The sequence below is a fragment of the Equus quagga genome, chromosome 6 (genome assembly GCF_021613505.1).
Source record: "Equus quagga isolate Etosha38 chromosome 6, UCLA_HA_Equagga_1.0, whole genome shotgun sequence".
Taxonomy (NCBI): Eukaryota; Metazoa; Chordata; class Mammalia; order Perissodactyla; family Equidae; genus Equus; species Equus quagga.
Genome location: NC_060272.1, coordinates 121,126,360 through 121,189,339, shown reverse-complemented (window position 1 = coordinate 121,189,339; position 62,980 = coordinate 121,126,360). Strand labels below are relative to the sequence as shown.

The 62,980-nt window shown below is 40.6% G+C and overlaps 4 protein-coding genes across 4 annotated transcripts; all 4 read right to left on the bottom strand.

The window, feature by feature from the left end:
- Nucleotides 1-5,148: 5,148 nt before the first annotated feature.
- Nucleotides 5,149-5,661, bottom strand: LOC124240704 (interferon alpha-6-like). Its single transcript, XM_046663832.1, has one exon. The coding sequence runs from the start codon at nucleotides 5,659-5,661 to the stop codon at nucleotides 5,149-5,151; it is 513 nt and encodes a 170-aa protein (XP_046519788.1).
- A 20,491-nt stretch (nucleotides 5,662-26,152) lies between these two features.
- LOC124241264 (interferon alpha-2-like) lies at nucleotides 26,153-33,397 on the bottom strand. The gene is made up of 2 exons (XM_046664909.1): nucleotides 32,848-33,397; nucleotides 26,153-26,172 (listed from the first exon to the last, which is right to left on the bottom strand). The coding sequence occupies exons 1-2, from the start codon at nucleotides 33,395-33,397 to the stop codon at nucleotides 26,153-26,155; spliced, it is 570 nt and encodes a 189-aa protein (XP_046520865.1).
- A 7,143-nt stretch (nucleotides 33,398-40,540) lies between these two features.
- LOC124241265 (interferon alpha-2-like) lies at nucleotides 40,541-41,044 on the bottom strand. The gene has a single exon (XM_046664910.1). It carries the CDS (start codon nucleotides 41,042-41,044, stop codon nucleotides 40,541-40,543), a length of 504 nt encoding a protein of 167 aa, XP_046520866.1.
- A 19,291-nt stretch (nucleotides 41,045-60,335) lies between these two features.
- Nucleotides 60,336-60,923, bottom strand: LOC124241372 (interferon omega-2). The gene has a single exon (XM_046665112.1). The coding sequence runs from the start codon at nucleotides 60,921-60,923 to the stop codon at nucleotides 60,336-60,338; it is 588 nt and encodes a 195-aa protein (XP_046521068.1).
- Nucleotides 60,924-62,980: the final 2,057 nt, after the last annotated feature.

Below are 62,980 nucleotides of genomic sequence, written 5' to 3'. Positions count from 1 at the left end.
TCTTGCAGATGCTGCTGGCCTGGCTGAGGTGGGTGACCTGTGACCCTTGTCTCTGGGTTCTCTGAAGACCTTCCCTTGTGCAAATGTCTTAAATAGGTTCACATTATTTTCCATTTTCTGAATATTCTCTTATTTTCTACTTCTGTTTTTACTTTTCATTTTGTGTTCTCCAAACGGGTGACAGCGTTTCTCAACTCTTTTTTTTTTTTTTTCATGATTGCCTCCCTCTCCGCTGCCCTCAGAGACTTTTTAGATATTTTTTCCTTATTGGACCTGATAAAATTCTGATAACCCAGATATACTGTTTATCTATTTATGTACCTTATTTATGTCTCCACTTGATACATAGAAAAAGAAAGGTCAAAGCTTACTCTTTTTATTCAATACACGATTAAGAATGACTAAAAAAATTAAGGTTTAAGCTAAATTTAAAAGCTATTGACAGTTAGGGACCAGCTCCATGGCTGAGTGGTTAAAGTTCCATGCACTACATGCGGGTTTGGAACCCAAGTGTGGACCTGATACATTCATCAGCCATGCTGTGGAGGCATCCCACATACAAAACATAGAGGAAGATTGGCACAGACGTTAGCTCAGGGTTAATCTTCCTCAAGTGAAACAAAGAGGAGGATTGGCAATGGATGTCAGCTCAGGGAGAATCCTTCTCACCAAAAAAAAAAAAAGCTATTTAGAGTTAATTTAACTTTATATCTAAGTTTGCAAAGTGACATTTAATGTAATATATTTACTTATATAAATATTAATGTATCCAATTACATATTCAAATAAAAATTTATATAAATACTTTATAATAATACCAATGTATTATTATAAAACTGCTAAAAGCCATTGAAAAAATAAATTACTTTCTTTTTTTCCTTAAGATTGGCGCCTGAGCTAACGTCTGTTGCCAATCTTCTTTTTGTTTTCTTCTTCTCCCCAAAACCCCCCCAGTACATAGTTGTGTATTCAAGTTGTAGGTCCTTCTAGTTCTGCTATGTGGGGTGCTGCCTCAGCATCGCCTGATGAGCAGTGCCAGGTCCGTGGCCAGGATCCAAACCAGCAAAACCCTGGGCTGCAGAAGTGGAGTGCGAGAACTTAACCACTCAGCCATGGGGACTGCCCCGATAAATTACTTTCTTAACATGTATTTTAGGCAAACTTTTAACTTTGTTTCATATCAGAAAATAATTTTTAACTTCACTAATTGCTAGATATTCATCTAGATATTGTCAACCTTTTTTTTAGTACTTGACATAATTATTCATGTGTTGAATAACTTTAGTAGAATTAAATCATAAAATATAAACTATTTGCATTTAATTCTCAACATCCACATCAAACTGAGGCTCAAACACAAGCAACATCCACAGGATAGTCAATGGCAGCTCATAAGTAAGAAGGCCACCTCTCACGATCTGACTTTAAGATCAAGCAAATGATGGAAGAAAGTTCTCCAATGAGCCATCAAATCACCATAGGTTTTTAGCACTGATCCTGCATACAGTTTTATCTTCCACGAGCTAAGTGTTAGTGCTTCCTGTCTGATACACACACAAAAAAAAAACATAAAAGAGAAAAATGAATACTAAGGAATAAGATTTTGTTGCATAGGGTTGAGCTTTGGAGCGCCACAAAGCATCATAATATCTAAGATTTCTTCACACCCTTAAGAACTGATTTTTGTACCTTGGGGAGCGATATCATCCAGGATGACAATGCATGATTTAGACAATATTCTCGGTTTGAATCTTTCTTTATATTTTTGCATTCAATTTCATATTTCACAAAGGACTTTCAGAGGTTCCAATCCATGTCTACTCTTTTCAAACAAAAGGAAACAATCTTTGTAATAAATTTGGAATTGGATCAGTATTATTATCAGGTAAAGAATTAACTTTCAGCTCTGATCCTGAACTCTTTTTAGGGAGTTATGTTCCTCTGCCCTCTACATTCTTACTCTTTAAATGGTAGGTGTGAGACCACCTTCAGCAAATCAGCTCATTAGTAACTGGACTCTGTGTTATTCACTGCTCTATCCTTGGCACCAGGTCCAGTGTAATTACTCAATAAATAACCTTCACTAAAGAAATTTCTGAGATTTCCTCTTCCTACTGGGAGGCGTTCATGAATGACCAAGGTATTCTCCGTCATCATGGCCAAATTGGCTAGGATTATAACAGACAATGGCTGACATTGTCTACTCTTACTGGTGACAATAATGCCTACTGAATTTATTACTAAAAACACTAGGATTCTACTTCCTTCAAGGTGCATGTGGCTCTGTGGATTCAATTTGCAAGAGTAACACAATTTTGAGCCTCTGCCTAAGACTATATTAAACTCACAAGTACGGTCTCCTTTCTATTTTGCCCTCTACTTTGTCATAATAGAAAACAACTAGCCTTGTGTCATACACAGAGTCACATATCTAAACTCAAACTCTCTCTGATTCACACAGCTCACAGCACCTAGAGAATTTACCACATTACTTTTTGGTGGCTCATTACTGAAGTGGTAATTACCTACCTCCATCCTGAGATTCTTTGGAGACTCTTCACAAAGAAGGATGAGTGATCATTTGCATCTTGTTATCTCCATCCATTTCCATGGGCTAGTGGGCTCAATTTCAGTTTGGTTTCCAAAATTTGACATTTAATAATTACAGTGCCAATTCAGGTCGAGAACCAACAGTCCAGATTCTGAGACCGTGGTCTGCTGTATTTGCCTGCTAACCTGCTCATTCTTCTTTATACTAAGCATGGCTGTTTTCTGTCTTCTAGACGCCAGGCGTGTAGGCTCGAATGTCCTGCTATGGTCTGAATACTTGCATCCCCAGAAAATTCATGGAAAAATTCTAACCTCAAAGTGATGGTATTAGGTGGTAGGGTCTTGATTAGGGCGTGAAGGTGGAGCCCTCATGCATGGAATTAGTGTTCTAATAAAACAGGCCTGAGATGGATCCCTCCATCTTCTGCAATATGAGGATATAAGAAGTCAGCAGTGTGGGACCCAGAAGCGGGCTCTCACCAGAACCAAACCATGGTGACACCCTGATCTTGGATTTCCAGCCTCTAGAAGTGTGAGCAATAAATTTTGGTTCTTTACAAGCTACCCAGTCTATGCTATTTTTTTAAAGTAGACCAAATGGACTAAGACCTGACCTGACCTCTTATCTCCTTAGACTACCTCCCTGGAGTCTGTAAACTACCTGTGGGCGGAGCAATCATCTTACCCAACCTTGCTTCCTAGGCATCTAGTCCAGTCCCTACCATTTCAGGAGTTCAATACTATACATGAACAGAATAATCATGGTAAGAACAGAAGAAAGAGTAATACCAATACATACTAGATAGCTATAATTTGAGAGGACAGTAGATCTAACAATACTTTCTAAATTCTTTACGGTTCTACAAGAGAAGTTATAACTTAATCTTGTGTGATGTATTAAAAAAAAAACTGTTTAGGGGGCTGGCCCAGGGGTGTAGTGGTTAAGTCCCACACTCTGCTTTGGTGGCCCAGGGTTCATGGGTTTGGAATACCCAGTGCAGACCTAGCACCACTCATCAAGCCACACTGTGGAGGCATCCCATGTAAAATAGAGGAAGATTGGCACAGATGTTAGCTCAGTGACAATCTTGCTCAAGCATAAAGAGGAAGATTGGCAACAGATGTTAGCTCAGGGCCAATCTTCCTCACACACAAAAAAGATACAAATAAAACACTCTTTGGTTGCAGGGATCTTTTCTTCAGGTTTGCATTTTCAATATTTAGAATACCAGCATGAGAATCCCAGGCCTGGTCACGAATGGAAGACTCACTCTCCACTTTTATTTCTGTGATCCTCAACACCTGCAAGGAGCTATCTGGTCACACTTTCCTTGTCTCCCCAGGTAATAAGGAAACAACTTGTGATGTCTCCATACTAGTGGCTGCTTTCCAACTTTAACCTCTGCCTTTGGGAGTCAACTTGAATGCTTCTTTCAAAGGGTCAATGGTGCTGTAAACTCTTATGAGTGACATCTGCATCATCTCCCTGGGTTTAAATTGTGGAATCAGATTTTGGGTCAGTATTTTTTTACATAAGGTGTGTGCAGCAAACACATTTGTTATTTTCTTTCCCCTAAAACATCAGTACAAATGGTGCAAAAACCAAGAGTAGCCTCATTCACTGAGCTTGTCTCCTCTTCCATTAGTCACCTGATTGGAGTCTATTTCCCAACTTCTTTGCACTTAGGCATCCCATGAAAAGAAATTCAGGCCAAACTAATGTGAGCAGAAGTGATATTTCCCTGTTTGGTCCTGGCCCTTGAAAACATCCCATGTGATCCTCTTGGCTTTTGCTCTTTACAACTGAGTGAAATAGACTCAAGTACCACAGACAGATTTGGAGTCACCAGTTAAACATATCTAAGCCACAAAATAGAGGGTGCTATGTCCCTGAATCACAGTTTGGAGAAGAGCCAACAAGAAGATTCAACTGGGCCAGCAATGGTGGCCTAGTGTTTAAGTTCAGCAAGCTCTGCTTTGGTGGCCCAGGTTTGGTTCCTGGGTGCAAACCCACACTACTCATCTGTTAGTGGCCATGCTGCAATGGCAGCTCACATACAAAAAGAGGAAGCTTGGCTGGCAGTGGATGTTAGCTCAGGGTGAATCTTCCTCAGCAAAAAAAAAAAACAAAAGAGAAAGATTGATCAGAAATGGCTGCATTGGGCTCTTATACACAGGAAAGATAAATTTCTATTATGATCAAATTACAATTTTCTGTTTATCTGTTACAGCAGCTACCATTAACTTAACTGACAAATATCTCTAACAATAAACTATCCTGAAGAATCTTTCCATAAAAAAATAAATTTCACCCTTTGGGAACAGCAAATACCCTCCAGATCTTAAATTTAAAAATGTTCATAAAATTATTTAAGAAAATAGACCATATCCTTCTCTCTAAAGAAATATTTGTGAGCTCATAATGCACAAGATATTTTTAAAATATTCTCATGATTTTGGCTTCAGGCATTTTTCAACTGGTGCAGAAACATGAGTCAAGATTGCTTTTGGGGGGCTTAGCAAACAGTAAGGTAATTGATTAGGGAGAATCATGAGTATAACTTTGCTCTTTATCTGCTGACTTTTCTTTGAGGATTGTTACATGATGGAAAGGCACCTTTTCATTTCCACTCTGACAATCTCCCAGGCACAGAGGGTGAATTTCTTTTCCTTCAGAAAGCGATAGATTCTTTGGAAGTATTTCCGGACAATAATTCCAAGAGAGGGGCAAGCCAGATTTTCTCCTTCCATCTGCTCCAGGCGTTCCAGGCCATGATCAAGCCTAGACAGTAGTTGTTCAAGGAGGGTGTTCTTCCACGCAGCATGGCTGTCCTTTGTGTTGAAGAGGTTGATGATCTGCTGGAGCATCTCATGGTGGAAACAGGCGTCTTCTGTCCTCTGCATTTCGGGGATATTCTCTCTTCCCCAAGGAAATTTGAAGTCAGTTCTGTCTTTCAGGCATGACTGAGATGGGATACGTTCCAGCTGTCTCAACAGCATGAAGATTTCCTGCTTTTCTAGGCTATGGATCCAGGGCAAGTCCCGGTCAAGAGAGCAGGCGGGGAGGGAGCAGAGCATCACTCCTGCCACTAGCAAATGGATCTGGGCCATTGAGAATTCCTGTGATTCACTACACGGCCGCCAGGGGGCGCGCAGGGGGCCTTTCCTGACGCCCGGCGCTCAGAGGCGCGGACTTGGTCGGTTTCAGTCGTTCGGGCCGCTGGAGGGGGTGTGCGTCGCAGCCTTGGGAACCAACTTCGTGCCTCTTTAATAGTGCACGAGACACCTTCCTCTCCGCGGCCCTACTGCTGCGCGGAGAGCTTGGCCGCGGCCTCGCCGGGGACGCGTTTCTCAGGGAGAGAGCACAGAACCCGGCATTTTCTGCACTTGCCCCTGAGTTTTGCGCTTTCCTTTCGCACAGAAACTTCAGCGAGGCTGTTTTTACACTGAATCGGTTTCCCGAGGGTCTGAGGCCGGAATCCGAGTGTGTTGAGTGGTTTTTACAGATTCGGGAGCGTTTGTGGGCGAGATGCGGCGACAAATGCGGAGAAAGGGGACGGCGGGGACGTGGGCGGCGAGCGGACGGTGTTGGGGACCCGCGGGGGTGAGTCGGGCGCGGCGCCCCTGGGTCCGAGGCGGGGAAGGTGCCCCCCACGTGCTCGGGGACTTTCCTGGTGACTTTCCAGCGTGACAGCGGGAAGGTGGAGGAGGACAGTACTGAGAAACTGAAAACCTGGAATATTAAAACTGCTTTTTATTAAGCAGCTTTTGATATTAAAATATTTTAATATTAAATATAAATAAAAATTTAAAATATTTTTAACATTAAAACTATTAAAACAGCATTTTATTAAACTTTAACTTTATTTAAACTATATTTTATTTATACCTAAAGAAGAATTTAGTATAATAATACTTTCCTAGCTTTAATGGAAGCAAACTCAGGTATTTTCAAGATTACTTCTTTACTTGTTTTCAAATGAGAGGACTGACGTGCTTGACAATTTCTCGGGCCTCCGTGACAATCTTAAATAATTTTTATTTACTTTCACGTTGCTGAAACGACTTTCACAGGACCCCGCCTTGACTGTATTTTTTGAAAGAAAGTTAATGTTCTGTACAAGGTGTTGAGGACATTTAGCAGGTCAGGTCATTTAATTTTCTTTGGTATCAATTATACAGACTGAATGGAATTTGCCTAAATTTCCTTTGCACGGAGTCCCCTTCTTTTGTAAGACTCTCAGGGCCCTGCAAGTGCAGGGCCATTTCTTGTCTTTATTTAAAATTTTGATATTTTGTTCATCATGGACATTTTGGCATTAATTTTCAGTTTTTAATTTTGGATTAATATATCACTTATCTTGATTACTTAGATTTGGCGCCTCCTTAAATTCCGTGTTTGCGGGAGGTGCTCCCTCACTTTAGCTGAATACTAACCCAGGAGATAGCTTGTGAATTAGTGTTGTGAGCTTCCCTGGCTGGAAATCTAGAACTGTCCCATTTCTCCTCACCCTCTCCCTCATATTTTTTTTTAACCATTTCCTGGGTCTCTATAACTTTTTCTTTTACCTGTGTCATAAAAAATATTGCCAGAGGTGGTCTGAAAGGAGCTGAGGCTGAGGGAGGGGACTATTTGGCTCATTTCTACTGGTCGCAGAGCAGCCATATTGGGTCAGACAACTCTCCTCCGGGCTGGTTCTCTGCGGAGAGCCTCAGGTGTGCAGTCAGGTTGCTCTCCTTCAAGTGCCAGGCGCTGATCCCAGGGTGGAGACGGGCTCTGCTCCTTCACTGTCCTACAGACGGTCCCCTCTCTGGGAGTTTATTTCGTGAACCTCAACATGAGCCCTAAGAGTGTCAGGGGAGCTGCCATCAATGCTTCTCTGACTTACCTGCACATGGACTCTACAGATTATCGTATGTTATATTAATACCAATAAATAAATGAAAAGCAATAGGATATATTGGGAGTATGTGAGGAAACGATTTGGTGTAAACCTAATTCAGCCTGATCTTGTTTTTCCAAATGGGCCTGACGTGTCCTGTTGAGCATGCATTGTAAATCTGCTTTAAACATTTGTTATGCCCCAAAGACAAAAACGATGCCCCTAAAGATAGGGATGTCCCCCATATTGGCATTTCCTTTAGGATAGAATCTCTCCCTAAAAACTAAGGATTAATTACCGACCTGCTGCGCTCACATTGTGACCACTGACCTGCTGAGCCCTGACCTGTGGTGCCAGCTAAGCATCTCATGACAGTAGTAACAGAGATATTCCTGTCATGTGTGATGTATGCTCTTTGTTCCAAGATGGTATGTTACCACTCTGTACACCCCACTTGTTTGGTGCCCTTCCTTCCTTCCTTCGGGAAGGAAAGAAGGCCCAGGGTTATAGTCCTCAAATATGGCTCATAATAACCTCACCCCAATTTTGATTTATAAATTGAGTATGGATTATTTGTGTCCACAGTTCTTGGCATAGCCATGGCAGGATTTCAGAGAAACCTATGAGACGAGACTTAGAATCTGCACTGAACCAGCGTTCAGTACCAACAGAGGCCTACTGAGCCACCCGGATCACTGCATTCTTCAGGTGACCCCGGTGAGTTCTCCTGACACATAGATCTCCTTATTTTAAGTTGATGGTCCAGAGTTTATATGAGCTGTCTTAAGACTAGGTGTCTCAAGAGGGTACTGGTACATTTCCTAGGTAAGAGGAACCAAGGGGGAATTCCTAGGAAAAAGAAACCTGGGGGGAGTTTCCTAGGCCAGGGGAAGCTAGGGGGAACTTTGGAGTGAATGGGGCAGGTTGGCCTTTTTTAATTTGGAAAAATCATGTTTGTAGCATCTGAACAAACTGTTTGATGGAGAAATTAGAGTCTGAACCTATTCCACTCTGAAGAGAAGGGACACCAGCTCCTCCCAGCTGTAAGGTGTTCTCAGGCGACTGAGAACCTTGTGGGAATGTCCAGCCCACTACATTGTCCCTAGATATTGTTCAGACTTTATAGTAAAATGACGCTAAAAGAAAAATAGGAAATCAAGCTTCTAAAAGCCAACCAGTTCCCAAATGGGCAGCCTCCCATCAGAACTCCGGCTGGCTTCATGCTGAAACTTGCAAGTGCTTAACGAAATGGGGATAACTGTAAATGGCAGGCAAAATAACTCAGGATAATTTAAAATTACAGGGGCCACTGTGGGGCTTCTTTTCTAAGATCCAGGTAGTAGGGACATTTTTAAAGCTTACTAACTTCCAGCATAATTGCTCAAACTAAAGGTTCTGGAAGCTGTAAATATGTACAAAGAATAGCAAAAATAATCTTACCAAGCTTCTCTTGTGTCCTGAGGGCTTAGCTTAATAATTGTCAGGCTGGGCTCCTAAAATATTTGGTCAGACAAAAATGTGGTTGTACCCCATTTTGTGTTCAGAGATGATCAGACAGAAATGTGAGTTGTACTCCATACTCAGCTAAGGGTTCTGCCATACTGCCTCCAGCCTCAGGATAATTACGTTGGCCATTAGAAGGAAGTTATGATTCAATAAGATTACTTAAGAAGTGCATTTAAAAGCAAAGACTTCAAAATTCCAAAATAACCTTATTGAAAGTTTTGTGGCAAAAAGCTAATAGGAAATTGTTATAAAAGGTATCTAAAGGAAAATATATTAGGCCTTGGCTTTACAGACACCCCTGATAATCTACTCTCAGAGTTAATGAGCCTCTGAGAGACCTTCTGGGAAGCTGCTATGTTAAAGATTACCAGAATTGTTCAATACCACCAGGTAGTTACTGTTTGTCCTGGCTGAAACATGGCAAGATATTCAAAAGGATTTAGCAGCTTACAATAAAAAATTCAGCCAAACTGGAAGCTGATATTCAGAGCCGGATAGGAATTTTCTTTCCAGGACTTCTTCCCTAAGTTAAAATAAAACTAAACACACAGAGGGAAAGAAGCAAATTAGGGAGGATGTTGAGCAACTGTCCTTGACTTACAAATCCTTGAAAGACTGGAAATGCAGCTCTAGAGGCAGTTCATATTCCACTCACTTCCCTTATTTCAAAAGACTTATTGCCTTGCCTCTCTGGGAACTGTTATCTAGCCCATCAACAATTCCTAAATTGAAGGAAAAAAAGGGAAAAAAGCAAGAAAAATGGCCATAAGAGAGAGCAGTCTCACCCAAAATCTAGCATCTGAGTGTCTTCTCCACAAATATTTGTAGAAAAAGCTTAAAATTAAATTTGGATTCAATTATTCTTCCATAAGTAGTGAGCCTTATATTACTGTAGCTGATTCATGGCAGTAATTTTAAAACAATAGCTCTGGAGTCTCTGTGTTTATGTGTCTACGTATGTTATATATGTGTGATATTTTACCTCTAGATGGTATAATTTCTAAAGAGCTCTATTCAACTCAATTAAAGTAAGTGCTTATATAAATGTAATGGAAATTAACCCAAATATCTTTCAAGCTAACATAATATAAAATAATCCTTTGTAAATAAAAGCTTATTTAAGTTTGTTGGTTTGATTAAAATAAACATGTTTTCAAAGTTATCAGCATGGAAACAAGTAAACTAAATAGATATAAAAAAGACAAGAGTTTATAGACAAACTTTTAGAACTTGAAACCTTAGAGTTTTGCTAAATTGAATTAAATGATGGAAGAGTCATTAAATATTTAGATCATTTCCAAATAATATAAAATACTGAAGCATTAGTTGATAAACATGTCTATCTACTTTTGACTTCTTATTACAGAGGAAAAAAGGATGTTTGGGTCTATTAGTAAACATATCTTGTGTTTTATTAGAGATTGTACTATGAAGTAACATGTTTCTAGAAATTATAAAAAGTGTTTATAAATTTGCCAAGCTACAGAATGCTAATGTAAAAGAGTTTATAATTTCTTACTTCTTAGTTTTCACTAAAAATTAAGGCCCATAATGGTTAGAAATTATAATTAATATATGTGATTAAAGCTACTAAAAATTAATAAGGAAAACATCTTTGTATTCAAGGAAAGTAAGCTGTATGTTTTCAGTAAAGAAGGTATAAAGAATGGAAGTATTTTTGTTTGTTTTGTTAAGAAAGATAAATTTGTCCTAAAATACTAGGAGAGAAGAAAGAAAGTATGGGACAAATTATGAATGTAAAAAGAAAGTTACAGAAAGTTTTGTAAAAAAATTATAAAAGGCCATGAGGAAAGAATTTTGTGCATGGTCAAGTTGGCTGAGATTAAAATAAATTTAATTTAGTGGATAAGTTTTAATATCAAAAGTAAGCTGGTACAAAAAATTAGAATTTGGTTTTCTCTGTCTTAAAAGGATAATTTTCTTGAACTTTTAGTCTGCTCCTGATGAGAGGTTATAAAAGGTTTTCTTTACTTTTGAGTGAGTCTCACTTTGATTAAATGTCTTAAAAGCATTGTTTCACAGCAACACAAGATCAGCAAACACTTGATCTTGTTTAACCAAATGTTTGAAAAACCTTTTGATATTTTTGATAAGCTCCTCAAAATTCATATCCTAAATGAAGTCTTTCTTTTGACTTTTTTCTTTGAGACTTTTCAGAGGGCCCCTGAGACTTCAGAGAAATCCCTCCTCTTCCCATAAAGAATGGGATGCTAAACTAATTAGGCTTATTTGGTATTCTAAATTATACAGAAAGCATTGTCAAGTAAATAATGATATGCCTTCTTACCTTATATTGTGTAAGTAAATATTATTCACTATCTTAACCCTACTACCTTGCTTCCAGCACCACAGGAGGAAAAGACCACAACTCCATTCTATTATCCAATTGGGTTTACAGATGGGTCTTACTTAAACGATAAGCAAGGACATTATCAATCTGGATATGCTATCCAGCCTTGAGAATGCCCACTACTTTCTATTAACTCTGCTAACCTAGTAAAAGATTTCCTTCTATAGACTCAAAAAATTGGCATGGAAGAAGAGAAACAAAGGTGGCATCCAAAGGGGGAATTTTTAGGTTCGGGCCCTGCTAACAAACCATAGTGCCTACTGGAGCACAGCTACCACTGCTCCAGTATATACACCAATTAACCTATTGGGCCCCTGAAAAGATGATTTTTGGGGGGAAAAATCCTTCTCCAACAGTGGCTCATGAAGCCTATACTCATTGTGCTGTATGCCCAAAGTATAACCTAGGGAAACGATTTCATGGGTCACAAGGTCACTTCCCCTTCCTAAGGGACCCTTTGAGGTATGGCAATTGGACTTTGTTCAAATGCCACCATCTCAAGGATAAATTTATCTTTTAATGATGTGTATGTTCACACACTGGGTTGAGGCCTTTTCTTGCAGAAGTGTGACAGCTTTACGTAAATTATTATTATTGGCTATGATAATTCCTGTTTGAGGAATTCCTACTGAGTTACACAGTGACCATGGAACTCATTTCAGTGGACAAATAATTAAATCTATTTGTGACATTTGGCCAATAACGCAACGTTTTAACTAACTGCATAATCAAAACTCAATTGGCAAAGATTTCAGAAGCATTTTACCTTTCATGACCAAAAGCTCTTCTGCTGGTGCTCCTCAGTTTTAGAGCTACACCTTTGGTAAGTGGCAGCTGTCCCCTTTCAAGGTAATAACTGGACAGCCTACGCAATTAGATGAAGAAATGTATGAACCAGGTTTTCTTAAAGGAGATATCATACATCATTGTCAAGGTCTCATTGAGACACTTAAAAGAAATGAGCTGTTGACAGCTGATTCTTTTCACAGTGAGCTCTTGGGAGATGAGGACCTTGAGGATCACGGACTTCAACCTGGAGATTGTGTTTATTGATAAAGAGACCAGATAAAAGAATCTTTGCAGCCCTGTTGGAATGGAGCATACCAGGATGAGAAGAAGACAGCATCTGTTGTAGACAGCTGTCCCAAGACTCCAAACGAGCCCTGTATTTTCCAAACTTATATCTCCTTATTTAAACTTTCGTAATGCTTAAACCATTTACCTGTTTTATGATTGTTCCATTTAAGGTTTTCAGAATGCTATCATACTTAAAGAAAGTGGTTGATTTAGAACAAACTGGTCTCAAAGGCCAGTCATTTATTGGGTGGTTTCTAATGGAACTCAGTGGTCATGTAGAACAAATCTCTGGCCTTGGCTACTGCCTGCATGGCTGAAACACTGCCCCCTGAGCTTCCCTTGGATGCAGGGGAGGATTCACCCTGAGCTAACATCTGTTGCCAATCTTCCTCTCTGTCAGACCAGATGGGCTCATTCAGTGTTCCACTGGTATGGCCACCTAGCGGCCGTATTTGTTCCTTCTTTGGAGGTAGAAGATGTCATATCACATGTAGAGCTCTGACTAAATTTACTCAATAAGCTCTTAATGATAGTCAAGCAGGAATAGCCTTATTAAATAGTGAAATGTCTTTAAATGAGAAAGGTTGTCCTTCAAAATAGAGTGGCCTTAGATATTCTGTCAGCATCCCAAAGTGACACATGTGCAATCATTCAGACTAAATGCTGTGTTTTTATACCTGATGAATCTTCCAATGTGTCATCTCTGCTAAAGCACATGAAAAAGCAGGTAAATGTCTTAAACAAATATTTTATAATTGTAAACAATGTGAGCATGTGAGTCATGTAAAAACACATGTACAATGTTTGTCCAATAATCTAAAGTTAATTGAAAAATTATGTAACCTATGAAATGCTTCCTCTGTTAATATATACCTCTATGCTTATCTGACTATTTCCCCCCAGCGTGGATAACTGGGCAAACCAATGAGATAAAAGCCTATCACTGAGGGTCATGATGGAACCAGGACAGACAGCAACCACCCTGGCACTGAGGGACAATATTTTGATCATCAGTGCTTTCTGTTGAAAGATTATAGATCAAGAGGGGAAAGTGATAAATAAATGAAAAGCAATAGGAATATTGGAGTATATGAGGAAGCCATTTGGTATAAACCTAATTCGGCCTGACCTTGTTTTTCCAAATGGGCCTGATGTGGCCTGTTGATCATGCATTGTAAATCTGCTTTAAACATTTGCTGTGCCTCAAAGACAAGAATGATGCCCCTAAAGACAGGGACATTGCTTCCCCCATATTGGCATTTCCTTTAGGATAAGAATCTCTCCCTAAAAACTAAGGATTAATTACCGACCTGCTGTGCTCACATTGTGACCACTGACCTGCTGACCCCTGACCTGCGGTGCCAGGTAAGCATCTCATGACAGTAGTAACAGAGATATTCCTGTCATGCGTGATGTATGCTCTTTGTTCCAAGGTGGTATGTTACCACTCTGTACACCCCACTTGTTTGGTGCCCTTCCTTCCTTGGGGAAGGAAAGAATGCCCAGGGTTATAGTTTTTAAATTTGGCTCATAATAACCTCACCCCAATTTTGATTTACAGATTGATTATGGATTGTTTGCATCAATATTTCTAAAGACAGCTTTCATTCACTACACTCAGATTCTCAGCCTGTAATTTGCAAACTTTGTTTAATCTTTACACTTTCCTGTGTGACCACTACTAAAGTTGTCTCAGTTTTTGAGAAGAGGACATGAAAATCTGGGGTCATTTAAATTCAGGATCCACGATTGTGTCAGAAAGTGGAGCCTTTTCAGAAAGTAGTGCCTCTGAGTCCCTCCCCTTCCTCGGCTCTGAGGACTTGCTCTGAGCTGCACTGAGCGTGCTGGTGCTTCCTGAGTCCTAATCCTGCCTTCAGTGTCTCTGTCTCCCCTGCACCTGGAGGACAGTCACCAGCCCTGTCTTCCTTTCCCTGAATCCACATTGCCAAGCATATGTCTGTCACCTATGTGCAATCAGCACATTTCTGGTGACAGAATAAAGAGAACTGCATGAAGTAACCCTTGGTGTTCAGTTTTATACCACTACTATCTGTAGACAATGTCAGAACACGTGAGCTATGGCTGCTGTGAAGAAATGCGGAAGAATTCAAATCAAACATATTAGCCCCTCAAAAGGGAAATGCAGAGGGGTGAGGAAACTTGTATTTCATTGCAATTTAAGAAGTGTAAAAATGCCATCCAGGATCAAACCTCCAAGTCCTCTTCTTATTAGAATTAGAAAGGAGAGCTAAGGGCTGGCCCCTGTGGCCTAGTGGTTAAGTTCAGTGCACTCTGCTTCAGCAGCCCGGGTTTGGTTCCTGGGCATGCTACTATGATACTGGTTGGTGGCCATGCTGTGGTGGCAACCTACATACAAAATAGAGGAAGATTGGTAACAGATGTTAGCTCAAGGCAAATCTTCCTCAGCAAAAAAAAAAAAAAAGGAGAGCTAGATTGAGACTTAGATTTTTATTTCAACATTGGGTCTCATTTAGATGGATACATCTTATTGCATTGAAACTTCTGTCATTTTCTGTGAGTATGTTTAATTTCCAGTGTAATAATACAAAAGAAGTGTTGAACTCATGACATTATCTGAGACCCATAAATAGAAGAGAAATTGAACAAAAGTGGAAACAAAATTGGGATAAGTACAGAAAATGACAATTCTAGCCTATTTAACAATCTCATTTTGCAAGAAGGTGCTCAGAGGAGCTGGATAAAGGCTTGCACAGCCAGGCATCTGCATTACCAGGCTCAACAGAGACCTACCAATCTCTTTACTGATGACACTGAGGTTGATGATGTCCAGCTCTGTCTGCACCCTTAGCTGTGACATGGCCCAGACCCATGGCCCGCCAAAGCAGGAGGCCTTCAGAGTTCTGCACCAATCAGAAGAATCTTTCTTGTTTTCCAGCTTGAAGGGCAAGAATGTTTTCAGGTTCCCTGAGACAGCTGGATGGCAGCCAGTTCAAAAACCTCAGGCCACCTCTTTGTCCGTGAGGTGATCCAGCAGATCTTCAGCCTCTTCAGCACGAACAGCTGAAGTTCCTCATTGGACTCCATCAGCAGTTGGAAGGTCTAGAGACCAGATTGCTGCAGGAGATGGGGGAGGAAAAGAGCCTCCTGGGCGATGACGACTCCAGCCTGGCTGTGGAGAGGTCTTTCCAAAGAACCAGTCTCTATATGAGAAAGAAAGAATACAGCTCTGTGCCCGGGACATTGTCCTACTGGAAGTCAAGAAGTGAAAATCAGTATGTGCTTTCTCTGGGTCATCAAGTCACAGAAAACTTGGGACAGGAAACTTAGACCCAATCTTCCACAGTGGAGTCTTACCTGCTTGTAAGTAGCCTCAAGCTTGTAAATATTCACTCAATCAATTCAAAGACTTTCTTTCTGCATCAGTTGTTAAATGTATTGAGTCATTATTGCAGATTTTTTTAATAATAAGAGGAAACTACTTTTGAATCAGGAGAAACTGTGTTTTTAATTTGTAATAATTAGAATTTATGTATCTATGATGATTGTTGTATTTAGAAAATTTGTTCTTCAAGTTATATGGTCAGCTTCGTCTTCTGTTTTCATTTTCTCTGGAACCATACAATCTACATTTTAAATCTTGGGTCACACTCATACTCTTAAAGAGATGCAAAGTGCCCTTACACCTTTAATCTGCATTCAAATCCAAAAGGAACATAAACAGTTTTATTCATTTCATTGATTCATGAAATATTTTGAAGTATCTCTGCTCCAAGTAACTTACTTTTGTTTGTGTATAATTTGTAAATAAAACAAAGATATTTACTTCTTTAATGTCATGCTCTGGCAGAGAAGACAGGCCAAGTCATTGACAGATAAGTCATTAGGAACTCTCTCTAGGACTTTGAAGGAGATGCACCAAGACACTATGAGAGATTATTCAGTTTTACATATACTTTCTTGGAGAAATCATGTCTAATGGTGGTTGATTCAGTTTCAGCAGTTGCATGAACAAGAAACCAAAGTGAAATGTATTATACATTCATGGAATTTAAACTTCAACAAATAAGTTGTAAATATACCTTCTGTTTGTTGGCACTGGGGTGGGTGCCAGATACAATGAAAATGCATGGTGGTCAAGTTTGGACATAGTAAGTGGAGGTATTCTAGGGTAGCAGGTAGAAATATGGGCCTAATGTTTGGAGATAGGAATCTGGGTAAAGACATGCACATGGAAGTCATAATCAGAGAGATGGCATCTGAAACTATTTGGGAGGTTGAGACCGCATGTACAGAGGACGAACGTGATGCCTAGCATTTTGAGGAACACCAAAATTCCCCAGGATGAGAAGGAGTAGTCAACAAAGGAAAGAGAGGAGGAGCAGAAAAGCAGAAGATGGTGGTGACACAGAAACCAGAGGGAGGTCCAACTTTCAAAGGAGTATGCGGCCCAAAGTGTCAGATGCTTCTGAGCTGTCAGCCCAGGCTGACGGACAGTGATCTCTGAATTCAGTAAGATGGAGTGTATTGTAAACCTCGGCTGAGCAGCTTCAGGAGAACAAGGAGGCTGAAGCCACATGACAGTGTTACAGACTCTTAACATCAGCCCTGATATCAGTTCCCCCACATTGAACCCAGCGTATATGGGGTTAAAACTAAAACCCACCACCCCCTTTCCTGCTTCTCTACCTCCACTCATATGTAAATACCTGTTTCTTTAAACTTTGACTCCTTAAGCTTTACAACTAAATGGGAGTTACAAATTGTTAAAAGCCCAGGTAGGTGGCCTGGAGTTGGAGGCACGCTAAAGTTTAGCTAATCATGTGTCCTTGAAGTTTGCCAGGAAAGCCACTGTCTCAAGAATATCAAGGAGCGGAGGCTTCCCAGACCTCAACTCCTTGACTCCCAGCGCTCGAACCCGCCTCAAACAAGAAGACAAGACAACAGCGAAGGACGCCCACCTGCCATCCTCCTATCTCACCCTCCCCCCTGCCTTGCTGCAAGCAGCCTCTCAAGGCCAAACGCAGGCTGTTGGGAAAGCACAGAGCTGCACAAGCTACATGTTCCCCCCTCCCCTACCCAAAACCCCAAATAAAAATCCCTACCCGTTCCTCATCGGGGAGCTAGCAATTTTTGAGGCATGAGCCCTTGCTTTGCTCCCTGTGCCTAGCATAGTAAAAACCTGTCCTCTCCACTCAAGACTCTGTTCTCGTTATTTGGATTGGCATCAGGTTCAGAGACTGAACTTTTGGTTACAACAGGGAGTGCAGAAATGAGCTGCATGCGGAGAAGTGGGGGCAGATAGTGCAGAGAATGTTCAAGAGGTTTGGGTACGAACAGAATGGCAGAAGCAAGGTAATACAGGTGGTTGTAGGGCTGAGGAATGAATGGTCATATTTAGCATGAAGAAGAGGAAAATTAACCATATTTAATGTTGATCAAAACTAACTAATAAAAAGGTAGATGTTGGTACAGGAGAGAGGAGGTAACTGACAAAGCATAAGCATATTTTCTCTACTTTGCATCATGGGAATTTCTCACAAAAGCTAAGCCTTCTGGTATTGTACCCTGTTTAGTGTCAAAGAGGTTTTGCATCCTGGGGCAGTGCACTCTGGTGAGGTTTGGGATTCATAAAAGGGACATAAAATAATGATAAAAAGTCTAAATGTGAGAATGGAAGTGGGAATGGAGATAGGCCAAACTTCAACCTCTCTTCTCAGATCAATTTTATGCAAGGGTGTTTATCAGTGTTGAGGATAAGCTTCATAATGAAAAATTTAAATAAACTTTGAACACTTTTTAAAAATATTAAATGGATTATCTTCTGAATAATTAAAAAATACAACTGTTTGGCACAGGAAAAATGGAATTTTCCTAGTTGTGTCAATAAGAACTTTTGCATAATTGGTGGCTAGGATTTAATATTAATCCATGAATTAGTAAAATCAGACAACAAATTGAGAGAATTTTTTTCTTTGATACTTGTCATAATCACATATTAAGTCTTTCTATGCCTAAACATTTGTAATAATTTTAAACGTGTACAGAAATATCTTGTACTGAGAAACAAATCTTCAGTCAACATATTACAAAGTGTAAAATCAAAACATGTTTATACATTTAATGAGTCTGGATTCACCAGTAGATCCTTTCTTTCCTCATCAGCCCCTGTCTGATAGGTATTACACAACCATTTTTGCATTAAAGTGTATGTGGGTTTCCTAAGAAACCAGGCAGGATGGCCTACTGCCTTAAGAATAGTTTCCCTGAGAAGATTAAATTTAAAAGAAATAATATCCTCTTTCTGGCCTTTTCAAGGATAGTAGGAAAATAAATAAAAGTAATTTAGGCCCTGGAATCAAGTTGGTTCTTTTTCTTCATTAACAAGTTGACAGGAAAACTCAGGAATTAAGGAAAAATATTTTGACTCTGGAGATACTGAAACTCACTGACTTTCACTGGGACATGAAGACCAGCAAATGACTGATTTCACTGCCCCCTTTCTGACTGGTTACTGATTAAAGGAATGGTTGATGGGGATGGTTTTCCATGGGGAAAACGAGGGTGCTGCTGGCCTGGCTGAGCTGGGCATCTGTGAACCTTGGTCCCAAGGTTCTCTGATGACATTCTTTCCAAGCATGGCCATTAAATAGGAAACACAATAATTTTCACTTTCTAAACATTTTCCCACACTTTAATTTCCTTTTTTGTTTTCATATATGTATTCTCCACATAGCGTAAGGAGATGTCATCAATCCAAACCATTAATTTTGCAATAGAAGTTTAATTTTCCCAGTAAACTTTGGATGCTCCAATCCAAAAGGATACTTTTCAATCAAATGAGAAAGGTCTTTGTCCTAAAGTCAGAAGTGATATAGGTATGGAAATACTCACACACACATTCTCTTTTTCATATATAAATATTGTCTTCTCTGTCTAGGGCACATTTTTAGGCCCCATCTTAGGCCCCATTTTTCCCTCTTCACTTTACATAGGGGGGCAGGCTCCCTCAGCCCTAATAGTTTCTGCATTCATTGAGGGATTTACCAGACCACCTTGGGCAGTTAAGCTCTTTAGAACCAAGGATTGGGTTTTACTTACTGTTTGATTCACAGCAGAGGCTGATGATTATTAAAGAATAAGCTTCTCTACTGTTTCTCTTCCTTCAAGAACTCATTCATCCAGGTCCATGTGGTTATGCCTCCCGGGGGCCACAAGTTTGGGACTAACAGAGACATTGTCCTTTCTTTCTACCATTTTCTTACTGGAGGCCTATGGTGCCCCTCAGGCTGTGTCAACACCACCTGTAGGAGTCCTGGTTCTTTTCAGGAGCAGATGGGTGTGGTGATTCAAATCCAAGATAATTTATTTCCCAGTACCACCTCACTCACAAGGTACATATCACATCTAGGACCACCTTCTCCTCCAGAGTGACAGAGGCCTCTTCCTGAACTTTCTTGGACTCACACCCTGAGGGCAGGCTGACCACATCCTGAGGACTTCAACATTTCTTTTCTGTGGAGGGGCCTGTTTCTGTGTTGGCAAAATAATTTATCCTTCAGGACCTTCTCATTGCTCCTAGACTATTTGAGTGAAGGACCCCAGTTCTCAGTGATGACCTCCTGCTCTCCTGACCTGAGTCCCCAGGTCTCAAAAGTGTCAACAGCCCTTCGGTAGTGACAGCAAACATTTGTTTTGTCTAAGAAGGTGGAGGAATTCCCCAATTGCAATCATTTCACCTTTAGTAGGCACATAATTTTTATGTTGCCAAGTACAGATGTTACTATTCAACTCTTTTACTTAAACTATTGAACACTTGTTAATCTTGAGTTTTCCAAGCTGCGCACAGGGGATTCAATGATTGTGATGTCTCTCATTAGAAGCTTATGTTACAGAAAGTAATGATCTTTGCTTTTTTATCACTCAGTGGATTCCAGTGGGCTTCTTTGTTCCTCTGTCTCTATCTCCCTCTGAGAATGCAGGGCAGTGACCAAAGCTACTAAGTCAGAGAGAAATGTCCTTCTTTTCTTTACTTGAAGATTTTTTATTTAAAATTTTTGTACCTTCTTTTCACTCAGTGAATCAATGGGCAAGATTTGTCTTTCTGCTCCTGCATTACATTCTAATTCATGATGAAGTGAGAACAACAAAGTAAGTAAAAGAAAGGCAAAGAGGCTGCAATCTCTATCATTTTCAGGACTTCAGATTTTTTGTTTCTCATGTCAGCTTTCATAGAAAGTAAAATTCAGCTGTTGTTTTGTGGCAAAAAGAAAACAAATGTAAGTCTGAATGTTGTGAAAGTCAAAAAAGGGAAGTGATTTTCTCCTAACAAAATGATATATTCTAAGTTAGCAAAATTCACTGCTGCAAAGTTGGGCACCAGGGTAAGACAGAGGGGAAGAAAGAAGGCCAGTGTTGAATAACTCAAAGACAGGACAATGGCTGCTTCTGCTAGAAGCTCCAAGACCAACTCCTGAGTCAATGGCCTGTCTTAAATTTTGCAACACCAGCCATCTGATTTTTCTTTCATTTAATCCATGTGTGAGCACCTCTGAGGAGAGAAGGAAGAAGCCTCATCAACCAGCTCGCAGACAACACCACTTGCTATAACACTAACCCTCTCTGGCAAGATAGCGGGTATCAGCCCTTGCCTGAGCTGTCTACCTAGTTGATAAATCTACTCAGACAATGGAGAGATTGCCTTGAGAAATCTAGAGTTATAAGAAAGGGAATTAGGTGATTTCAAAAGGTTCTGATCTTAATCTGGATAATAGTAATCGTGATATGAAAAATAATAACTGAATTTTATGTGTACTTATTATGGACTAGCCACTATTCTAAATTCTTTAGAATATTAACTCAATCTTCCCAACAGCCCTATTTGGATTACACTCACACAACTGGAGAGAAATATAAATCTGAAGGGATGAACTATTGAAATGCACCCAAGATCCAAGCACAAACATTAGGGAGAGTCAGTATAATGACTTGTCTGGAAGACACCATTAGAGGGAGTGAAGGATAGAAATGCACATGGGATTTATGAACCAATGAGTGGCCATGGCATGAAATCATTGAGGATGTTACTGCACAAAATTTTGGGTCTCTGCTTGGTGCACATAAACAAGCTATTGATTATGGAATCAGCCTTTGGGAAAAAAGATCAGCTTTATTCTGTGAGATTGACCTGTAAAGAGAACAGGGGGCATGTGCCCTCAGATATGTCTCCCCAATTCAGGATTTGGGGCAAAATTTAAGAGGTTAGGGAGAACAGGCTGGCACACAGAAATGCTAGTGGGACAGGTTTTGATTGGTGGCCTTCAAACATTTATGGTAAGCTTTTAAACATTTGTGACAGGGTTCAACAGTTGTTTTGTGGCCACAAAGTCACCTATATGATGAGGTGGCAAAGGAATTTTAACACTGGATCTTCTTGAGTGAGGGATCCCTTGCTTCTGATAGGAGTCTGACTTTCAAATTCTGGTCATGTCCCAGTCCTTGGGTTCTGTGGGAAGGAGTATCTTTAGTTCCACAGTCATTTCAGGTTAAGATTTCTTCTTTTGTCCATGTCCTGGATATGTGACTTTGCAGATTTTCCATAAAGCAGTTCTTAACCACTCTGTTGATGAGAGATAGGGTCAGTTGAACTGACCCTGAGGGTCTGTGGTTACAAATCTCCCCTTTTTGTTTTTCATTCCTCAATCTTCAGGGATATAGGGAGATGAGTGCTCTACCTTCTTCCTGCTGATAAGGAGTGTATGTTGTTCCATCTCATTAAAGTAGCCTCTTAGTAAGATGGTGAGGCAGATGGGCTCCCACAGTTAGACCTACATTGTGTAAGCAAATAACCAGGTATTTAATAAGAAGCATTTAGAGAAACAAAAAGAAAAGCAAGGCTAATGGTTGGAGCAAATTATAGACAAGTTTCTGAGCCAAAGGCGCAGCCAGTCAATGGATTTCTAGATGTCAGAGTCGAAGTATCTTTTGCAATTTTAAACATCTCTGATGATGTCATTGGGTGTTCAGGTATCTTTCTGAAAGGGTTACACAACAACAGACATGCATCTTAAGTTTATAGCAAGTTGTCCAGCTTCAGTTTGCAGGGCTTCTGGAGAAAGGTGAGTTTCAGTTCTCAATGATTCCAAATGAAAATGATGGAAAAATTGAAAACATTAGTTTGGAGATTTGTAGCCAGATATTTCAGGAGACTAGAAGAATTCAGCATCTGGTCCAGTTTACAGGTAGAAAACAAAACCTCAAAGACAATTAATAGAACTAGAATCTAATATCCATGAATGTATACTGTAGTTTTTATTAAAAAATAATTTTTCCCGGGGCTGGCCCTGTGGCCGAGTGGTTAAGTTCGCACGCTCCGCTGCAGGCGGCCCAGTGTTTCGTCGGTTCGAATCCTGGGCACGGACATGGCACTGCTCGTCAGACCACACTGAGGCAGCGTCCCACATGCCACAACTAGAGGAACCCACAACGAAGAATACACAACTATGTACTGGGGGGCTTTGGGGAGAAAAAGGAAAAAATAAAATCTTAAAAAAAAAAATAAAATAAAAAAATAAATAAAATAATTTTTCCCTCTAAAATCATCCTCATTTTAACCAAAGATAGCCACAGTAAGACTCATTGGTTTTCAAAATAAGTCTGGTTTCAATAAGCTTAACCCAATTGTTTACATAAGTATAGCAAGAATAGCAATTGATTATATAGGCTCTTTCAAATCTGCTTTACTGGAACTTTTTATAAGGAATCTTAGATTGAACTTTAAAGGCCTCTTGAGGCCAGGAAAGCCAGACCAGGGACTTGTCATCAGACCCCACCTGCAATACCTATAGATTTGGGTGGATCCCTCTCTACTCTTAAGGTTCCCCAGAATATCCTGAGGGTCCTTGTACCTACCAGGGACGTAACCTGCCTTAGGCGAGTGGTAAGGTTTCTGGGAACCCTGTAAGCAAGGTACCAGGCCAATATTTCCAGGTAGCTTTATTCCATAAAGTCAACCTTTGTTCCTCAAAAGCTGTCTTGTCATATCTGAGTCTGCATTTTTCTTTCAAATATGGCATTCCAGTCAAAGCTTTGGTAATATAGCCAATGTTTCCAATTATGTCCTGTTATAAGGAGAACAGGTTTTTATTGAACTTATGCAAATAGCTGTATTTCCATCAAAACAGTACTCAATAAGAGCTTCTAAATTCTGGAGGAGTCATTTAGGGAAAAAAAAGATAAACAGTTCAGTTCTGCTTACAAAGGTATAATTTACCAAATTGCTTTAAGTCATAGTTAACTTAAGAAAAAGGAGAAAAAGCTTTCCTTAAATCTGGAAAAGATAAAACACCAAAAAAATCAGCAATATCTCAGATGAAGAATCATAAAAATTATAATCATCCTCATCAGTTCATTCAGTCTTGTGTAACCGATTCTTAGTCTTAATCTTCTGTTAACAGTTTCTCCTTTAGAGTACTGTAATTTCTTACCCAGTTCAGTTTTATGATCTGAAATTTTATCAGAAATCTGTATTCTAGAGCAAGTGTAAGAGTCCTTGGCATGAATCTCTCTGAAGATGAAACATAAAAATCTGCAAATGACAAAAGACTCAAAAGGGCAATTGACAAAGAAATTTGGCTATTTCTGTAACATACAACACTTCAAGACAATAACTAGAATTATAGCTGACAACCAGGACAGATCAGAATTTTAGGAATGTTATATAATTTTTTAAAACACTTATATCAATAACATTTACCAACATTATATCATAGGTCCCTAAGAAACAATATTTAGTTATCTAATTTACCATGGTGACAATTAAAGATTTTCAGGCCAATGCAGAAAATTAAGTAGCTGTAAGAAAAACCTTAACACCTGTGATTAAAGACCTCATGAAAATCATACAGGAAATTTATTTTGATGAAACATAAAATACCTACCCTTATGGTAGGCTACTCAAAGAAAAAATCCTTTCATAATCTCTTTATCAAGAGCAGACTAAAAGTTCAAGAAAATTATCTTGTTTTTGTTTGTGTGAAGATGATTGGCCCTGAGCTAAGATCTGTTGCCAATCTTCCTCTTTTAGCTTGAAGAAGATTGTCACTGAGCTAACATCTGTGCCCATCTTTCTCTATTTTGTATGTGGGATGCTGCCACAGCATGGGTTAGTGAACCATGTGTAGGTCTGTGCCCAGGATCTGAACCCACGAACCCCAGGCTGCCAAAGCAGAATGTGTGTATGTAACCACTATGCCATGAGGATGGCCCCAAGAAAATTATCTTTTTAAGAAAGAAAACCACCAAATTCTAATTTTGCACCAGTTTACTTTTGATATTTAAACTTATTTACTTAATTAAATTCATTACAATCTTAGCCAACTTGACCATGCACAATTCCTTCCTCAGGGTTCCTCCTCCACAATGTTCTATAACTTTCTTTTTTTACATTCAGAATTTGTCCCTTGCCTTCTTTCTTACCTCCTAGTACTTTAGGACAAATTTATCTTTCTTAACAAAACAAACAAATATTTCCATTTTTAGATCTTCTTTACTGAAAACATACGTCTTACTTTCCTTGAATACAAAGTTGTTTTCCTTACTAATTTTCAGCAGTTTTAATTACACATAGCAATTGAAATTCCTAACCCATACAGACCTTAATTTCAAGAAGTAAGCAATCATGAGCTCTCTTTTATGTTAGCATTCTGTGGCTTGGCAAGTTTATAAACACTTTTCATAATTTCTAGAATCATGTTACTTCATAGTACAGTCTTTTAATAAAATACAATACATATTTACTAGTAGACCCAAACATATTTTAATTTCTCTGTAATAAGAAGCCGAAAGTAGCTAAACCTATATTAATAATTAACATCTAATATTTTACCTTATTTGGAAATGGTCTAGATACTCAATAAATTTTTATCATTTAATTTAACATAGCAAAACTTGAAAGTTTCAAGTTACCAAAAAGGTTTTGGAAGCTATTTTAAGAACACATGTCATAAGCTATAATTATTGCTAAAAGCTTATCTATAAACTCTTATTTCACTTGCATCTAGACCATGTTTGTAACAATCATATTTTGATTACTCACAAAAACTTTATGTGACGCTAAGGAAGTTAGCCATCATTTTAAGTTGTTTTAAGGACATATGTCATAACAATCATTGTTAAAAAGTTTCCCCCAAAACTTTTACCTTTTTTCCGTTTATTTAGTTTACCTGTTTCCAATAATTATTTAGATTGCCTATAAAGACTTTGAGACATCAGACAAAATCAGTAATCATTCTAAGCTATTATTTTTCTGACAAATTTGTAACAGGGATAACATAATCTTATTTGACTAGTAAACCCAGACTACATGTCTGCATCATATCCAATGCTGGTAACTTTGAGGATGCCTATTTCAATCAAGCCAACAATCTTAAATAAGCTTTCATTTACCAAAGATTAATTTATATCGTGTTAACTTGAAAGAAATTTTGGTTAATTGCCATTACACTTAGAAATAATTTATATAAGAACTTACTTTAAGCCAATTGAATAGAGCTCTTTAGAAATTATACCATCTGGAAGTATGGTATCATACACACATAAATATATATAGACACACATACACAGCGACTCCATAGCTATTGTATTAAAGTTAATGCCATGAATACAAGGCTCCCTGGTTGTGAATTCAAATTTTGTTTTAAGCCTTTTTACTAATAGTTGTTGAGAAGTCTCTTAAGATGCTAGATTTTTGGCAAGGGCATTCTTATAGCCATTTTTCTTGCCTTTTTCATTTTTTCTTCTTCAGTCCTAGGAATTAGTGATGGGCTAGACAGTCCCCTGAGGGTTTGCAAGCTCTTAAAGACAAGGGAAGTGGGTGGAATCTGAACTACCTAGCTGCATTTCCAGTCTTTTGAGGATTTTTTTTAAGGACAGTTGCTCTTAATGTCTCATAAATTGGGTTGTAACTCAAATGACTTTCCAGGTCGATCTACCCGTCCAAATACATCACAAAGACACAGAGAAACCACTCAAATTTTCTCCAAGGTAGAGCTTCTGGGGCATATTTGTCTTAGTTTCTAACATCCCAATATGTCCAAGCATTTTGAGAGGAACAGGTGAGGCTTTGGGATTGGAAAAAGACAAGTGAACTTTGAACCAACGTCTAGAGCCATGCATCTGGCTCTGTAGGGATTTGCAAGACAAAGGTGATTGTTGCCAGTTTCCCCCCAAAACTGGAAAGAGTTTAACCCAGCCTTTCAGCTACATTTTTTCAATTTAGAAGTTTTTCCAATTTAACGTCCCATCCTCTGACCATTGGCAAGTAGGATCTTAATAGCAACTCAAACCAATAAGCATTTATAGCTTAACCATGGATGCAAGAGCCCTCCCCAAAAGACAGTGCAAAAGAAGCTGCCCTCACAAGATCTAGAAAGTTCACTTCCAAAAATAGTTCCAGAAAACAAAGGTTTCTGCTGCACAGGCTGTAGTGCACTAAAAAGCAATGAAGGTTGAGAAACAAAGCCCCAGATGGACTGGGACCCCTCATGGCAAACTCTCCTGAGAATGGATACAGCCAGCCAGAGAGTACATCTCAGAACTCCAGTCTACTTGACTGGCTGCCAAGATGCATGCCGGAACATGCATCCTCTGGATGGTAGAGACCAAAGAGGTCACAAAACCAGCTCTCAAGACATAGAACAAGACAAAACAAAGAAAACTTCATCTTATATGAACATTAACAGCTTTATCTAGACTTTGGGTCTCTTGGAGCCAGACTACTATGTAGGAGAGAGCTGCCATGGGGTTAGGGATTTGTGTGTGCTTTACAGAGTACCATGTTGCATGGATGTTTTCTTAAGGGTGGTGGGGGACCCTGTCATCATCTATCCCCTTCTGTGACCAACTTGTCCTATTACAAGAGTCGTCTTGAGGTGGCAGGTGCCCTAATGGCTCTTAACTGGTCAACCTGTGCCCACCAATTTTGTGGCCGTTTTTGGCTTCCAGGATGCCACTTAGCAACAGTTTCTACCTTAAGCACATACTCCATAGGCAGGCTCTACAGCAAAGTTTACTGCAGCCTGCACAGACAACAGGCTTATGGAGATGCCTGTGTCTTGCCCCATGGTGTTTTCCTTTTTATGACAAATGGCACAGAGACAGAGACAAGGGAAGATAGTGACCTTCTCTGGGAGGAGAAAGATCAATAAACCAAAGAGTACTCAGTTGTTCGTACTAAGTACTTGTAGCTGAAAGTCACCCAATTTGGGAGAATGAAGCACAAGGGGCTACAGGTTGGGATCAAATTAGCATTTTCCCATTGTTTCAGAATTTAGACACTGCCAGGCAAAAGTATATTTATGCTGCAGCTAGAATCAGATCACAAAAATTTGGGGTGTCCCTGAAGCCAAAACCCTCCCAATGAAGGCCAAGCCAAGGCTTCTTTCCAACGGCCAATATAATTCCCCTGAGGCCAACGGCAGTTTGGTAGGGCCCTTAGCCACAAAAAGAAGTGTAGCCCACATTTCTGACCATTGCTGACCACAAAACGGAGTGCAACCACATTTTTGTCCGACCATAGTTTTGGGACCCCTCACACCTGACGATTATCAAGCCAAGCCTGCAGGACACAAAACAAGCTTAGTTAGATGCTGCAGCTCTTTGTAAACATTTGCAGCTTCTGGAAACTTTAGGTTAAAAGGTGGAGCCCTTGACTCTTAAAAAATTTCTTTGTTTCTTGGTTCAAAAGCTCAAAATGAACACAAAGCAGCCACTGTAATTTTAAATTATCATGGGTTATCTTGCCAGCTGATTACAGTTATCCCCATTTTAGGGGACTTTCCCCAAGGTGGCCAAAACAAACAAGATAATTTCTAAAGAGAGTTTGTTATAGGTACTGGGAAACTCAGTCCCCAAAAGAGCCAACTCAATTCAGACAAACATTAGCACACGCTACAGTTCTACATATAACATAGACTAGAATACTAGCTAGTTTTCCAGAAGTAGCTCTGAACCAGTGCCAGGAGCTACCCCAAACCAGACTTCCAGGGATAACTCTTAGCCAGTGCCAGGACTTTCCCAGATAGAGTAGCAACTTAATGAGTGAAACTTTTATCCTGCCTCTAATTATCTTGGGTGTTTCAGGCCCCAGGTTGGGGTCTCAGCTCACAAAGATTCCTCAGAATACAAGCTAAACCTGTATTTCCAGGAAATCAAACTAGAAAGATGAGGGAAGGGACAGTTACTTTCTTAAGGTTACTCACCCAGATCCAAGTGACAGCTTGATCCAGAAGCTGTTTCTTCTCCCAAAGGAAGGAAAAAATGCCTTGAGGCCTGGGGCTCTGCAGCACAGAAACAGGAATCCAGTCAGCTGAGTCTCTAGAAAAACTCCTCTAAGCAGCCACTTAGCCTCAGTGAAAAGACCCCACACCCTGCCAGGGGTTCCAGAGCCTTGGACAGGTAGTCAAAGGATCTTGTCCTTTCATGGTTTGTTACCACAAAAAATTGGGGTTCACTTGCCTGATGCACTTAAACAAGCCAATTAATTACAGCATCAGCCTTTGGGAAAAGAGATCAGCTTTATTCTGAGAGATTGACCTGCAGGGAGAACAGGGGCCCTGTGCCCTCAGACCTGTCGCCCCAATTCAGGATTTTGGGTGCAATTTAAGAGATTAGTGAGAACAAGCTGTCATTTATGGCAGGGTTCTAAACATCTGTGATGAGGTGGAGAAGGAATTTTAACATCAGATCTTCCTGAATAAGGGACCTCTTGCTTCTTGTAAGAGTCCTACTTTCAAGTTCTGGTCCTGTCCTGATTCTGGGCTTCCATGGGGAGGAGGATCTTTGGCTCTACAGTCATTTCATATCTAGACTTCTTCTTTTGCCCATGCTCTGGTAACATGACCTTGCCTATTTTCCAAAAGGCAATTCTTAATCACTCTGTTGATAAGACATGGGGTCGGTTTAACTGGTTCTGGAGGGCCCGAGGTTACAAGGAGAATGAGATGACAAAGGATGCTGAATTCCACTTAAAATGCCAAAGGATTGCTGTCTATTGTTTTGTATGGCAAAGGAGTGTGGTATGAGCCCATTGAACTGACTTTAAATTCTAAAGAAAAATAGACAAAATCCCTATTAATTAGTTAGAAGGGAGTAGATTTTTCTGCCAATTGAAAAAAAGTCTAAGATTTCATGAGTGATTTCCTCAATGAAATATAGTAAAAATAACTTTATTAATCCATTAACTGCAGACCTCTGGAAGCCTATTTATTTTTAACTCTTGAATTTTCTTGTGAGTTTAAGAAGAACAACTCAACACAGCTTATGGGGATACCATTCCCTGCACAGCCTATGATTTCTCTCCAGCAGGTAAATTGGAACAATTATAGAGCTCACCTCATTCGTTTCCCTTTGTCAGGGATTACTGTCCTGTCCTACATTACCCTTTGTCTGAAAAGTATTGTTCCATATATTTTCTTCTTTTTGTTGTTGTTTAAGATAGAGGTAAAACTAGTCTCTGTAACTATATCATGATCAGTAGTGGAAGTACTGAAAATTGTTTTTGAGGTATCCCCAAAATCTATTTCTCCAACCATAAAATTTAGACCACTTATAGTGATTGCTGATATATTTAGGTTTACTTCTATCATATTACATGTTTTATACTTATATTTTCTGATTTATTAAGCTTTCCCCTCTTTTATGTGCTTTAAATCTCTTCTTTTTACCTAGTTATTTAACAATCCATAGCTTTCAACAGACATTTCAAAAAGCTCAAAGGAAAAATCAACATCTTTACTCATCTATGGAAAAATCTAAAGATACTTTAATTATGATCACAGTATTTTAGTTCTACCATGTTTTAGTTCCTAAGAATTAGACATTATTATTATTGTTTGTGCAATTATTTTTTAGATGTAACCACATATGTAGCAATAGCATTCCTCTTTAAGACTTCCTTAAATTAGGGCCTTCAGATGATTGTTCTTTCATATAAAGTAAAGCACTAATACCTACTATCACAGGGATCTTTTAATGATAAATTCTCTCAGTCTTTCTCTAGTTTATTTAATTAATGATTTATTTCAAAATCATTAAGAATAAACAAAAATCAACTCACAGATTCCAGCCATATAGGCTCTGACTTTCCTCCTTTAGGACCTCACTGATTCCATGGGAGACCTCTTCTGGCCAGGCTGCTGTCCTCACTCCCAAGGACAACTCCATTTCTCACCTCCAGCCCAGACTGAAGAACCTCTTCTCTTCTCTTTCTTTGCAACCAATAGTTGCAATGTGAGTGCTGAAGAGACTTATGTGTGACCAAGATGGAGAGTATTATGACTTCCCAGACAGAAGCAGTGAGTGCTTACCAAGAAGAGTATTTAAATATATTATGTCCTTCACTTCAGAAGGCAAGCTTCTCAGAGCTATTTTCTATGTCATCATTAACTTCTCTTATTCACCCTTCCTCCTGTTCCAGTGTGGTTTCTGGTGATTAATTCTACCAAATCAACTCTCCCAGAGGTCACCAATGGTTTATTACTTTTAGAGTCGTCATAATTTTCTATGTTCATTTTAATTTAGTATTTTTCTGGGCAAGGACTTTCTTGCTGTTTCTGAGATACTTTCTATTTCATCCTGAAGTTAATATCAAAACAGGGAAGTAAAAATGGAAAGATAATGGGCCTGTATCATTATTTTCCATCATTTTCAATACATCATTTTTTCTTTCTCCACTCAACTTTCTTAGAAAGCTGTCCTTGCATTTGGATGCACTGGGGCAAAAAGAAAACAAATGTCAGTCTGAATATGGCAGAAGAAATAAAGTGAATCCCCAGGTGAGAAAAATGACAGCAGGAGTTCTTTTCTCTTATCACCCGCTCCACTAGTCCAGTGTGGTTTCCGCTCATTAATTCCACCAAACAAACTCACACTAAGGTGAGTTCCATCTGTTTCCTCATGTAGTAGATGGTTTCAATCAACAGAGCAGCCTACTGACCTTCAACACAGTACTAATCAAAATATTGATAAACGACCATCATAAGTAACTAAATATGCCATGATTTAAAGTAAATAAAACATTAAACATATTAATATGATTTGCCAATATATCGATTCCATGAAATCTATCCAGAGGCAAATATATTTCAAAAGAGGGAAAATGATGCAGAGAAAAAATAATCCACGCTGTATTATAGGTCAGACCTATTTTTCTCCTCCACTTCAGAAGGCAAACTTCTCAAAGCTATTTTCTATATATTGTCATTAACATTTCTTATTCACCCTTCCCCCTATTCCAGTGTGGTTCTGGTGACTAGTTCCACGAAATCAACTGTCTCTGAAGTCACCAATGCCATCTATTTCCCAGTGTGCTGGGCAGTTTCCATCCACATTTTTCATTAATACATTGAGTATTCTAAGCGGTTTCAGTCTTTAAACATGGTCTTCTCTCCATTCTCTCTCGTTCTGAAAACGCGTGGCTATTCCACCTGTTTTCTTTGTGGTTCTTCCCTCACTTTTAAGGTTGAAGGTCCTAGCAACCAATTTAAGTCCTTTCTCATTCCCATATACTCTCTTCCCAGGTGACCACTTTCCTTCGTATACTCTACAGTTTGTGGAATTGCTTGTAAATTGTAAACTCAACTATCCTGCGAACATTTGCACTTAGATGTCTACCGGGAAAATACAGAGAATATCTACCACTTTTGTTCTTACAACCTGACATGACTCGATCCAGCTTGTGCTGAGAGAATTCCATTTTTTCCCTTCCCATTTTAGCATTAAACCTAACTGATAATAATTTCTAACATTAATTAGTGTTAATTTTAAAATAACTAATATTCAATTACCAATCAATTGGTTAGTGTTTTTAGGTTACTTTTCCCGCAAAAAACAAACATACAAGAAAGCAGGAACTGTATTTGTTGGGTTCACCTCATATCCTGAGGTCAACATACAACCAGGCTTAGAGGAAGTCTATTTTTACTTCTAACTTGAATATAACAATGATGGTAAATGAATAGTGCCATCCATTCTTTAATCAGCTTGCACACTCAGGTGTGGTGTTTCTTTTTTAAAGAATAAACAAATAGAAGATATTTTCTACAGTAAAGATTTAATGAACAAAGAAAATAATAAATTGGCTAAATATAAAGAAAGCATTTTGTTATATTAAACTACAATGTAAAGGTGCACATAATGTTATAGCAACAAAAATAATTTAAATCTTATAAATAATTAAATAAATAAATATTTAAATAAATAAATAGAGCAGCCGGGTCATCTGTATCAGACTAGTGTCCGCAGGGTTAAACACAATATTCATTAATACGCTTGAAAACATTTGACAAATTTGATTGAGTTCAGATCACGATTACAGCAGAAATCCTTGAGTCCTTGACATGGCAGAGCAAGTGGAAGTGTGATATTATCAGTCAATGAAAAGCATTTCCATGTTGAACCAGGTGTCATTTCTTCCTCCTTAACTCTGCTGCAAGTTTGTGGATGAAGAGAAGGATCTCATGATTTCTGCTCTGACGATCTCCCAGGCACAAGGGCTGTATTTCTTCTCTTGCAGATAGAGAGCGATTCTTTGGAAGTATCTCCTCACAGCCAGCAGGGAGTCCTCGTTCATCAGGGGCGTCTCTTCCACCCCCACCCCCTGGCTCAGACAGGCTTCCAGCTCAGTCAGCTGCTGATAAAGTCCAGTGTAGAGTTTGTCTAGGAGGCTCTCATCCCAGGCAGCAGACGAGCCCTCTGTGCTGAAGAGGTGGAAGATCTGCTGGATCATCTCATGGACCACAGAGATGGCTTGAGGCTTCCGGAACTGGTTGCCGTCAAACACCTCCTGGGGGAATCCAAAGTCATTTCTGTCCTTCAGGCAGGAGAAGGGGGAGATTCTCCTCATTTGCCCCAGGAGCATCAAGACCCTTGTGTTGCCCAGGCTATGGGTGTGAGGCAGGTCACATCCCAGAGAGCAGCTGGAGTGGCAGCTGAGCACCACCAGGGCCATCAGTAAGGAAAATGGTAGAGCCATTGAGGATCTTGCAGATGCTGCTGGCCTGGCTGAGGTGAGTGACCCTGTCTCTGGGTTCTCTGAAAACCTTTCTTTGTGCATGTGTCTTAAATAGGGCACACATGAGTTTCCATTTTCTAAACGTTTCCCTTACTTTCTACTTCTGTTTTTGCTTTCCTTTATGCACTTTCTACAATGATTTAGAGCAATGCTTCTCAACCATTTGTATTTTTCTTTATTGCCTCCTGCCCCCAGAGTCTTCTTATGTGTTTTCCTGATTGAAGCACTCAAGAAAACTTAGTAACACAGATATACTGTACATACAGATATGCATTATATCTATATATCTCTACTTTATACATAGAAAAAGAAGTGCAAACTTTACTTTTCTTATTCAATGCAAGATTAAGAATAACCTAGAATTTTAAGCTAAAATTTAAATTTGAATGCTAATGACATTTAATTTAACTTCATAGGTAAGTTTGCAGGATTTTTAATGTAATATATTTACTTATATAAATAGTAGTGTACCAAATTATATATTCAAATTCAAATTTTACATAAATACATAATCACAATACCAGTAATGATATACTTAAAATCTTTCAGAGCTGCTAAAAACAATATTTTCTTAACATGTGTTTTTATGTACATAACTGTCACTTTTGCTTCATGTCAGAAAATAATTTTTAACTTCACCAGCTCTCTGATAATATTGCTTCTTTTCTGTCATCAATATAAGTACTAATGTTTATTTAACTTTATGGATTAAATAATAAAATATAGACGATTTGCATTTAATTCTCAACCCCACCTCACCCTCAGAAGCAAACATAAGCAACATCCACAGAAAGCTAATGGCAGCTCATAAGTAAGCGAAGGCAGCCTCTCACAGCATGACTTTGAGATGGAGCAAATGATGGGGGAGAGACTGCCAGTGAACCATCCATTCACCATAGATATTGCAGCACTGATCTTGCATACATTTTGCGTCTATTCCATGAACTCAATGTCAATGCTTCTTATATGATACAGAAGAAAACCCAACAAGAAAAATGAAGGAATAAGACTTTGTTGGATAGGGTTGAGCTTTGGAGTGCCACGAAGCATTGTAATATCTAACATTTGTTCTACCCTTTAGAATTAATTTTCCACCTTTTATAGCAATATCATCCCCAATGAGAATAGGCAATTTAGGAAACATCATCAATTTGAATCTTTCTTTGTATTTTCACATTAAAATTCAAATTTCCTAAGGAAGTTTCAGAGGTTCCAATTCCAGTCTGTTTTTTTCAAACAAAAGGAAAACATTGGGAGGCTGACCTGTGGCAGAGTGTTTAACGTTCCACACCCTCTGTTTCAGTGGCCCGGGGTTCACGGGCTCAGAACTGAGTGCAGACCTCATCCACTCATCATTGGAGGCGTCCCACATACAAAGTAGAGGAAGACTGACACAGATCTTAGCTCAGGGCTAATCTTCCTCAAGCAAAAAAAGAAGAGGATTGGCAATGGATATTAGCTCAGGGAGAATCTTCCTCACACACACACAAAAACAACAGAAAAGGAAACATCTTTGTCTTTAATTCAGAAGCACACAAATATTGATTATATATCATGTGAAAAATTAACTTTCAGCTCTGATCCTGAGCTCTGCTTTAAAACTCTTTTTGTTTTGCATAGGAAGTGAGGTTGCCCCAGCCCTCTAGATTCCTACTCTTTAAATGGTGGGTACTATAGTTTGTGTCCCCCCCAAATTCATATCTTGAAATCCTAATGGCTGATGTGATGGTGTTAGGAAATGGGGCCTTTGGGAGGTGCTTAAGTCATGAGGGCCTAGCCCTCATGAATGGAATTACTGCACTTATAAAAAGGCTCCAGAGAGATCCCTAGACCCTTCCAGGTTGTGAGGACACAACGAGAAGTCTGCAACCCAGAAGTGGGCCCTCACCTGACCATGCTGGAGCCATGATCTTGGACTTCCAGTCTCCAAAACTGTGAGTCATAAATTTCTGTGTTTTTAAGCACCCAGTCTGTGGTATTTTGTTATAGCAGCCCGAAGTGGACTAAGACAGTAGGTATGAGACCATCTTAGGCAATTCACCTCATTAGTAACTGGACTCTGTCTTGTTCATTGTGTTTTCCTCAGCATCAGGCCCAGTGTAATCACTCGATAAATACTCTTTACTAAAGCGGTCTCTTAGATTTTTCTCTTCCTACTTGAAAGTGTTCAGGAATGACCAAGCTGTTTTGCTCATCACAGCCACATTCCTAGGATTATAGTAGACCAGGCTAACATTTCCACTCTACTCTTATCAAGTGTCAATAAGAGTACTCCTACTCCTACTGAGTTTATTACTAAAACTTCTAGGAGTCTAGTGTTCTCAAGGCACATATGAGTCTGGGGAGTCAAACTGCCAGGGCAACACAATTTTCAGCCTTTGCCCAGCACTGTATTAAAATCCCAAGTATGACCTCATCTCCTAATTTGCCCTCTACTTTTTCATAAATGCAAATAACTAGCTTGGTATCATACACAGAGCCTCATATCTCTACTCAAGCTCTCCCTGATTCACACAGCTCACAACAAACAGACAATTTACCACATTGCTTCTCAGGGGAACAGTAACCTATGTCCTCAAATGATCAGTCCTCCAGCTTTCCTGCCCTTTTCAATTATGGACAAAATCCCCAGAATGTGTGTGAACTATAAATAGTTGTGACATAATTTTTCCACCACTCAGAAACCTGGGCCTCAAATCATTTGATAATATTTAGATGACTGGTGGGAAGTCAGCCTATCTGAGGACAGAGATTATGGAATGGATCAATTATTTTAAAATAGCCAAATAAATTTTACTATTCTTTATTTTTCATGATTCAATTAAACTCTTTATATCACTGAACAATTAAATGCTCTAAGTTCTGAAATGAGCGTAGGGATTTGCATTCTCATGCAAATAAGTCACCTTTACAAAAAATGTGTGTTTCAAAATTTAATAAGCTTTAGTAATTTATCCAGTCAACGCATTTTTATTGGTTTTTGGGTTCATTCTTATCATCACATGCTGAGGATACAAGGCAGTTTTTCCCAAACTATTATTCTTAGTCTATCAGACACCGGACAATGAGCATTTTTTCTTTGTTCACTTGAGATTGTATTGGGAACTTCTGCATAATCCTTATTTATGGGGTATTTTACTGTACAAATTTGGTCTGCTACTCTTGTATTCCCTTAATTTCCATCTTCAGATTAATGTCAATAAATGGATGTGAATATGATCAAGAAAGTGGACTATAAAATGTTTCTACATACTGTTTACAGCACCAGATATCTTTCTTTCTCATATCACTTTTCCTAGAAAGTAAAAATGGTCTGATTTTGTATCCCAAAGCATGGGAACATAGAGAAAATAAATGCATGTCAAAATATGATAAAAGTCTAAGAAGGAACACAAAAAATTACAAAATATCATAAGACAAGTGAAAATGAAAACAGAACATACCAAAACTTACATGATGCAATGAAAGTAGTGCTAAGAGGGAAATTTACAGCTGTAAAAGCTTACATTAAAAAAGCGAAGAAATGTCTGAAATCAACAACCTAACTTTACACCTTAAGAACTAAAAAAAGAAGAAACTAAACTCAAAGTTAGCAGAGGGAAGTAAATAATAAATACTAGAACAGAGATAAAGGAAATAGAGAACAGTAAAACAATGAAAAAGATCAATGAAACTAAAAGTTAGTGTTTTGAAAAGAACAAAATTGACAAACCTTTAATGATATTAACTAAGAAAAACAGAACACTCAAATAACAAAAAATCAGAAATAGAAGAGGAGATGTTACCACTGAGACTAAGAAATACAAAGGATCATAAGAGATTACTATGAACAATTATACACCAATAAATTGAGACATACAACCTACCAAGACTAAATCATGAAGAAATAAAAAATCTAAAGAGATCAATAATGAGAATGGAGATTGAATCAATAATCAAAAAACTCTCAACAAAGAAAGCCCAGTAGTAGATGGCTTCACTGGAGAATTCTACCAAACATTTAACCAATTAACACTAATCCTTCTCAAACTCTTCCAAAAAACTGAAAGAGAGAGAACACTTCCAAATGCATTTTATGAGGTGAGCATTACCCTGATATCAAAACCAGACAAAAATACTACAAGAAAAGAAAATTGATGGAAAAATCCACAACAAAACACTAGCAAACCAAATTCAACAGCAAATGAAAAGAAGTTTACACCGTGACCCAGTGGGACTTACTCTTGGAATGCAAAAGTGTTTCAGCATACAAAAATCCATCAATATACCGCACTGACAAAATGAAAGGGAAGAAACTACGTAATCATCTGAATTGATACGGAAAAAGCATTTGACAAATTTCAGCACTCTTTTATGACAAAAACACTCAAGGAACTAGGAATAGAAGGAAATTGCCTGAACATAATAAAGACCATATATGAAAAACCCGCAAGTAACCTTGTACTCTGTGACAAACTGAAACTTTTTCCACTAAGAATGGGAACAAGACAAGTATGCCACTCTTACCATGTCTTTTCAACATGGTGCTTGAACTAAAGATCAGAACAATTAGATAAGAAAAAACAATGATCCAAATTGGAAAAGAAGTAAATTTATCTCTATTTCTAGATGACATATATGTAGAAAACTAAAACGATTACACACACACGCGCGCGCACACACACACACACTGTTAGAACTAATGAATGAATTCAGCAAACTTTCAGGAGACAAAATAAACACAAAACTCAATTGTGTTTCTGTACACTTACAATGAACAATCCCAAAAGGAAATTAAGAAAATAATTCTTTTCCGAAAGCATCAAAAGGAAACAAATACTTAGGAATACACTTAACCAAGGAGACAACAAACTTTTATACTGAAAACTATCAAACACTGCTGAGAGAAATTAAAGAAGAGACAAATAAGTGGAATGACATCCTGTGTTCCAGCATTACACGTTAATATTGTTAAAATGTTCATACTACCCAAAGTGATGTACAGATTCAAAGTAGCTTAAATTCATTTTTTTAGGTGGATCTTGACTGAAGTGGCAATTATCTGCCCTTATCCTGCAATTTTTTGTGGACTCTTCACAAAAAGTAAGAAATGACCATTTGTTTCCTGTTATCTCCATCCATTTCCACGGGATAGTGGACTCCATTTCAGTTTGATACCAAATGTGGTACCTAATAATTGGAACACTACATCAGGTCAAAAACCAAGAGTTTGGGGGGCCGGCCCCCGTGGCCGAGTGGTTAAGTTCGCGCACTCTGTGCAGGTGGCCCAGTGTTTCGTTGGTTCGAATCCTGGGCGCGGACATGGCACCACTCATCAAGCCACGCTGAGGCGGCATCCCACATGCCACAACTAGAAGGATCCACAACTAAGAATATACAACTATGTACTGGGGGGCTTTGGGGAGAAAAAGGAAAAAATAAAATCTTAAAAAAAAAAAAAAGAAACCAAGAGTTTGGATTATGAGTCTTTGGTCTGCTGGTTTGGCTTGCTCATGTCCTCACTCTTCTTTATACACTAACATGGCTATATTCTCTCTCTAGCTTCCAGGGATGTAGCTTTTAATGACCAGCCCTGTTATCTCCTTAAATTCTTCCCTACAAGTCTATATAAGATACCTGTGGGCAGAGAATTCATCTTACCTAACCTTGTTTCCTATGCATTTTGCCCAGTCCTTACCATCTCAGGAACTCAATCAATGTACATGAGCCTTGGTAATAATAGGAGAATGAATAACACCAACATATAATAGATAGCTATGATTTGAGAGGACAATAGATCCAACAATATTTTGTAAATTCTTCATGGTTCTCCAAGAGAAGTTATAACTGAATATCGTGTGAAGTTGAAAACAAATTGGTGGCAGGTATATGTTCTTCAAGTTTGTATTATTAGTATTTAGAATATCAGGATGATTATCACTGGCCTGGTCATGATGGAAGGCTCACTCTCACTTTTATTCTAGTGATCCTCAAGAACCTGCAAGGAGTTACCTGATCATACTTTCCTTGTCTCCCTCAGATGAGAAGGAAACAACTTGAACTTTACAACGTGTTCTGAGGCCTCATCTCCAAACTTGTGGCCATTTTCTGACTTTAGCCTATGCCTTTGGGAATCAACTTGAATGCTTCTTTTAAAGGATCAATGATACTGTGAACTCTATGTAGTGACATCTATATCATTTCCCTGAATTTAAACTGTGGAATCAGACTTTGGGTCAGTTTTTTAAAATATATAAAGTGTGCGCAGTGAACACATTGGTTATTTTGTTCTCCTAAAAAGAGCATTAATACAAACAGTGTAAAAAATGAAGAGTGGCCTTTTCACTGAACTTGTCTGCTCTTTCATTAGTCACCTGATGGGAGTCTATTTCCCAATTTCTTTGCACTTAACGCATTTCATGAGAATATACGCAGGCCAACTAATGTGAGCAGAAGTGATATTGCCCTGTATGGTCCTGGCCCTTGAAGATATCCTGTGTGATCCACTTTACTTTTTCTCTCTACAACTGAGTGGAATAGATTCAAGCATCACAGACAGACTTGGAGTCACATGTTGAATATGGTAAAGTCACGAAATAGAGGGTATCAATGTTTCTGAATCACTGTTTGGAGAAGAGTCAACCAGAAGATTCTTCTGATTAGGAATGCCTGCATTGTGCTCTTATACAAAGGAAAGATAAATTTCTATTATGATCAAATTATGGATAGTTTTCTGTTTATCTGTTATAGCAGCTAACATTTGCATAAGTGATAGATGTCTTTAACAACATGTTATCCTGAAGGAACGTTGCATACAAAATGGACTTTACATTTTAGAAACAACAAATGCCCTCAAAAAGCTTAAACAGATTTTTTAAAAAGGTCATAAAGTTATTTATTTAAGAAAGTAGATCATGTTCTTCTCTCTAAACATACTTTTGCAAATTCATGATGTACAATATATTTTTTTAAATACCTCCATGATTTTAGTTTCAGATATTTTTCAGCTGGTACAGAAATATGAGTTGAGATTATTTGGGGGGGTTCTTAGCAAACAATGTAAATGATTAGAGAGCGGATAAGTCTAATTTTCTCCTTTATTTGCCGACTTTTCTCTGAGTATTGTTACATGAGGGAGAGGCACACTTCCATTTCCCCTCTGACAACCTCCCAGGCACAGGGGCTGAATTCCTTTTCCTTCAGATAGTGATTGATTTTTTGGAAGTAATTCCGGGCAACAGTTCCCAAATAGGGACAAGCCAGGTTTTCTTCTTCCAGCTGCTCCAGGCTGTGATCAAGCCTAGAGAGTAGTTGATCCAGGAGGGCGTTGTTCCAAGCAGCACGGCTGTCGTCTGTGTTGAAGAGGTTGATGATCTGCTGGAGCATCACATAGTGGAAACAGGTGCCCTGCGTCTTCCGGATTTGGGTGATAGTCTTGCTTTCCCAAGGAAATTTGAAGTAGGGTCCGTCATTCAGGCATGACTTAGAGTGGATTCTTTCCAGCTGTCTCAACAGCATGAAGATCTCCCTGTTTTTTAGGCTATGGATCCAAGGCGAGTCCCTGCCAAGAGAGCAGGCAAGGATGGAGCAGAGCATCACTCCTGCCACTAGCAAATGGATCTGGGCCATTGAGAATTCCTGTGATTCACTACACGGCCGCTAGAGGGCGCGCAGGGGGCCTTTCCTGACGCCGGGCGCTCAGAGGCGCGGACTTGGTCGGGTTCAGTCGTTCGGGCCGCTGGAGGGGGTGTGCGTCGCAGCCTTGGGAGCCAACTTCGTGCCTCTTTAATAGTGCACGAGACACCTTCCTCTCCGCGGCCCTACTGCTGCGCGGAGAGCTTGGCCGCGGCCTCGCCGGGGACGCGTTTCTCAGGGAGAGAGCACAGAACCCGGCATTTTCTGCTCTTGCCCCTGAGTTGTGCGCTTTCCTTTCGCACAGAAACTTCGGCGAGGCCATTTTTACAAAGAAGCCGTTTTCTGAGGGTCTGAGGCCGGAATCCGAGCGTGTTGAGTGGTTTTTACAGATTCGGGAGCGTTTGTGGGCGAGATGCGGCGACAGATGCGGAGAAAGGGGACCGCGGGGACGGGGCCGCGAGCGGACGGTGTTGGGGACCCGCGGGGGTGAGTCGGGCGCGGCGCCCCTGGGTCCGAGGCGGGGAAGGTGCCCCCCACGTGCTCGGGGACTTTCCTCGTGACTTTCCAGCGTGACAGCGGGAAGGTGGAGGAGGACAGTACTGAGAAACTGAAAACCTGGAATATTGAAACTGCTTTTTATTAAGCTGCTTTTGATATTAAAATATTTTAATATTAACTATAAATATCAAACGTGAAATTTTCAACGTTGACCTTGACAGCATGTATTAAACTTTTTATGAAATATTTTATAATTAAATATCAAAAAAATTTTTAAAATATTGTTAACATTAAAACTGTTAAAAACAGCGTTTTATTCAACTTCACCTAAGTTTATTTAAACTATAATTTATTTTACCAAAACAACAATTTAATATAATTTTGCTTTCCTCGCTTTAGTGGAAGTAAACTGAATAATATTTTCAAGATTACTTCTTTACTTTTTTTAAATTGAGAATTGCCATGTTTGACACTTTTTCCTGATTCCATGACAGTCTTAAATAATTTTTAACTTCACGTTACTCACACGACTTTCACAGGACTCCGCCTTCACTGTGTTGTTCAAAGGAAGTTAGTGCTGTGTACAGGCCGTGGAGGACATTGAACAGGTCAGATCTTCAATTTTCTTTGGTATGAATTTTATAGACTGAATGGAATTTGCCTAAATTTCCTTTGCATGGAGCCCCCTTCCTTTGTAAGACTCTCAGGGCCTTGCCAGTGCAGGGTCCTTTCTTGTCTTTATTTAAAATTTTGATATTTTGTTCATCATGGGTGTTTTGGCATTAGTTTTCATTTTTAATCTTGTGTTAAAATATTATTTATCTTGATTACTTAGATTTGGTGTCTCCTTAACTTGCATGCTTGCGGGAAGTACTCCCTCACTTTAGCTGAGTGCTAACCCAGGAAATAGCTTGTGAATTAGTGTTGTGAGCTTCCCTGGCTGGAAATCTAGCAATGTCCCATTCTTGTCCCTCTCTCCCCCATATTTCTTTTAACCACGTTCCTGGACTCTGCAACTTTTTTTTTAACCGGTCCCTTAAGAAATATTGCCAGAGGTGGTCTGAAAGGAGCTGAGGCTGAGGAAGGGGACTATTTGGCTCATTTCTACTGGTCGCAGAGCAGCCATGTGGGCTCAGAGGACCCTCCTCGGGCTGGTTCTCTGCGGAGAGCCTCAGGCGCACTGTAAGTTTCTCTCCTTCAAGTGTCAGGCGCAGATCCGACTGCATGTATTAAACGATCACTTCTTTTCTGGGAAGCCCCACACTTTAACACATTGATGTTCTTTTACTGTCTCAGACCTTACTGATTACTAATTCTCTATGTTTTCATTAATTTGTCTTCCACTTCCAAATTTGTAGATGCATTGACCAAATTTTGATTATTTTATGTAATAAGCAAAATGAAATTATCAATTGGCAATTATTTCTGAGAACTTAGAATGAGATCAACAAAATTAATAATTCTAACAATAATTATAGAATAACCTCATTTAATATATAAGGTGGTTCATACAGATTGCTAATATTAATTCTCACCATAAATTTATGAGATGCATGGGAGACAAGACGGGTGAGAGTTATGGCCCCTGCACCAGAGAGTGAATTACAAACATTTCAGTGACTCCTCTGTTGAAAATACTGAGCTAGTGGCACTTGTGGATTAAAAGGAACAAATACTTATGCTCTCAACTTACATGAAAATGGGAAATGACTGGAAAAATATAAGACGACATATACCAACTGCTAAAATGTGAGGGATGGAGCAGAGCCTCGCCATTGCCATCAGCAGAGAAACCAGGGAGTCCAGAATCTCAGCGCTTCGCCTGTACCACAGTGACACTGAGCGCGCGGCCACCGCTCAACAGCGCGCGCAAACCCCCGTCGCTGCCCCCAGCGGCCGGCAGGGGGCGCCCGCACTCGCCGTGACCGACCCTCCGGCGCCGCCCGCCCAGCGGGACCCGCCTGGGGCTCCGGCCGCGGACACGGGGACAGCCGGCGCGTCGCCGTCCGCGGGAGCCCGGCCCGGGCGAGGCGCCGCGGGGCTCAGGGACCGCGCGGGGCGGGACAACGCGGAGCAAACGCTTCCTTTCGGCCCGACGCCGCGGGGAGCTCCGCCGGGGCCCCGCCAGAGCCTTCCGCTGCCTGCGCCTGCCCGCGTCCATCCTTCCCTTTCTCCTGGAAGGTCGGGGCCACACCGTTTCCAAGAGCGCGCGCTCATTCGGGGACCGGCGGCTCGAGGTCAGAGCGTGCTGTGGGCTGTTTCCAGATTCAGGAGAGTTTCTGGGAGAAAGACAGGAATTCAGGGAAACGGAGACGCATCTACAATCTGGACAGTAGGGACGGAATATTGCGACCCCCTCCAGTGGAATGACTTGGGGACAGGGCTGAGACTTTAAAGGAGCCCGGGAGAAAGGGAGAATGTGCGCCTCTATTTACGTGATTTTGAAATTGAGGATGAAGGAATTAAAATTTCCCTGGATTAGGGTGAAACTGTGCCTTGTACTCACAAGGTTAATATTGGAAACAAAATAACTCAAGTTTCTGAGCTTGCCTTGCAGAACAGCAGCAGGACCTCTGATAAGGTAGGAACTTGCTGACAGCCCCCTGCCTGATTAAGGAGCTTAAGCATCTAAAATGACTGATGGTGAAGTTTAGATGTCAAAGACTACAAATCCACAGCACGCAACACATAGAACACACAGTCATGCCCGTGCTGAGGATTCTTTAGAACTTCAGTCCTCCAAGGCTACATGCTCCCCCTTCTCTACCTAAAACTCCAGATAAAAACCCTTGCTTATAGCTTTCCAGGGAGTTCGGGATTACAGCTTTAGCTGACTGTTCCCCTTGCTCAGAGCTTTGCAGTACAATTCCTTTCTTCCCCTACAGCTGGTGTCAGACGGGCTTGCTGCACCACGGGTGAGTGAACGCACTTCAGGTTCGATATCAATTTCATTCCATTTTAATGGTTAATTTCTCCTACAATGTTAAAGTGGTCGAAAAAATATTTTAAAATTTAAAAGTATTAAAGCACATTGTTTAAGTATTTTATTTATGCAAAAACCAGACTTTATTATAACTTCCTGGCTTTAATGGAAACAAACTCATCAGTAATGTTTTCAAAATTACTTCTCTACTTATCTCATTTTCAGTGGAGAGAATTGTCATGTTTGGCAGTATCTTATGATCCAGTAACTATCTTAAATAATTAATTTCAACTTACAAAATCTTTTTTTCCTCTCATTTGTTTTAAGCATGAGTCCTCTATTAAGCATTCTGCTTTATATATATATAGCCATGGCTTTTCATTGGACGGTTTTAACTTTTTTCAAAATGTCATCCCAAATGGATAAGTTGCAAAAAATTTATAATCTATTTGCATCAAACTTCTTTCCATTTCAGCGTAATGTAGGTTTGCACTTAACATATCATTTACTACTTAACGTCTTATTGCCAGATGCACTCACTGCATTTTCTTTTCATGCCCACTAGATATCCTTAGGTGTTTTTAATGTACTGTTTAGTGCAGAGATGAGGATGTTACATTTGCTAGTTGCATTAAAAAATTTGTGTATATCCTATGTACAGTACTAATAAAGGTGATCCTAATTCACAGAGGTATAAATTTTGCATAATAAAATTATTAGCTGAGTAAGGCACAAATGTGGTATAATCATATTTTTGGAAGCATAAAATAATGGCTTTTACACCTTTGTGTGCACTTGTCAGTGTATATATATATATGTTACCAGTACACAGTAACAACTATCATAACTATGTTTAATATGTCCCTGATGCTTTATATAATTTACTCAGTTACGGTAACAACTTTATGTGTTATATAGAGACTATATAGAGTTATATAGAGACTATAACATGAAATGGAATACTGAATGGAATATGGTATTCTCATTATCCCCATTTTAAAGCTGTAAAACTACAATAGAAAAAATGAAACAATTGCACTAGTCATGCAGCAAGTTGAAGGAAAAAAGGAGAGGCCCAGTTAACATTTTTACAGGTCACCTGAGAAGGGAAGAGTAACCCACGAGAGAAAATAAAATCCAAGACAGTAGTTTTTCAAAGAGCTTTACCGGCACAACTATTTTAAGCTTATTATATTTATCACTTTTAACAACCCTGAAGACCTACAATATTCCTCACATCATGCAGGATACTTAGTGGGATAAGAAATGAAGAAGTGCTCCTGCTCTGGGGAGTCAACTAATGACAAGCATTTATTTGACTCTCAATTATAAAGCCCTGGTGAGTGTGTGTGTGTTGGGGGTGGGGGGTGAATAAAATTAAAGGGCAGGAGTTTGCCCTTGAAAGTATAGGACCATAGGAAATTATTGGAATAATACAAGTTGAAATATATTCAATGAAATATATGATGATTGGTAGGAACTTCTGTTATCAGTTTTAGTGAATTAACCCTGGCTCGTTAATGCAGGAGCTGGATAGACCTCAATAACCATGTGTTGTGTCAGTACTCTGACATGTTGATTGTTGAGTCTCTCTTAGAATATCACACACTTTGAGGACAGGGAACACACCTTATCTCCAGTAATTAACCCCATGCTCAAATCTCAGCCAGACCTTAATCCACGGTCGTGAATAAGTGCTGGGCCGGGTACAAATGAGATGCTTTGACATATTTCGGATAGTCAAATATCGAGATTTTGGCTTATAAGTACATATTGACATTTCACTTACTGTGTTTGATTTCCAAAATATTTGAGTGGGATCTATATAAGCATCTTGATAGGCAAGGGAGACAGAGGAATGTAGGCTGGATTTAAAGGTAAAATTTACATAGATAAATAACCTGAAAACGCCTGTAGAGGAAAGTGTTTTCACAATAATTAGGGGCCTTTCTGCTCTTTCCTGGGGTCACTTGCAGCATGTAACGTTTAGAATTAACAGGCAAATTCTTCAGGGAAGAATCTTTAAAAAGTGGTAATTAGGCAATTTATCAGAAAACACCAGCAAATATATCAACATTATTTTTAACAGGTCATGGTGAAAAATGAAAAGTCATCTACCTTCTTTTTTGAGAATAATAAAATCTTGATTCAAGTATTTTAAAAGGATTAAATAAGAAAAGAAACTCAGATTTTAAAAAAACTATAGATGCATAACAGGTAAAATATCAGTAAGATAAATCAGAAGGCATGTTAATAATTAGTGAATCATAATAAAATAGAGTTGGTCTGATAATCCAAGGATGCTTACACCATAGCTATAATACAATTAAGTAGATTTTAGAAGTCTTGAGTTCAAACTATGGAGCTTTCCCATATTCCTGGGTGAAAACCATCAATGGTGTTAAACCTCAATTACACAGACAGGACACCTGATGAGAGAGCAGTTGAGAATGATTTCAGGAATTTTAACCTGAGAACCTAGAGGTATGGAGTTGCCATTAACTGAACGGGAAACAGTAAGAAAAGAAGGTGATTGTGTTTGTTTTTATTTGGGTTTTGTTTTCTCCAAAAGGAGATTTCCATTTTCAATAACCTAAATTTAAGATGCTTATTAGACACCAACTGTCAAATAGGCATTTGGACAGATGCCTCCAGAATTTACTTTTGGAGCACCTCAGCGTCGAGGTTGTTTTTAAAGCCCTGAAAACTAGATTAGGTTGGGATCTAGTTCATGAGCTTAAACTGAAAAGAATTCTAGGCACTGAACACAGGAAAACCACTAATTTAGATGTTTCAAGGGAAGCTAGAATGGGCAGCCAGAGAGGCGAGAGGAACATAGTGTTAGTGTGGATCTGGGATCTAAATGAAGACCCTGCAGACTGTGTGTGTGTCTGCTGTATAAAACAAAGTGTTTGCATAAAAAAATGAATAACGAATTTCTGTAAATAAGTAAGAAAAGGACAATGCAAAAGCCATGGGTGTATTTCTATGGATAGGAACTTCACAGATGAAACATGAATTTCCAGTGAATATGGGAAAAAGTTCTGAGCTATAATAGTGTGCTAGTCCTGAAGCGAATGTCCCACCTCCAAATTCTGGGGCTGAATTCCTTCAACTACATTTCTTCTTTGCCAGCAGACTTTTCATTTTAAGTTCTTTCATACCTATTACAGGAGATGGATGAGAAGGCTGGAGTAAATTTTCTGTTTTGGAGACTGGTTGGGACTGATAACAATTACCACCAATTAGGAAAAAGACAGCTAATGGTGCTACTAGATGCTACTTGTCACCTATCATATTGGCAAAAACTAAAAAGAATGATAAGACCCTGTGTTGGTCAATGAGTGGGAACATATATGAACGTATACACTCTTGAATGCAGATTAACACAGCCAGTTTTTTCGTGGACAATTGGCAGTACGTATTTTCAGTGTGTATGTATTTTGACCAATAAATTTTACTTCCTGGCTCCTTCTTTAGAGAAAGACTCTCACTTCAGTATAAGACACTTGCACCAACACGCTGTTTAAACTTGAAAACAACTGAGAAATTGCCAAATAGTCGATATGGGCAAGGGTTAGGGAAAGAGAAAGGGAAACAGCTAGAAACAGAGAGAGTGTAAGGGATCCTTGCTGTGGGGTCCCCCTTCTAATTTGGGACAAATCTCTTAGTACTCCTCTTTGCGTGCACATCTTGTCTGATTGCCTTAGCCTATGTGTGTTTCTGGAGAAAAGTATTGATCTGGGAGGCAGATAATGACTTGTCATGTGACCCACAGCCAGTCACTCAGCACTTTAAGCAACCACCTCTCCTTGGATGAGTGGTCTTTGGCCATGGGCACATGAGGAAGGTCAGTGTCCTGAGGGTCACTTCCTCTGAGTTTTCTAGTCCTGGATTTCCACCTATTTAGTTACTTGTCCTCTGTAACTTCAAGTTGAGAGACTCAAGTGAAAAGATGAATGTACAGCTAATTTATTAATTTCATAATGAAAAGCAGACATTACTCTTCCCAGGCTTCAATTGCTGTGTGAGTGTGAACCTCTCAGTAGGAGATGAAGGTTGCTTCTGCAGGCCCTGGATGTGGAAGCTAGGAAAGGGTGAAGAAACTGGAGTGGAGCCAAGATGACATTAACCCTGACCTCTTCTTTCCTCCAGGTGGAAATGGTACAACAGGTGGCCCCAGTGGCTCTTTTCTCCACTTAATTTTGCGATGACTCTCCTCCTTTTTGGTGACTCCATTTTATGGCTCTTCCTTTTTCAGCAGTCACTCCACTCAGCCCTTTAACAGTGTTGACCCAGACCCCGTGGATGCAGAGGAATACGGAGAATAATGTAGAGTACTTGGCCATGCTGATGGCAGTGGGCTGAGTAGTGATCCAAGGTGAGCCCAGAAAAACTACTCTTGTCAAAAATTGCAGGACCTACTTCTGTTGCATGAGTGTGTACCTCCATGAAGGAGATATCCCATGGTTCTACCAAGCACACAAAATCCACAGAAGGCTCCACAACACTGAGAGGCCAGCTGTGCACCAAGGAGAAGATCCTGCAGATCCTGCATGAAGTCTAAACAATGACTGTATGGAGGGCACTTACTCCAAAAGGGTTTTTCCAGGCCTGGAATCATCCCTGCAGACTTTGTCTCTATGCTCAAAAACAAGCCCCACCTCTCTACTCCTGATGAGATGGCACCACGTGTTCTATTCTACACTGTAGTTGGGAGGAACCTAGATCAGGTTGTGTGCATGTATGTTTAGCTGGGAAGTGGGAGTTGTCTTGATTAGGAACAAGGGAAATACTCCCGTTACTTCCCACTAGCTGGATTATTTTTCCCCATCTTCAATGGCTCTCTATCTTTCCTACACATTCACCCTCCAAATTTTTCCTCACTATTTGCCTCTCTTTTCTGCAGGCGCTATGTGACTGCCCAGGGAACCATCCTGTCATTGAAGGCTGCATGATCCCTTTGTCCCCAATGGTGTCTTCAAGCCAGGCACCATGTAGATTCTCCATAGGGAGTGCATTCTCTTTCCTAAGGTACCCACCCAGTGGGAAGAATTCATTGTTGGATTCAAATTGTATTTCAAGGCAGATGAACACTAAAGACAGGGAAGTCCCTTTAGTAGCACTTAGCTTGTTTCTTGACCTTGCCACGTCCCTCTGATAATACACCCCACTATATCTTCCCAATCACCCTCCATTTTAAAGCTCACTCAGCTCTGTCCACTAGATGGTAGTAATTTTTTTACCATTTAAAAAGTCATTGTTTTCTGAACAATGATTCTTTCTTATCCCTGAACGTTTTTAGAGCTGAGCTGTCTTGAACAAGGTGACCCAGGCCATGGGTCCATTTCCATGTCCTTAGCTTGGACTCCAACTCTCTTCCAGGGGCTGAAAGGGAACTCTCTTCCAGAAGCTGGAGAGGGTAGAGATTTCTTTCCCAAGCCTGATAGACTGTGTTCTTTCCCATGCCAGATTTGCTAAGACCTTACAACTGCTCTGCCATCCATTTGGCCTCCTCCTGGCCCTGCCTGTCGAACCACAGACACAGCCAGAAGTCCTGCATCCCTGCCACTCCAGAGCCTGCCACACATAGAAAGGAATGGGGAAAAGTGGCCAATTGTACACTTTCATTTAGGCTAAGCTAAGAATTGGGAAATGGAACTGATCTCCCCATCCTTAGAGGGCCTTGGAGTGAGATGGAAGGTGTTATCCACCCAAATATTTGGAGTCATGGGGTCTTCTCCTTTCCCTTCTGAACTCAGGGCCTCAGGACTGCCAAATTCCAGTTCCGTTTTTGGGATGTGTGAAGTTTCTTGTCTCTTTGTGTTCCTAGAGGCCGAGTGGGACACTTTTGGCCCTGCGTACCTGCGTAACCCCAAGCATTCCACCCCTCAGCTGTTTACAGTTCAGTATCGTGGTAGAGCGGGGCAAGGACCGAGAAGTCCAGTTCCTGAGGCTTGTTCTTTAATGGATTTTCTCATTTTTTTTAAGCCCCTCGACATTTGTCAAGTTATTATGCTTTTGTATTTGTTTTTTTGGAGAGCTGTATTCAGATGACAAGTAAGAAAGCTGAGATGGCAGTGGGTGTGCGGTGCCACAGTCAGACTCTCTCCCTAACCTTCCTCAGCTTCAGAAACTCGAAGTGAGCTCTCAGGAAGAGCTGGAGCTGACCTCCTCTTCTCTCTAAGCGCCAGTGTCTGGATTCTCTAACCTTCTCCTAAATGCAGCAGAGACAAAAGAAAACACTCTCTTTTTAGAAGAAACAGATATATTTGGGAAGGGTGAATTTTGTGGTTCTTAAGAAACAGAGACCGTCCTTTTCAGAGGATGCATAATGTGAGAAACCATGAATTTTCTCTAATTTTATAGAAATATTTCTTTGAGAGAAATTTTCTTGGGAGTAGGGCATGGATGTCTTTCTAACTGACTTGAGGAAATGCATTCCTCAGAGACGGAGCCTGGGGCAGCTGTGAAGATGGTCTGATGGACCTGCCATCCGTGGTCCAGACTGCCGTGGCCTGGCTGGGGACACAGGCTCCCTAGGGAGCAGGAAAGTGGGATGTTTCTTGTCCCTCCCTCTTTTAGGTACCTGAAAACACTGAAAGAAATGCCTCGTCTCTTTGCAATGTGACTCCCAGTGGCGCCTCTGGCAAGAACTGGGGCTTCTTGTGCCCAGGAGCCTCCGCTCGTCACCCATCCTGAGCAGGGGCCTCTTCTCTGTGAGGTGGGTGGTCTCCATTCCTGCATCCTCTATTTCATCTTCTCCTGCTTAGGGTCTCCTACAGTCCTCTCTCTCTTTTGTCGTTGATGGAGTTCGGTCCTGTTTGTTATCCTCCCCAGTCAAGGGCCCCCTGCAAGCCTATGAGCAGAATGAGAGGGGGCCCCTCTCTTGGCCATCTGGCCTTCTTTTTCCCACAGGTAAGGGTGGAATTAAAGAGTTCTCCAGGCCAGGAGCTGAATCTTTTGTGGTGGCCTCTTCTCCCTGACCTGCTTGAGGGTTTTCTCCAAGATGCATGGCAGGCACAGCTCTAGCGTAAGCTCTTGAAACTTGGGTAGATGAGGAAGAAGAAGTGGACTGGGAAGAGGTCAGCATTGGGTCTTCTTCACGTTAGAGTGTTTTATAGTCAGGGACCTCAAAGAATGGGCCCCACCCCTGATGTACCCCAAACTGCCTAACATGGGCTTCTGAAATCTGGCAAAGACCTGCATGGAGGAAAGAAAGCCTGCCAGAGGAATTCTGGTAATATTGCTGATGCAATAAGGGAGCCACATTTCTGTTTTGTGCCTGGATGTGGGGCTTCCCAGGACGGAGGAGTGGACATCGTTCCTTACAGTATTGATCTTCCCCATTTTCTTGCCCAAGTGTATGACCGGGGTAGACATCCAGAATCCTTCTAGTCTGTCTTCTGCCCTAGGCCTCTTGATTATTCATCCTGTGAGTGACATACCACGCAACATTTTGTCTCTTTCTCAGAGCTACCCCACAGAAAGCTATCCTCATAAGGGAGCTTATGCAGGTGCCTGTAGAAGACAGGAGGTAAAAAGGGTGGGGGGAACTTCCTGGCCAGGCAGGCCCTGGAAGATCACATTCCTCCTGTCACTGACTTTATGGGACTCCTTTCTCCCTCACCCATGGCTTCCTTTCCTATTTATTTCCCTGTGGTACTCCCTGTGTCAACCTCATGCTGTGCTGGAACCCCAGAAATCAATAGGGAAGACAGCAAGGGGGATGCCTGAAATAACGGAAGAGATGAACCACCTTTTCTGAAGAGAAAGTAGTTCTGGTGCCATATTAGCACCTTTTAGGAGAGCTCTCTAAACTGGGCCAATCGGAGCCTGGGTGTGTCAAGTGAAAGTGGGAGCAAAGAGAGTATGTAGGAGGCCAAGTGGAATGTTCCACTGGGAATAGATTCTTTCAAGATTCATGCCAAGGAATTTTAGGATTCAAGGTCAGAGGTTCAATGACAAGAATAGTAAGCTCCACTTATGTATAGGGCTATGTCATTTTAAAGGGCTTTCACAGACATTGTCCCAAGCAGTTGTCCAACACCCCCATGAGTTTGTGGGCCAGGTGCTCCATCGGAGAGTCTGAACCTTGGAGAAGTTAACTTGTCTGAAGGCATTGCCCAAAATATTTGCCCCCCAAACAATCATTCTTCCACTGCATCTCACACTGGCACTGAGTGGGTGAGCCCCACAGTGCAGCTTTCACATGGGGGAGCAGAGCAGGGTGAGGAGAAGTGTCTTGGGTTCCAATTTCTTTGCTTTCCTGCTATAAGTCTCTCCTCTGGGGGCATTATTTTCCAAAAAGGACTGGCTCTAGGAAGGGACATTGTGAGCACTTATGGACCTGGGACTTTATGGGAAAGAGATGTAAGATTACACCTGCGAGAGCCTGGTATTGAGTAGCAGAACTTTACCTTGTAAAGCTCCTGCTTTTTTCCTTCCTGCGTCTGATGTGCTGCTGAAAGACCAAAACGTAATGAGTTCAGAAGGTCTTCTTTGCCCTTCCCATTCTAAAGAAGCAACGAACATTATTAATGAATAATGTGTGTGACTTTCTACATTAATCGAGGTCTCTATTATTTCCATGTTATACATCTATGAAATAGATCAAAATATTTTCTACTGATCCTCCTTTGTCACTCAAATAAAGAAGTGTTTTGTGCATGTGGTTCTTTATTGATATTTCAGACAGTGGTCCTCTACTGAAACGGGGCACAGACTCTCAGATCTTCAGTGCCACGTATGCTCCATCCTAAAGGATTCTGCTTCCTGAGAACAAATTGAGTCCTATCTGATCGGAGTGTGTCAGAGGCTCAGCACTGCTTTCCATGCATCAGATCTGACACAAGAAGAGGCTTGGCCAGAGCGCCCTGAGATGGGAAAATGGCAGATGAGCACTCTTGGGGGACTTTTCCCCTGGGTGGTCTGAGCTCTCTTAATAAGCAGTTCCATGGTCCTGAACCAAGATTTGGGGGATTTTATGTATCATTATTATTCTTATTTATACCTATGTGTATGGCCTGTGATATGGATAGAAGCCCTAGTCTCCACTCTGCCCTGTACTGTGCCCTACCAGTTCTCATAGATTGATGATCTAATCTTCCCTGAGAGTTCCCATTCCTGAGGTCTGGCCATTCTAACAATTGGTTTAGAATAGTGGGAATAGGAAAGAAAAAGCCCGATTCAATCTCTTTTCTAGGCGGGACCCTGGCTTCCCTTACCTGATTGTTGTCTGTGTTTTTTTGAAACATTGGTAAATCTGGACACCACTGAGTGCAGTAACATGACAAAGATTATGCCAACTGTATTCAAATAAAGAGAATGGTGGTGGGTAGAACCTGAGCCCCAGGGTGTAGTAAAATGCGGATGAAACAAGGTGATGTTCTCCATCTACTGCACACTGCTGCCCAAGGCAACTGAACACAGAGATAGTAGACTCTAACCGAATCCCAGGCACATATCCCAGTTAGGGGGCAGTCACAAAGGGTTCTTGAGTTGGGGGAGGGGGACAAAAACGTGTACCTGAGGCCCCTCCTCACCATCCAGCCTTGTAGATGCTACCAGTCTTCGTGGTCACTGGATTGCATTTACTTATCCTCCCTGCTTTCCAACAGCAACCTGTGAGTGGATCATATATGTGTGTGTAGTGTATATAATATGCACATGCACACTAAGGTACATGTGGTATACATAAAGTACAGGTACGTGTGTGCACATGCATGCCATGCCATTTCTTGTAGGTAGAAAGTAGCAAGGGCATCAAAGGAGAGAAGGATATTTATATTGCTTTAGTGCAGTTTCTCTTTACTCCATTTTTACCCCAGATAGTAGCTGGAGTTTCCATTTTCTCCTTAGAGAAATAGGCTCGGATCCCACCACATCCTCAGCTTTTGGAGGTCCAAAAATCTCCCAACAATTTTTTCTAATTCCCAAGAACACTTTTAGAAGTATAATACAGATTGCAAATATCATTGGTATTCAGCACAGGGAGTTTTCATACACTGAAGACACTGTGAAACTAGCACCCATGTTAAAAAAGAAACAAAAGAAGAAGAAGATTTTTCCCAGGATCTGGCGCCACCCAAGTGCTGCCTCCCAGTCACCACCTGAGACCAGCTCTCCCAGCTGCTCTCTGAGCGTGACCGTTCTGGGACTTCTAACAGTCCTGCTTATTTTTCCAGGCACACTTTTATACCTTTTGTGTGTATTTACTCATTTAATCCTGACAATAATCCTATGAAAACATACTATTATTGTCCCCATATTAAACATGAGGAAACTAAGGATTCTAGTGTTTATATTATTTGTCAAGGACACACTGCTCTTAAATAGAAGAGCTGGGATCAAGCACAGGAACTCGGGCTGCAGGATCACATTCCTTAACCAACAAACCATGCTGTGAAAAATATCATGGCAACCTGGAAAACAGTCCAATTCAACACAATTCAATGTGTCTCACAGTAACCACCATGCTCCACATAGCACTTTTCAGAGGGTTTCACACATGTTCCTAGAGTTCATATTTTCTAAATTGTGTCCCAGAAGGCTGTGGGGAGACCTGTGGCTCAGAGAAGAGAAGGGACTTGCCCAAAGGCCACAGCTGGTAAGAAACAGAGTCAGATTTGAGCACAGGATAGACTAGGAACCATGCTGTTTTCTCCTCTTCACAGGACAGGAGGAACCTGAGGCCAAGGAGGGTTCAAAGAGTTACACAGTAGTCTCCTATCTCCAGCAGGCCTGTCTCAGCACTCTGCACACTGGTGGTGCTAAACTTATATGAATCCAAGTCGTCCATGTTTCTGGACTTCGTGTTTACATGCTACTCGAACTCTCAGATTCCTGTGGGGAAACTGAGGTCTGAGCTGCCCTTGTGTTGGTGACAGATGTATTTAGGACCTAGGTTCTAGATGAATGAGAAGAGAATTGTGGGAGAAGTGAGGCACAGGGTGAACAAGAGTGTCCAATAGGAGTGTCTCTGTATCAGGTCGAAATGATATAACCCACTTTATACAGAGTAGTCAAGTTTATAGAGATATAGACTTCACCAACCCACTGAGCTTTACAGTATCTCATCTTCTGTCCCTAGTGATGGTTAATTTCGTGTGTCAACTTGACTGGACCGTGGAGTACCAGATATTTGGTCCAATATTCTAGGTGTGTCTGTGAGTGTGTTTTTGGATGAGATTAAGATTTTAGTGGATAGATTGAGTAAAGCAGACTGCCCTCCCCAATGTGAGAGGCCCTCATCCAGTCAGTTGAAGGCCTGAATTGAACAAAAAGGCTGACCTTCCTCAAGTAAGAAAATGACAAAATATAATTTAGCTAAATTCAATGCAACAGAACTGGGGTCTAAGGCTTACAACAAAGAGGAAGGATGAAAGACACAGTAGAAGTGCAGAAAAAGCAGTAAGCTGATGCCTTCTGGTAGGGGCTTAAAGAAAAGTAATCCTTGTCCAAAGGCCAGCCTTCAGCTTTGCAAAACCAGTCATGTGACTATTATATTTTTTTATCCAGACGTAATCAGTTTTGGGACAATGAAGGGGAATCATACCAACCAACTCATGAAAGAATCACTTTAAAGAAGAACACCAACTTACTAATTCTATCTGGTAGAATAATGGATATTAGTCCTTTGCAATGGGCACTTCATACAATGAATGAATCCATTCAGAAACTTGGATCATCTCAATAAAATTAATACTCAAGATAATATAGCTAGAATATTCTATGACAATATTAAAATAAGGATGACAATGAGCACCTGCTATGGACTAGGTGCTGTTCTAAGAATGTTAATACTGGGATTCATTCCTCTGATCACTGCCTTGAGTGAACATGCATTTATAAAACAGGTGTTTCCCAAGCACCTGCATGTGTCGGTCACTTCAGTGCATGTCAGTTAACAAAACAGGCAGATGTAGGTCCTTTCATTCTCCCCATTCTATGAAGAAGAAAACAGAGCCACAGGGAGATAAATAACTTTTCCAAGGTCATGGCAACCTTGTGAAATCCAGACCTCTGACTCCACAGCCTGAGCTCTTAACTACATTCTGGGAATATCACTGTCCATAGAACCAGAGACGCTGCTGAGAATTGGAACATCCTTTCTCCAGGGCAGTCTTTGTGAAGGCTAATTTTGTGTGTCAACTTGGCAAGATCAACAACCAGCCATCCTACAACTCGCCCTAAAATGGATCTGGAGGCAGAGAACCGTAAGTGTCGGAGCCCACCGTGATCTTACAGTTTAGACCAGCACACCTCCACCTTAGCCAAACAACACATTTGTACCTTGAATGTAACACACTTGGCCTCTCCTATTTAACCTGTGCAATCAAGAGCCCTGTATACCAAAATGTGCCAACTTTCCTACTTTCCAACTTCTCCAGCTGCTGCTGGCTCTTACTACCTCACAGTGCTTGATGCTCACTTCTGTTTTACTGATCAAATGAGCTCATGTGACTGATGCAGTCTCCTCCTAGTGGAGTCAGAACTCTAAAGCTCCTAAATGCCTGTGCAGTGAGCTCCCGGATTCTTTACCAGTTTGTGTGGTGTAGATGTGAGCCGTGTAGGTGCTGCAGCTCCGTCTGTTTAATGTTTCTGTGCCTGGCTGGTCATCCCCGGGGTCTTGCCCGTGACAGCACAGGATGTTGGCAGGCAGGGAGGATCAAGGTGTGGCTCTGTTCACACTCAGCTGCCTCCAGCTGACCCTGCACAGTGATTCCCTGCAGATGTTCACGGCCACCATAGTGGTGACCTGGGTCTCCCCTGGTCCTCTTCCCCAGCCGCATGTGTCTTGGGCAGCTAAAGTCCAGAGACATGGAGGGAGCTGTCCAGGGTGGGCCGCTCAGCACTGCAGTGGTTCGGCGCTCACTCACCCGGCAGCTCTGCCGCTGCTGGCCCCGCCTTTCAGGTCTCCAATACTTTCCAATAGACACAAACTCCTAAATATATGATCACAAATGTATTAATAACTCCTAGACAGTACACAGGATATGGCTGCAGAGATTTTCAGGGCAAAGTGACAGTACAGGGCTGGCTAGGAGAATTTTTCATGCTCAACATAACAATACAACAAAATGAACAAAATTATATACATGTATGTATATATATGTATAGATATAGATATATGATATATATATGTCTATTCTACAGCACCCCACATAGAAAAGATTATAATATTTGAAGATATTACATAGTCAAAGAAGGAAACACAACAGAAGTCCAAAATAGCCAAGTCTTTCTCCTGCTCCTAAACTGGTCCACAGAGAAATAGCAGCAGAGGAAGAAAGACAAAAGACAAAAATCTATTAAAATTTAAATATTACTAAGACCCTCCCCACCCACAAGTTATAGAGAAGCAAGCTAAAGCATTGGCTGTATCATCTGAGGCAAAGATTCAAGAAACCCTCCCAAATGACAGCCCTCCCTGCTACCTGAGCAATTCACAAACACACACACTTCCTGGTTAATTATCTTCAGTACATTACTGTGCAGGTTATAGCAACACCTCTCGATTTCTACCAACACTCATAGACTTGAATGAAAAGGCCTCTGGTTGTCAGTTGGTAATATTAGAGTTCCCTGAAAGTTCATGAAACATGTCTGAGCTCTCTGTTTGACTACCTGGAAGGGCTGCCAATACCGTCATTCAATATGATGATGAGGATATTTTCCAGTCAGACAGTCAGACAGGATCAGATATTTGGAAGGAATTTGTGAAACTGGAAATTTGCTATTTACAATGACATTTATCACCATCAACTATGAGAGTTCCCGTTAATCAAAACACCATTGCAGTTCCATGCCCATTTTGTCCAGCTCCAGCCCACAGTGTGCATAAGGGATGGTAGTCAGGAAGTGTTTAGCAGAAGGCTGGAGGCAGGAAACGCATTTAATCCCCTTCTCTCCACAGCTACCCATTGCCCAAAGAGGCTTTGCCCTGCCTGAAGCTGTCGACTTGTTCTTTTTGTGACGATAAAAGCTAAGAAACTGTCATATTCCAGTATTAGATCAATTCTTGCCAGAAAGGCCTATTGTTGCTTTTGGAGATGAGTCCCCGGGAAGGGGTAGGAGTTGTGCATGGAAGAGAAGCCTGTCTCCCACCTTTGTTCACAGACCTGTCACACGTGGCCACCAGGGGTGCACGTTCCATAGGCGGGTTTCATTAGCCCCCAGGGTCAACGGGGTTCAGCCGATTCCTTTTACTTTTACTCTTTTTTTTTTCTCCTTTTCTTTTCCTTTTACTGATTCCTTTTCCTTTCAGTGCCTATTTCATCACTGAAACAGGGGCATTCCCTCAGGGACCAAAACTATTCATCAGGACACTCACAGAAACAAATCTGCCTACAAGAGTTTTGAAAAACTTAGAGCTGTCATTGAACTTTTGCTCTCTCCCTGTAGCTTTCCGCTACAGGGAGCGGAAACCTTGAGGCTAGAAAGCACAACAGAACCAGAGCACCCTGTGGATGGACAGTAAGGTGGAGGGCGTGAAGAGACTGTGTAAGGGAGGGAAGGGACTCCATAAGCAGGGCCGGGGAGGGGCCGGGAGGAAGAGCACAGGTACCAGGATCAGCCAACAAATACCACGTCTCTTTCTCGCTTCACTCTAGGAGGTGACTCCTTCTCTCAGATATTTACCCTTGCTACTGTTTGCTGACTGAGCATAAATCACCTCTGACATAAGAACTGACGGTTTCCGTATGTTCCAGGACTCCTCTCAATCCCATGGAATTCCAGCTTTTTTTCATGCTAAAATAAAGTTTATATTTTTATTTTTACAGTTTTTTTAATTGAGTTCATAATAGTTTACATCATTGTGAAATTTCGGTTGTACTTTCTTTCTTGTCCGTCACCACATAAGTGCTCCCTTTCACCCCTGGGCTCACCCCCCACCCCCCTTCCCCTGGTAACCACTAAACTGTTTTCTTAGTCCATACATTTGTTTATATTCCACATATGAGTGAAGTCATAAGGTGTTTGTCTTTCTCAGTCTGGCTTATTTCACTTAGCATAATACCCTCCAGGTTCAACCATGCTGTTGCAAATGGGATGATTTTGTCTTTTTCTGTGGCTGAGTAGTATTCCATTGCATATATGTACCATGTCTTCTTTATCCAATCATTTGTCAATGGGCGCTTGTATTGTTTCCATGTCTTGGCTATTGTGAATAGTGCTGCAATGAACAGAGGGGTACATATGTTACTTTGGATTGTTGATTTCAATTTGTTTTGGTAGATGCCCAGTAGTGGGATAGCTGGGTCATACGGTATTTCTATTTTTAGTTTTTTGAGGAATCTCCAAACTGTTTTCCATAGTGACTGCACCAGTTTGCATTCCCACCAGCAGTGTGTGAGCATTCAGGGAATTCCAGCTTTTGACAGGCATTTTCTGACAATTGATAGGACAGTCCCATGGGACTGAATAGACAAATACTATTTTGAGGTAGATTTACATAGAAAAAATAAAGATTTAGGTTTTAAGAATAAAAAACTCAAGAAGTTTTCCTTGATAAGAATTTAATAAATAAAATGCAAATTTAAAGAAAAGAAAAGATGAACATGTTTTTTAAATTTTACTATAATGTAAGGGCAAATATCAGTTATATAAAAATACATAAATATGATAAGATGCAAGAATAAATAAATAAACACAAATAATAAATAAATACATCAGGGCAGTCATCTCTTACAGGTACCCCAGGATTTGAATATTTTTAACATATTCTTTCTTAATACTACTGACAAACTTTCAGCTGAATTAATTCAATAAATTCTGTGACTAAAGCAGAAGTAGGAGCCTTTCGAAATGAGCAAAACTATGTGCAAGGGTGACATGGCACAGTAGTCGAGAAGAATCTTTTCAAGGTGAGCCCAGGTCTCCATCCTTCATTCTTAACCTTTCTTGCAAGTTTGTTGATGAAGAGAAGGATCTCACGATTTCCATTCTGACAATCTCCCAGGCACAGTCACTGTAGTTCTTCTCTTTCAGGTAGAGATGGATCCCCCGGAAGTACCTCTTCACGGCCAGTGTAGGGCGCACAGTTCCCAGGACAGATTCTTCCTCTCCCATCTCCTGCTCCAAACAGGTGTCCAGGTCTTCCAGCTGCCGAAGGAGTCCAGTGCAGAGTTCGTCCAGGAGGGTCGTGTTCCAGGCAGCAGAGGAGCGCTCTGTGTGGAAGAGGTTGAAGGTCTGCTGGAGCATCTCGTGGAGGACAGACATGGCCTGGACCTTCTGGAACTGGCTGCCATCCACCATGTCCTGGGGGAACCTGAAGTCTTTTCTGTCCTTCAGACAGATTATGGAGGAGATTCTGCTCATTTGGCCCAGAAGCACGAAGTTCTTCCTGCTAACCAGGATGTGGTTCTGAGGCAGGTCACAGCCCAGAGCTCCACCAGGGCCATAACTGATCACCACCAGGGCCGTCAATAGAGAGAGCAGGAGGGCCATGGGGAAAACGAGGGCGCTGCTGGCCTGGCTGAGCTGGGTGTCTCTGAACTTTGGATCCAAGGTTCTCTGATGACATTCATTCTAAGCATGGCCGTTAAATAGGGAACACCATAATTTTCATTTCTAAACATTTCTCTACAGTTTTACTTCCTTTTTTGTTTTCATTTACATATTCTCCATGTGGTCTAAGAAGACGTCATCAATCCAAACTATTAGTTTTGCAATAGAAGTTTAATTTTCCCAGTAAACTTCAGATGTGCCAATCTGAATGGATACTCATCAATCAAATGAGAAAGGTCTTTGTCCTAAAGTCAGAGTGATGTAGGTATATAAATACTCTCACACACACGCGCACACACACACACACACACACTTTTTCATATGTAAGTATTGTCTTTTCTGTCTATGACACATTTTTAGCCCTGATTTTAGGCTCCATTTTGCTCTCCTCACTTTACATAGGAGGGCAGGCTCTCTCAGCCCCAATGGTGTCTGTATTTGTTGAGGGATTTACCAGACCACCTTTGGCAATTAAGTTCTTTAGAACCAAGGACTGGATTTCATTTACTGTTTGATTCACAGCAGAGGCTGATGATTATGAGTGAATGAACTTCTCAGATGTATCTCTTCCTTCTAGAACTTATTCATGCAGATCCATGTGGTTATGCTTCCCTGGGGCCAAAGTCAGGACTAACATAGACATTCTCCTTTCTTTGCACTATTTTCTTGCTGGAGGCCTATGCTGCCCCTCAGGCTGTACCAAAGCCCCCTGCTGGAGTCCCAGTTCTTTTCAGGAGCTTTTTCTTTCACACCATTTGGGTGTGGATATTTGAATCCAAGATAATTTATTTTCCAAGCACTGCCTCAATCACAAGGTACATATCACATCTAGGACCACCCTCTCCTCCAGAGTGACAGAGGCCTCTTCCTGAACTTTCCTGGACTCATGAACTGAGGACAGGCTCACCACATCCTAAGGACTTCAGCATTTCTTTTCTGTGGAGTGGCCTGTTTCTGTGTTGGCAAAATAATTACTCTTTCAGGACCCCTGCTTTGCTCAGAGAGCTTTTGTGTGAAGGATCATAGTTCTCAGTGGTGACTGTTACCACACAAAGGGCACAATCTGCTCACCGGAAGACAAAAGACAATCATCAAGAGGCAAGATGGTGGCAGAGAAAGGGCATTTTATTACAGCTTTCTAGTAAGAGGGAAGATGGCTGACTAATGTCCAAAAGAACCGTCTTAAAGGGGGCACAGAATCTTGAAGCAGTTATATGGGCCAGTGGGCTCTAGTAAAGGAGGTTAGGAATGTTGACCCTCTGGTATTACAGACTGGGAGTCACCACACCAGATCTTTCCGTTTTCATTGATGATGGCTTTCAGCATAGATTCTCTGTTTGGGGGTGATCACATTCCTAAGGAACTCAAAAGAACACAGTTATTATCTTATCACAGCTGGGAGGTATGTGCACAAGCAGGGATCATAAAATCTACCAAACAGGTGAATCTCCTAGAGGGTGCAAATACAACTAGGTTAGTTAGTCAGAGGTTATTCAAAGTTACAGGATGGTCTCTTTTCTACAATATGGCTTCCCTTAGATCAGCATTGTGTTGAGCTGGTTTCAATTCCCTCTTTTTGTTTTTTGTCCCTCTATCTTGAGGGACATAGTGTTGATGAGGGGCATAGGTTGTTCCATCTCATTAAACCAGTCTCTTAGTAAGATGGTGATACAGGTGGGCTTCCAAAGTTAGGCGTATATTGGGTAAGTAAGTAATCAAGTATTTAATATGTATTTCTAGAGAGACAAAAGGAAAAGAAGGTTAATGGTGGGAGCAGATGATAAACCAGTTTCTGAGCCCAGGGGGTAGCCAGTCAAGAAGATTCTAGATGTCAGGGCCAAAGCATCTTTTGCAGTTTGAAATGTCCCTGATGATGTCACTAGGCATTCAAGTTCTTTTTGAGGGGCTTACACAGCAACAGACATGAATCTCTCGTAAGTTTATATCAAGTCCTCCAGCTTCAGTTTGCAAGGCTTCAGGGGAAAAGGCAGGTTCAG

Coding starts and splice junctions, on each gene's coding strand:
- LOC124241264 (XM_046664909.1), bottom strand. CDS start 33,397: ATGGCTCTACCATTTTCCTTACTGATGGCCCTGGTGGTGCTCAGCTGC. Junction 26,173..32,847: donor ATCCACAAACTTGCAGCAGA/GTTAAGGAGGAA, acceptor ACTAATTCCTAG/GACTGAAGAAGAAAAAATGA.
- LOC124240704 (XM_046663832.1), bottom strand. CDS start 5,661: ATGGCCCAGATCCATTTGCTAGTGGCAGGAGTGATGCTCTGCTCCCTC.
- LOC124241265 (XM_046664910.1), bottom strand. CDS start 41,044: ATGGCCCAGATCCATTTGCTAGTGGCAGGAGTGATGCTCTGCTCCATC.
- LOC124241372 (XM_046665112.1), bottom strand. CDS start 60,923: ATGGCCCTCCTGCTCTCTCTATTGACGGCCCTGGTGGTGATCAGTTAT.